The 70,598-nt window shown below is 43.9% G+C and overlaps 6 protein-coding genes and 1 pseudogene across 17 annotated transcripts in view; 3 read left to right on the top strand and 4 right to left on the bottom strand.

Annotated features, from left to right (window-relative positions):
* Positions 1-769: 769 nt before the first annotated feature.
* On the bottom strand, positions 770-10,117 carry LOC147627436 (ABC transporter G family member 44-like). Of its 8 annotated transcripts, none has more exons than XR_015268231.1 (6): positions 9,875-10,117; positions 9,688-9,764; positions 9,564-9,617; positions 9,377-9,467; positions 2,384-3,127; positions 770-1,683 (listed from the first exon to the last, which is right to left on the bottom strand). XR_015268231.1 is itself a non-coding variant. In XM_086814323.1 (4 exons), the coding sequence occupies exons 1-4, from the start codon at positions 9,760-9,762 to the stop codon at positions 1,649-1,651; spliced, it is 255 nt and encodes an 84-aa protein (XP_086670449.1). In that variant the 5' UTR covers positions 9,763-9,812; the 3' UTR covers positions 770-1,648. The 8 variants fall into 7 exon arrangements, 2 of the variants coding, with proteins under 2 accessions (XP_086670449.1, XP_086670450.1); XR_015268232.1 differs by lacking the exon at positions 9,875-10,117 and adding an exon at positions 3,570-3,642 and having other exon boundaries at positions 9,688-9,812; XR_015268235.1 differs by lacking the exons at positions 9,688-9,764; positions 9,875-10,117 and adding an exon at positions 3,570-3,642 and having other exon boundaries at positions 2,384-2,712; positions 2,792-3,127; positions 3,738-9,467.
* An 8,472-nt stretch (positions 10,118-18,589) lies between these two features.
* Positions 18,590-27,757, top strand: LOC147627435 (ABC transporter G family member 35-like). 5 transcript variants are annotated; one of them, XR_015268228.1, is made up of 6 exons: positions 18,597-18,700; positions 18,910-18,963; positions 19,060-19,150; positions 24,739-25,069; positions 25,149-25,478; positions 26,180-27,757. XR_015268228.1 is itself a non-coding variant. In XM_086814320.1 (4 exons), the coding sequence occupies exon 4, from the start codon at positions 20,313-20,315 to the stop codon at positions 20,742-20,744; it is 432 nt and encodes a 143-aa protein (XP_086670446.1). In that variant the 5' UTR covers positions 18,590-18,700; positions 18,910-18,963; positions 19,060-19,150; positions 19,453-20,312; the 3' UTR covers positions 20,745-22,008. The 5 variants fall into 5 exon arrangements, 2 of the variants coding, with proteins under 2 accessions (XP_086670446.1, XP_086670447.1); XR_015268226.1 differs by having other exon boundaries at positions 18,596-18,963; XM_086814320.1 differs by lacking the exons at positions 24,739-25,069; positions 25,149-25,478; positions 26,180-27,757 and adding an exon at positions 19,453-22,008 and having other exon boundaries at positions 18,590-18,700.
* A 3,136-nt stretch (positions 27,758-30,893) lies between these two features.
* LOC147627434 (uncharacterized) lies at positions 30,894-32,616 on the bottom strand. The gene is made up of 3 exons (XM_086814322.1): positions 31,950-32,616; positions 31,496-31,854; positions 30,894-31,364 (listed from the first exon to the last, which is right to left on the bottom strand). The coding sequence occupies exons 1-2, from the start codon at positions 32,209-32,211 to the stop codon at positions 31,778-31,780; spliced, it is 339 nt and encodes a 112-aa protein (XP_086670448.1). The 5' UTR covers positions 32,212-32,616; the 3' UTR covers positions 30,894-31,364; positions 31,496-31,777.
* An 816-nt stretch (positions 32,617-33,432) lies between these two features.
* LOC147627433 (uncharacterized) lies at positions 33,433-41,274 on the bottom strand. The gene is given in 6 exon segments (XM_086815059.1): positions 33,433-33,624; positions 33,853-33,941; positions 34,092-34,148; positions 36,246-36,521; positions 40,014-40,673; positions 40,676-41,274. Coding segments are annotated over 6 exon segments (1,821 nt in total). The 5' UTR covers positions 41,223-41,274.
* A 6,469-nt stretch (positions 41,275-47,743) lies between these two features.
* LOC147627432 (uncharacterized) lies at positions 47,744-48,712 on the top strand. Its single transcript, XM_086814319.1, has 2 exons — positions 47,744-47,999; positions 48,134-48,712. Exons 1-2 carry the CDS (start codon positions 47,994-47,996, stop codon positions 48,548-48,550), a joined length of 423 nt encoding a protein of 140 aa, XP_086670445.1. The 5' UTR covers positions 47,744-47,993; the 3' UTR covers positions 48,551-48,712.
* Positions 48,713-53,630: 4,918 nt separating this feature from the next.
* Positions 53,631-53,976, top strand: LOC147627431 (protein H2A.7 pseudogene; annotated as a pseudogene).
* Positions 53,977-69,311: 15,335 nt separating this feature from the next.
* The window catches only part of LOC147627430 (eukaryotic translation initiation factor 5A-4), a 9,458-nt gene continuing 8,171 nt past the window's right edge, over positions 69,312-70,598 (bottom strand). Inside the window, exons 2-5 of the mRNA XM_086814318.1 lie at positions 70,404-70,526; positions 70,257-70,313; positions 70,108-70,182; positions 69,312-69,949 (exon numbers count right to left, since the gene is read on the bottom strand). Of these exons, the coding sequence (XP_086670444.1) occupies positions 69,848-69,949; positions 70,108-70,182; positions 70,257-70,313; positions 70,404-70,526 (357 nt within the window). The 3' untranslated portion in view covers positions 69,312-69,847. The remainder of the gene's footprint in view (positions 69,950-70,107; positions 70,183-70,256; positions 70,314-70,403; positions 70,527-70,598) is intronic.

Below are 70,598 nucleotides of genomic sequence, written 5' to 3'. Positions count from 1 at the left end.
GGTGGCAATTCTTATGGTCTTATCTTGCTTTGTGTTGCTTCATCAAATATGTTCTTTTACACTTGTAGTGTTGCATCTGCCCTGAGTCCAAACAACTTGAAACCAATGTCATCTTGACGGAGTCAGCTACATGGCCTACTCATGTGGGTGCACAAAGTCTTCATGAGTTTATGTTTCTCTTCTTAATATTTAAGGAATTACTCGGAATCTTTTACTATAGCCTCAAGATGCATATGGCCTAGAAAAGCTGGCGTCTGAGGAATTATGGAAGCATTACACTAAGGATTTTGGAATTGAATGTCGAATTGGTCGCTTCCACAACATCTATGGTCCCTTTGGTACATGTAGATAACTTGTGAAGTGTGAACCTCATTCTTTGAGTGCTCATTCTTGAGTGTATGCTTTTGAGAAGAGCATAGTGAAGAAGATAACGGAGGCTCTTGAGCTTTCCATGGCTAACTACGTAGAGAGCTTTCATTTCTAATGCAAGGGCTTATTTCTTTTCTCTATGGCTCTTCTATTCCATGTTTGTAGTACTCTCTGTGTGTGTGTGTGTCGCGTGTATTGGTGCACAAGTGTGTTATGGTAATCTATGCAAAGGACAAAGGTATTAAAGTATATGGAGGAGTACAACTAGAGGAGAGCAGCAAGGATAGAGAGAGAGAAAGAGAGAGAGGTGGGAAAAAAGGAAGGTGTTAGCGAAGAGAGAGAGAGAGAGAGAGAGAGAGAGAGAGAAGTTGAGAGAGGAGAGAGGGGGATGCGCGAAGAATCTTTTACCTACTCCCCCTGAGATTGAATCTGACTATGAGAAAAAGCTTGGTGAATTTCCAACACCTATTCAAAATTGCATTTCTGGGAGGAGAAAACGCAATTGTTGGAAGCCCATCTCTCTCGCAATATGTAATCAGACCTTAAGTCCCCGTGTCCTCATTTTTAAGTTCTAGTTGTGCAAGAGGAGGACATAAGCAATCTGTTGAAACCATGTAGGAGGGATGATGAGCTCCCAATAAGCATTAATTACTAGGATAATTAAGCTCATGCCCAAGGGGGGGAAAGTCCCGAAGTCTCCCTCCCCCCCCCCCCCCCTCTCTCTCTCTCTCATGGCAACTCAAACTAAACAGAAATGCTAGCAAACATGTAAAGACTCTATTTTGCACGACGACGTGCACAAGAGAGACAAGCAAAAAATCTCACTAAAAAATTACAAAAACGATGGTCAAAGAAAAGAAGTTTTATCAAAATTTGCTTGGTTAGATGTCAACCAATCAAGCTAACAAGCCTAACTAGTTTCATAGTGGTGATTTCTGAATCCCAGCTGCATGGTAATCACATAATCCTCTCAAATGAAAGAAGGGCAGTGCAAGAAGCCCAGAAAAAGACTCTCCTTAAGCAGCAACACCTTTGCCCTTCTTTCTTTGAATCTTTTTCTGGTAAAACTCCAACTCCTTCCCTTCAAGAATGTCCCTGAAACATGATTTTAAAAAATTAACAGACTGACAAATTTTTTATGATAAACAACCCACTGAGAAGATTAGGAAGTATCAGCCCTTCCACATTGTCTAGGGCGAGAGGCAACAGAAGCAAGCAATCTTCCCGCTTGCGAGATTGTTTGCGCTCTGTGATTTTCCTGACAACATGATTGCTCTGTTTAATCTCCTCCTCTCCAGTAGGAGTTTCTCCCTCCTACAAGACAGAATAAAAAAGCAAACAATTAAGTCGTGACTTTAAAGCATAGATAACCCACCTTTGTCGACACATTTTTCAAACTCACTACAATATGAAGCAGTAGGGAAAAATACATCATTAGTCATGAACCTTGAAAACATCACAAAATAAGTGCATATGGAGAGAGCATCTTCCCTCCAGCTTTAATGTATGCCAACTAGAACTGGCATGATCTTGTGAATATGTCCTCTACATCTGGAGATATGGCCATTCCTTCAGGAACTAGGCTCCCAACCTCCACTGGTTGCCTAGCTTCCTCAAGCGCATGGCCTTCCCTCCTTAATACGCTGTAAAGTTTCTACGTTCTTGAAAATGTTTTTGAGACTAGTAAGGAGAATTCAAGAACCGGGAAAATTACGATCTTTGACAAATACCATAAATACACATCCCAAGTCTCCTGCAAGCTAAGTGAATCCTAAAGCAAGTCATGAATCACTTACATAAAAGGTTCTCTTTATAGTTCTACCATTTTCAGGGAACATCTATGAGGATTAGCAACCATCATGCTACTGTCTTTTACAAGCTACAGCTGCATGACTATTTTCCTTTACAAATCTATAGACACACTTGTGTTTTGCAAGGAAGGTTCACTAAATAAACCCACTGTACAAGGCATATTGCATGAGCTGCAATTTGCTAAGGATTTTAGCTTACATACCTGTTTAGCAATGATGGGTGAACATTTGATTGTTGACATGGTAATCCGGTGAAGCCTCTCCCAGGACAAAGAAATATGCACTGTAGAGCTTTCAATGACTGTACTTGTGGTAGCAGAATTCCAAGTTGAAAGCTTAAAGCTACTTTAACGCTACAACTGTATTTCTCTACCATAGAGGAAAGAGCGAACCAGTGTACATAGCCAATGGCAAGTTGGCGTTTAAAAACACATGGACAACCAGTCTTCCAGGTTAACCTAACGAGTGATCAAGATCTTGGCCAAGTGAAATTGCCTCAGAAAGTGGACACATCAAATTTGGATGGCATAACCTATGAAAGTCAAAGAGAAACAATTTCACATGAAGCACAAACAGCATTAGACATTAAAATGGGCTGATCTACCACATACCTCTGATTCCTTCTTGCCAGCAGCAGCCTTCTTTTTCTTTCCCAAATCCACACCATAGTGCTGGCTATACCGTTGCCGAAAAGAAGCAGCATCGACCTGGACAATAGCAGACTTCACCAGCGTTTGGGTGCGGACCAGCTCATTGTTGGAGGCATTGTAGACCACATCCAAGATGTGAGTCTTGCGTGTGACAGCCTCCGATCCCTATGAGTAGTTGCCAGTGTCAAGGCGTAGAGCCCTAAACTTGAAATTACCACCTCACACCCGGATCTTGCGCACTGTCTTATTGCTTGACAACTTTGTTGTGGCAGACTAGACTGGCACCCAAGCTCGTATCTGTTGTGCTAAAAATAAAGCATGCATGAGTACTAGAGATTGGGCATGATCATATTTAACAACAAGAGCAGTAGTAGGTCCATTATACATGTTATAACAATGACATAGCCCAACAGAGAGGTTTTGCTTTTTCTCATTGGCCATCTCTAGCATGGGACGCTTGGAATTGTCTAATCCTCAAACATTCAAGCATAAACCTCAGAAACCATTTTCTATGCAGAAAAACAAAAGCTTGAATCATCATACACCCTCGCAGAAAGCAGGGAAATCAAGCACTTACTTTCGCTTCTTGCGCCATGTCTTCTCATTTAGCATGGGACGCTTGGAATTGTCTAATCCTCAAACATTTAAGCATAAACCTCAGAAACCATTTTCTATGCAGAAAAACAAAAGCTTGAATCATCATACACCCTCGCAGAAAGCAGGGAAATCAAGCACTTACTTTCGCTTCTTGCGCCATGTCTTCTTATTTCCTCCTGTTGCACGCCTCTTGTGTGTGGAGTCTCAGGAGATATCTGCCCCACAGAAAACGCAGCACCTGCACAACAGAATGGTGAGAGCACAGCCACCTGCACGAGAGATCTGGTAAATAGAGCGAGAATACACTTACCCATTTCGCTCTTCTCTGTTGTGCTTTGTCGTTGAAGACCTGAACCTTTAATCAGCCCCAAGCTTTTATAGGTCGGATGTCGTCTACGAAAAATGGTTGAAGGACTGATAGCTCCTGCTGGATAGCAAGCCTCTACAACTTGGCCTTGCTCCAAATCGAATCTAATGGCACAAAGAGCAAGCATCCATCTCCGCAAGCCCACGACATCTGGCCTTGATTTTGGCTCTGAATTAGGCACAGCTAGAGAAACACTTCTTCTCATAATGTCTCCCTTCTGCCTTCTCAAAGCATCAGCCTTCTCTTCTTCAAAAAGTGTACTAGAATCTGTGTTATGTACAGATGCGTGCTATATACAAAAGGGTAATGAAGAATTTACTTCAACTTGGCTTTTCTATGAAAGGACCGAGCAAGAGCATTTCACCTCTGAATTCAGTCATGCCTCATGGAGTTATCCATACAGAAACACTAGGGGAAAGCCCTTCCAACCAAAGCCTTCTCATCTGGAGCTCCAAACAAAAACTTTGCATGGCATTCTATTACAAATAGTGAGCATTTAAATGAGATTATCAAAGACCTGCATCTCAGAGAGGGAAGGGAAATCTGCAGCAAACAATGAGATCACAAAGAAGAAGAAGGTATGACCATGCCTGGATTTCGCAGAGCTCCAACTCGAGAGCTTTCTTGGTGAGAGCTGGCTTGCATGTTCGGGAGGAGAGAGGTGCTTTGCAGGGAAAAACGATTGCCCTGTAAGAAGAGCAGAGCATGCGAAAAGGGAGAAAGAAAGCAGGCACCTTTCAGCAGAAAAGTGAGGAGCCAATTTGGAGGAGAAAAGTGAGGAAAAACAAATGCACAAAAATTGAATGTTATATATACCTTTGAACATGCCCAAATACACCTTATAAGAAAGCATATAAGCACATGTCACTGCATCTGGAAGGATGCCCCAATGATGCATCTCTTCAAAGCAGTCTAGTGCTTGCTCGGTGCGACCTTGTGCATATCCTGGAATCAGTGCACTCCAAGAGAGAACATTCTGGGATGGCAGCCCATCGACCACTTGTCGTGTCTTTGGCACTGCGCTTGGTATACATGTCGACTAGAGCACTGCCCAGCATAACGTTGTTCTGCAGCAACCCCTGCCTGGCAATTTCACCATTGATTTGTTCCCCCTTGTCACCTGCTTCGATCGTGCCACATGCTTTCAAGATGCACGCGTAAGTCACTGCATTTGTAAGGAGGGCCTCACACTGCATCTCTTCAAAGCAGTCTAGTGCTTATTCGGTGACCTCCTGGTGCATATGCTAAAATCAATGCAGTCCAAGAGACAACATTCTGAGAAGGCAGCCCATCAAGCACCTGTCGCACCTTTGAAACAGCACCGCACTCAGCATACATGTACCGCCAAGCACAATGTACCCCTGCCTTGCAATCTCATGCGTAGGTCACTGCATCTGGAAGAATGAAGGCAGCCCATTGTGCACTTGTCACGGCTTTAAGACAGCACTGCACTTGGCAGAGATGTCCACTAGAGCATTGACCAACACAACGTCATTCTGCAACAACCCCTGCCTCCCAATCTCGTCATCGATTTGTTTCCCCTTGTCAGCTGCTCCCATCGTGGCACATGCTTTCAAGATAAACGCGTAGATCACTGCATCTGGAAGGATGCCCTCATGCTGCTTTTGTTCAAAACAATCTAAAGCATTTTGGTTGTGCCCCCTCTCGGGCATTGACAGATATTAATGCAGTCAATGTGACAACATTGCTGCTGCTTTTATGTATGTCCAGTAGCTCGTTTGCTTTCAGTGCACTCAAAGAGACAACACTCCAAGAATGCAGCCCATCGAGCACTCGTCGCACATAGATAGCACCGCACTTGGCATACATGTCCACTAGAGCACTACCCAGCACAATGTTGTTCTGCAGCAACCCCTGCCTTGCAATCTTGTCATGGATTTGTTTCCCCTGTCAGCTGCTCCGATCATGGCACGTGCTTTCAAGATGCACATGTAGGTCACTGCATTTGGAACAGAACAACCCCAGCCTTGCAATCTCGTCATGAATTTGTTTCCCCTTGTCAGCTGCTCCAATTGTGGCACATGCTTTCAATATGCATGTGCACATTTGGAAGGAAACCCTCACACTCAACCTCTTCAAACGAGTCCAGTACTTGCTTGGTGTGACCACCTTGTGCATATCCTGCAATCAATGCAATCCAAGAGACAACATTCCGAGAAGGCAGCCCATCAAGCACTTGTCGCAGCTTTTGAGACAGCACCCCATGTCCAATAGAGACCCCCCAGCACAATGTAGCCCCTCCCTTGCAATCTCTTCATGGATTTGTTTCCAATCATGGCACATGCTTTTAAGATCCATGCATAGGTCACTAAATCTGGGAGGATGCCCTCTATGTCAAGTGCTTGCTGGGTGTGACCTTCTTGTGCATATGCTGCAATTGGCGCATTCCAAAAGACAACATTCTGCGAAGGCAGCCCATCGAGCACTTGTCACGCCCTTGAGACAGCACCGCACTCGGCATAGATGTCCATTAGAGCATTGGCCAGCACAATGTCATTCTGCAACAACCCCTGCCTTGCAATCTCGTCCATCGATTTGTTTCCCTTTGTCAGCTGCTCCAATTGTGGCACATGCTTTCAAAGTGAATGCATGTCCAGTAACTCATTTTCCTTTCAAAGCTCACCACATTTCGCGTACACGGTCACTAGGTGATGTGATCAGAAGATCATCATGTATGCTGGTGCCTCTAACAAGACCTTTGTTTCAGGTACAAGGCCTAAGCTTCAGAGGCCAAAAAGCATCTATTTGATGGCATTGGCCTCCTCCACTTCTACTTCTAAACTCTTAGATAACCCAAGATGGAGTATCCCGGCTATCCATCCACAAAGGCTCCTGTGCAACTTTATGCTTAAAGTCTGCCTCCCTCCATCCACAAAGGCTCCTGTGCAACTTTATGCTTACAGTCTGACTCCCTTCAAGAGGTAGAGCTCTTGCACTTCTTCGATTCCTCCCCCTCTATCTCTGTTTCTTTTGCATACACAAAACTCAAAAGTGCTGCCAATAAATTGTACTAGCCATCATCCTGCACCCTTTTTGAGCTTGCATGATCTCTTGCAGCAGCAGAGGAAAATAGAGCTCTCTTCTCTGGCTGCTTCATCATCTTCTTCTTCTTCTTCTTTTGTGAAGAAAACTGCCTGTTGATTTGTGAACACCCTCTCTGGATGCCTTGATTGATAAAGAAGAAGAGCCTCCTCTCCCTGCCCACACCATGCACACGCTGCAATCAGAGCATTCAATGAAGCAGCATCTGGATTTGAAATTTTACTGAATGCATTTCTTGCATTACTAATAATACCACACATGCCATACACGTTGATTATAGCATTTAAAATGACAACATCTTCATTAAAAACACGCCCAGCAATACGTACATACATGCGAATGCCTTCTTGGAGAGCCTCTATGCACTGAATAGGCTTGCGAATGTGAACTTGTCTGGTCCAATGCCCTAAGTCTGCATCCGTTCAAAATGCTGTACAGCTTTGTTTACCTCTTCACGCTGTTCCAATGCAATGGCCATGGCATTCCAGCTACTAACATCCCGAGTTGCCAATGCATAGAAGACTTCCTGAGCTTCCTCAAGCCTACCACACTTTCCATACATTGAGAGGAGGGTATTACCCACATCAGAATCGGGTTGAATTTTGTCATTGGCTCCAACTCGAGAGCTTTCATGGTGAGACCTCGCTTGCATGTTGTGGGAGGAGAGAGGCGAGGCCTGTTGCAGTTGCTTTGCAGCATCTACAGGTGAGCAATTGTTCACTGAGTCTGTAAAAAGATTCCAGTATTAGATGAATCCTGGATTAAAAGATACTAATTGGATTGGACCTAGGCATCCAGTCCATGATGTTTTACATACTTCCATTTCTCCTTAGAATGGTAAGCACATGATGCTTACAAATGTTAGAACATCAAAAGATGAAGGTAAGGCAGCAATGCTCTCTTCTTTTCGGATTGAATACCTAAGTCGATTGGATCAAGGCTTGCACTACTATGTGTTGGCGACTCCTTTCCAGTGTCATTTAGGAACCCATCATCCTCTACAATTTGGCCCATATGGAAAGCATTAGCAAATGAACTTGCACCTTCCAGAACATCATCCAGTTCTGTTTCAATCCCATCTAAGTTTTGATTGATATCAGAAACCAAGTTCGTGATGTTTTCTTGTTCTTTGGTACTCTCAGAATGAATATCCCTCTGCTACCTACAAATATCCCTCTGCTACCTGCGCCTCCTCAAAACCACTCTTGCTGCCACTTGCTTCCAAAGACGTAACACCATCATCCTGAGTGGGGGTAAAGGATTGCTCAACACCATGATGTTTAATGTTGTCATCATCGCTTTCTGAGTCCGTCTCATCAAACTGCCCATTGGAAGTCTAGTGCAGAGGAATTGATCACAATATCCTGGTCTGGACAAACAGTATCATCTGTTCAACCCTTAGCTGCCAATGATGTGATCAAATCCTCCTCAATAACCTGTTCAAGTTTCTCAGTTGTTGTACTGCTTTCAGCCAAAACACCATCAATTTGAGACTCCGCAAACTTAAACTCAAGTAGCTGAACGTTGCTAAGGTTAGGCTGAGCAGCTACAGCCATCACTTCACCATGAAATTCGCCATCTGCCACGCCGGTCAAGACTGGGGCTTAAAATTCAATCTCACCAACAGAAATTTCACTGACAAGTTGCTCTACGGCAGGCAAAGCTGCCGTCTCCTTGGAGAGTGGCAATGTTTGGCTCTCAATAAGGACATCCTCAGCTTTGAGCTCCTCTGCCTTTTCAGATTCAAGCTCCTTTAACTCTGCTAGAGGTGTTACATCAACTCCAACATTATTATCCCTAAGGGGAGTAAACTCTTCCACAATGCTAGAGCTGTAAGGCATCTGTCCAAAGGTGGGTATTCCATGCAAATTAGATTCCATATCCTCTACAGCGACTGTGTTTACAATCAGATAGAATTCTGCTGCACCCTGGGTCTCTGGCTTTCTACTACATTACCATTTGAGGCATGCAAGGTGTCATGAGTGGAGCTGACATGACCCTTGGTTCTACTTACAGAACCAGCTCCAAGTGCCATGGCTGTGAGGACACTCTCAGGAGCTTTGACCGTCTCGTTGACAAGCTTTCACCTACCATTGATGAATGACTCCGCTGCCTCGCACCTGTCCTTCCTAGATCTGAGAAAATACAGAGCTGCTGCAATGGGATATTGCAATTGTGGGCTTGCCAGGCCACTTACTGCCAAGGATGAATGGAGGGGGAGGGGTGGTTTGTAAAGCCAGATAAGCCACCTCCTCCTTGACCCTGGCCATCGGTAAGCTGGCACTGGCGATCCGAAACACGGGATGGTGCACCCCGCTGCTTTGAGAAATGAAATGAAATGAAATGAAACTGCATTTTGTTTTGTGACAAGCAACTTGCATAGACAGGTCTGTCAGAGTCTAGCACATTTTATTGACATGTTTCTGTAAGGACTGAACTTGAGATCCATCAAACAAGCATTAAAGAATGGACCCCTATCAGAGGTTGTTCCCATATCTATCAAAAGGTCTAGCATTTACCTGTGGTGACACACTTCCTCTGCCCTCCTGATATTCCTCTTCTCATTTGATAACCAACCAAGGTATCAGCACAAATGTCAAGGCCAAGAATCTGTTCCAACAAATTAGATGGACTTTTGAGATTCTTGAAGTAAAAGCATTGGCAACCATGCTTGCAGTGATACAGATATCACACAGAACTATTTACCCTCAGCACATAATCTGTGACAATAATCGTTTCGTGTTCTTCCATGGTGACTGCCTGCATAAGACACTCAATCATTTCAGAAAGGAGACTCCTTGCAAACCAAACTTGTAAACGATTTTGTTACCTTCATAAAGACATCAATGTCAGGGTCTGGCTTTATTCCTGCTGCTTTCTCTCTTCTAGAAAGTTCCTTCAGCATATCTGATATATAGAGCAACCGAAAGAAGCAAATGGGTAAATATGGACTAGATAGCAGCAACATCAACAGCTAAATTTCCATGGGCCTCAACAAAGACAAAATGATTCCTCACCATATCTAGTTCCCTATCCTTGGCACTAACCACAGAAATCCAGAGTACTCTTTCCAGCACCTCTAACACCTAGAAAGACAGTGTCTTTCACAAAGGTTCTCTCTCTCTCTGCTCATAGCAGCACCCCTCTTTCCTGCGAGTCCATGAAAAGCCTGTCCTCGAGTCTCTCTTTCTCTCACACTAGAAAACGCTGGAAGGAAGAGCCACGATTTCAAAAAAAGAGAAAGAGCTCGAAGAAAAAGATGGTGCCCTCTCACACATTTGCTCGACATGTAGCTCAGTCACTTTTTCGACACCACATGGCACTGCCTACGCTCTCCAATAACAACTGGACACCTAGCGAGGTCAAATTTTTCGATCTCACTCGCGGCATAGCACTATATACATAGGGCAATGCCAACAAAAGCACATCAAGCCAGAGTGTCAAACCCCTCACTGCTTGTTGAGAAACCCTTGGGGGGGAAAAAAACAAAAGCACATCAAGCTTAAAGAAGCTGCTAGCTTGAGCCCAGTGTCATGAACAAAGTGCCAAAGTAGAGGTCAACAACTGATACAACATATTGAGCTTCAGTAGCACAATATAGTGAATAAAGTTCAGCTGCTATGAATCCTCATTTCTAAACGTAATGTGGCACATGAGAGAATCGCGCATAATAACATCAATAAAAAGAAATTTTGAATGCACTAGTACTTTTGCATTTAGATGATACATGCAAATGTCTTGCTCCTACAGTTTGCAGGCTTGATCGATGCCTCAACCTGAAAATACTTGTTAGCATTGTTCTAGCAGTCTAAAAAGCTATGCCACAAGATCTTGCATAAAAGACCACATTAATAAAATTCATATCTTGCATAAAAGAAAGGGGCAATGTCTTTAACCATGACAAATTGCAGAGCTGGTTTAAAGAGGACTCCATCAGATCTTGGAAATATGACTCAAATCACTGGACACATCACTCTAGCAATCTTCGAGGCCATAATCTACTCAAAATCAAAAGTTGCTGATATCACCATTTAATCATCCATGGTGTCTACACATTAGGGGATCTTGTCAAAGGACAAGGACACATATTAATTAATGGTAAGCTCTGGAGGTTTAAAAAAAACAATAGAGATTTCACACAGGAGTTTGACAGCTACCAGCACAATGGTTTGTCCCATGAGAAATGATGAGCATAGCTGCGAGTATGCATGATGTCTCCTAGCTGACATTTATACTCCTTCATGAGATTCTGTGTTTTTGCCCATTTTCTATAGCCTTCCAAAAACCACAGCAGGCTAAGTATTCTCGACCACATCAAGCTTCCAAATGAAAATTTTAACAAGGACTCAATCAGAGCATGAGTGCAAACTATCTCTCTTCCAAAATTTCTGATTGTATTTGCACCCTTTCAAGGCTTGTCCTACAGCATGTCCAGTTGCTTTTGAGCTCCAATCTTGCTGTGGCAACCATCAGTTCTACATCTCTGACTTTCATTCCCAGTAGATGCATTTAAATGCACAAAATGACATTGGTAAAAGTGGCATACAACCACAGCATTTTGTCTTTGGCTCAGAGAGCAAATGACAACCTAGCAAATGTTTATAAGTTCATGTGCATGGTTACAGGCCATGCAAGATCTGATCGATGAGAAAGATATTGGTCTGATTCAATGAGTTGACATGCATATAACCGGAACATCGCTTCCACACACTATTGCTGCAATACAGTAATCGTTCCAGCCTTGCACCATTTAGCAGGATGCACACAACTACTAACAAGGATGCTCTTTTACATACCTCAAAAGAGAGAGAATGGCCAAAGGATCTGATGAGGTATGATCTTTTTCAGAGTGACATAGGATAATCCTTGTTGCCCATGGATCATTTGATAAACACAACTCATTCAGTTGGTTAAAAGTCTTTGGCGAGACTTTCTCATCAGTCCAATATATGTAAATGTACTCAGGACCAAACACGTCACTTTCCTCGCATTCCTTCCTTTTCATTTGCATATCAACATCCTCGTTCTCCTCTACCTCCTCATAACAAAGAGCTTGAGCACGAGGCCTCATGTTTCTAGTCGACATCTCATGTTCCAAAACTGCTTCAAACTCAAAAGACAAAACATCTTTTCGAATTTTTGCCTCGTACCTTGAGAGATTCGGAAGCACAAACCACCTCGCACAATCTGTAGAGAATGAATCGAGAATTTTGCTACAGCTGGCATACCGATCAACTAGTGTACTTCCGGATTGAATACAAAAGTAGACTTCTTTTCCTTTCTTAGTTTCTGTTGCATGAAACCATGAGTCGATACCAATGTTGCCAGGGCCTACAAAAGCAATGCTATTGCAGTTTTGGCTTGCATGCTACAAAAATTCATCTCTGTTCCTTAATTGCCCACATGTGGTCACCCTTGTCTGGTCTGCAGTAGGCATATAAAACACAAGATTCTCAAGGTTTTGTGGCACTTTTATATGTGGAGGAAAAAGGTCTCGTACTGTGAATGTATCTCTACTGAATGAGACACGCAATACCTCTAGTTTAAACATAAGAATACTAATGTGTGTATTTTCAATCTGCTTCCATCCCTGCGCATCCACACTAGGAACTGAGAATAGCCATGAGGGGCTATTGGGTAAAGCCAATCTCCTATCTGACAGATGAAAGAGTAAAAGTGGGCAAAACTGGACTTGAACATCTACATAGCCGACATCTCTGGTAGCTACAATGCTTTTGCTTTGAACATCCGTCTCCCTTTCATTGAGCAATCTTAGTCCCACAAGACCTTCAGCCTCTAGATCACCCCAAGTGTCTGTACATGAAAAATCATCTATTTGTTCCATAACCCTAGCTGCTCGAGTTACAATGCTTCCAAGAATTGACACTGCCAAAGCTCTTAACAAAAGTTTCACTTTCTTGGCATCAGCCAAATAGCCCACAAAAAACTCAGCCTGGCTCACTTGCCCCAACAATCTTCTCAAGAATACGGCTACCTGACTTTGGGTTCGATTTTGCCTTAAACTTGCAAGCAAACTTTGAGGTGATCTAGTAACATCTTCGTCAGCAAGTGTTCTAAACGCCAAAGCAAGCATCCGAGGGATCCCTCCACAAAATCTCAGCAACAATTGGAGACTTTCTGGCATACATACATCACTCTTTGGTTGGTTCAATGTCAATAACAACCTTTCCATGAGACCCACTGTTATGGATTGCACTTCTGCAAATTTCAAAGGCCTAAGAGGCACAAGAATAGCCTTTGCTCTTCCCGTTTTTGTCAGTTGCAAATTCCTGGCTGAGAATCTTGTCGTTCCTATGGACAAAATAGGAAAAGTCAAACTTCTTTCCTTATGCAAGACATCAAGAGTCTCGACATACTCCGAAAGGACCTCTTGGAACCACACTGGCCTACTCTCAACATCATCATGAACATTTGAAAAGCTCCCCTTTGCAGCATTTACTTTATCAATGTACCAACAAATCAAGAGGCGCTTTTCCAATGGAATATCAAGACTACATCTGATCAAGTCCATCACATGCTTTAAAGTTAAATGATTGCACAATTGAGGCCTTTCCTTCTGCAATCCTTCCAAAAACTCTACATATCGGCGTGTATCTGGCTCAAACACTGATGCATGCAAACACCGCAACGCTAAAATCTGAGATGGCAAGAGTCCATCCTCTTGAGGTAACCATTTGCCTGATCTAGTTACCTCCAATGAATGGTAGCAGCATAAGTTAAAATCCTCAAACTGTTGGAGCATCTCCAAATAGTCTTTTGTTTGACTTTCATCCAAGTACATTGCAAGGATCCTTTCTTGATCATTTTTCGAAAGATGATGCCATTGCTTCACCAAAAAAGAGCTACAATCCAATCCAAATGTGCTTTTTCCCAGCATCGGGGAAAGCAACCATAGCAACCGTGAAAAGGCCGATGGACTTGTGGAAGGACCGCCAAAGAAATTTTAGAACATAAGCAAGCCCCCATGTAGCAAAACCCTATATGCTTCCTCTCGACCAAAGATCTTAAAATATTGACATATATCCATATCAAGAGATCCATTTCTATCAAGTGGTAGAGGAGCTCCGCGTTCCCTTTTCGGATTGATAAGCCTTTTCCTAGATGCCAAGAGGTCATCCCGAAAATCATGCAATAGTGCATCTCTAATGGCCCAATCATGAGCAAAACATAGCCTCTTCACAGCTATAGTTGAACCTGTTTTTGCATCCCTGAGATAAGGCTTCAGATATCTTATAAATGCAAGGGTAGTACCTTGTAAACTCAAAAGATCCTCTTCTGTAAAGTTTACAAGTTGAGTCTTGACAAAAATAGAATTTTGATCAAGAACTTGTACACTCTTATCATTGCTTATGATAAGAGGTCTCGCCTAGGAATCGACTGAAAGCACAAACTCTTCAAAAAGATGTTCTATAGCTCCATCATAGTCGGCTGAGATTGATCTTTTCATTCTTGTTGAGATGAATAAGAGGGATGAAAAAGATGAGAAATCTCTGCGTAGGTCTTGCAGAAGTGTTTGAGAAGGGTAAAAGAGAAACGTAGAAGTGTTTGAGAAGGGTAAGAGAGAAATGTTTTTTTAGCGAGAGACTTTTTCCACTGGCAAAGGATGCTTTTTGCAAACAACCACGTCAACATTAAAGTTTAGCCATGGCAAAATTAATTATGCCCTCCCAATGAACAAATTAATTCCATTAAAGTTTAGCCTAATGAACAAATTAATTCCATTAAAGTTTAGCCATGGAAAAATTAATTAACATTTAGCAATGGCTAAACTTTAATTCCATTAAAGTTTAGCCATGAAAAAATTAATTAACATTTAGCAATGGCTAAATTAGTGTTGAAAGACACATTAAGGTTTAGCGATTGCAAAATTACTAGCCCCTAGCGGTGGCTCTTTTGCACAAGCTCATGAGTCTGAAGCTCACGATAGTGAATACTCGTAGGGAAAAGTGAAACGAAAGTGGACTTGCATCCATCGACTAGATACAAAATAGGGGATCCCCCATACAATATTATTCTCAGTTAAGGATCTCAAAATTCTAGAAACGGCTTTCTCTTTGGGTTATTTGCTAATAAGTAAACTAAACCCACCACTAGCGACTTAGGCTCGTGTCACACTAGGACACCCAACCATGATTTTGGTGAGTTGTCTCCAATCACTGAGCGCGCCCCATTTTTTGATGTCACACTGGGCCGCTTGTCCCATGCACAAATGTCTAACTAATCTACCACATAGGAGCCATCTTTTGAGTGAAGATGGCCGGTCTAATTAGGTTGGCCATCTTTTGCATTTCTAGATTTGATTGGAGGAGAGCCATTGCTTTGCAGCTTTTGTGAGAAGTGCTCCTACCCAAGTGTGCCACCCACAGTACACTGACCAGCCATCTCACTCTAGGACATGGTGGCCATTAACTACCACCTTAATATGGCCACATGTCCCAATGTGACAGGGACCTTCTACTTGTGAACCTAAACCCACCACTAGCAATTTGTATGTAGCTCCTTGGTCTGCAAAGCAATCCTATTATGCAAAAATAGATAAATTTTAGAACAATGAATGGTTGCAAAACCAAGAAAGTTCGTCATGCATATGTTATATTAATTGACAAGCAAGAAGAGGAGGGTTCTTTTAGTATTAACATGTGGACAAGGCAAGGGCACGTTTCTTGTGATTATAAACAATTAGGGAGAACTGTGTCACCTCCTCCTACACAACTTGTTGCACATACAGCTATTGTGTGGAATTTCCACAGCCGCAGTTCCACACAATAGTTGTATGTGCAACAAGTTGTGTAGGAGGAGGTGACACAGTTCTCCCTAATTGTTTATAATCACAAGAAACGTGCCCTTTCCTTGTCCAGCAATGTACTTGGATGAAAGTCAAACAAAAGACTATTTGGAGATGCTCCAACAGTTTGAGGATTTTAACTTATGCTGCTACCATTCATTGGAGGTAACTAGATCAGGCAAATGGTTACCTCAAGAGGATGAACTCTTGCCATGTCAGATTTTAGCGTTGCGGTGTTGCATGCATCAGTGTTTGAGCCAGATACACGCCGATATGTAGAGTTTTTGGAAAGATTGCAGAAGGAAAGGCCTCAGTCGTGCAATCATTTAACTTTAAAGCATGTGATGGACTTGATCAGATGTAGTCTTGGTATTCCATTGGAAAAGCACCTCTTGATTTGTTGGTACATTGATGAAGTAAATGCTGCAAAGGGGAGCTTTTCAAATGTTTATGATGATGTTGAGAGTAGGCCAGTGTGGTTCCAAGAGGTCCTTTCGGAGTATGTCGAGACTCTTGATGTCTTGCATCAGGAAAGAAGTTTGACTTTTCCTATTTTGTCCATAGGAACGACAAGATTCTCAGCCGGGAATTCGCAACTGACAAAAAAGGGAAGAGCAAAGGCTATTCTTGTGCCTCTTAGGCCTTTGAATTTACAGAAGTGCAATCCATAACAGTGGGTCTCATGGAAAGGTTGTTATTGTTGACATTGAACCAACCAAAGAGTGATGTATGTATGCCAGAAAGTCTCCAATTGTTGCTGAGATTTTGTGGAGGGATCCCTCGGATGCTTGCTTTGGCGTTTAGAACACTTGCTGACGAAGATGTTACTAGATCACCTCAAAGTTTGCTTGCAAGTTTAAGGCAAAATTGAACCCAAAGTCAGGTAGCCGTATTCTTGAGAAGATTGTTGGGTGGGCTATTTGGCTGATGCCAAGAAAGTGAAACTTTTGTTCAGAGCTTTGGCAGTGTCAATTCTTGGAAGCATTGTAACTCGAGCAGCTAGGGTTATGGAACAAATAGATGATTTTTCATGTACAGACACTTGGGGTGATCTAGAGGCTGAAGGTCTTGTGGGACTAAGATTGCTCAATGAAAGGGAGACATATGTTCAAAGCAAAAGCATTGTAGCTACCAGAGATGTCGGCTATGTAGATGTTCAAGTCCAGTTTTGCCCACTTTTACTCTTTCATCTGTCAGATAGGAGATTGGCTTTACCCAATAGCCCCTCATGGCTATTCTCAGTTCCTAGTGTGGATGCGCAGGGATGGAAGGAAATTGAAAATGCACACATTAGTATTCTTATGTTTAAACGAGCGCTATTGCGTATCTCATTCAGTAGAGATACATTCACAGTACGAGACCTTTTTCCTCCACATATAAAAGTGCCACAAAACCTTGAGAATCTTGTGTTTTATATGACTACTGCAGACCAGACAAGGGTGACCACATGTGGGCATTTAAGGAACAGAGATGAATTTTTGCTGCAAGCCAAAACTGCAATAGCATTGCTTTTGTAGGCCCTCGCAACATTGGTATCGTCATAGTTTCATGCAACAGAAACTAAGAAAGGAAAAGAAGTCTACTTTTGTATTCAATCCAGAAGTACACTAGGTGATCGGTATACCAGCTGTAGCAAAATTCTCGATTCATTCTCTACAGATTGTGCGAGGTGGTTTGTGCTTCCGAATCTCTCACGGTACAAGGCAAAAATTCGAAAAGATGTTTTGTCTTCTGAGTTTGAAGCAGTTTTGGAACATGAGATGCCAACCAGAAACCTAAGGCCTCGTGCTCAAGCTCTTTGTTATGAGGAGGTAGAGGAGAACGAGGATGTTGATATGCAAATGAAAAGTAAGGAATGCGAGGAAAGTGACATGTTCGGTCCTGAGTACATTTACAGATACTGGACTCATGAGAAAGTCTCGCCAAAGACTTTTAACCAACTGAATGAGTTGTGTTTATCAAATGATCCATGGGCAACAAGGATTATCCTGTGTCACTCTGAAAAAGATCATACCTCATCAGATCCTTTGGCCATTCTTTAATGTGGTCTTTTATGCAAGATCTTGTGGCATAGCTTTTTAGACTGCTAGAACAATGCTAACAAGTATTTTCAGGTTGAGGCATCGATCAAGCCTGCAAACTGTAGGAGCAAGACATTTGCATGTATCATCTAAATGCAAAAGTACTAGTGCATTCAAAATTTCTTTTTATTGATGTTATTATGCGCGATTCTCTCATGTGCCACATTACGTTTAAAAATGAGGATTCATAGCAGCTGAACTTTATTCACTATATTGTGCTACTGAAGCTCAATATGTTGTACAGCTGTTGACCTCTACTTTGGCACTTTGTTCATGACACTGGGCTCAAGCTAGCAGCTTCTTTAAGCTTGATGTGCTTTTGTTTTTTTCCCCCCAACGGTTTCTCAACAAGCAGTGAGGGGTTTGACACTCTGGCTTGATGTGCTTTTGTTGGCACTGCCCTATGTACATAGGGCAGTGCCCTATGCTTTTGTTGGCACTGCCCTATGTATATAGTGCTATGCCGTGAGTGAGATCGAAAAATTTGACCTCACCAGGTGTCCAGCTGTGATTGGAGAGCGTAGGCAGTGCCATGTGGTGTCGAAAAAGTGACTTAGCTACATGTCGAGCAAATGTGTGAGAGGGCACCGTCTTTTTCTTCGAGCTCTTTTTCTTTTTTTGAAATCGTGGATCTGCCTTCCAGCGTTTTCTAGTGTGAGAGAAAGAGAGACTCGAGGATAGGCTTTTCATGGACTCGCAGGAAAGAGGGGTGCTGCTATGAGCAGAGAGAGAGAGAGAACCTTTGTGAAAGACAGTCTTTCTAGGTGTTAGTGGTGCTGGAAAGAGTACTCTGGATTTCTGTGGTTAGTGCCAAGGAGAGGGAACTAGAAATGTACAGAAATGGAGATTTCTGTGGTTAGTGCCAAGGAGAGGGAACTAGATATGGTGAGGAATCATTTTGTCTTTATTGAGGCCCATGGAAATTTAGCTGTTGATGTTGCTGCTATCTGTGAAAGGTAAGGGACTTAGGAGTCCATATTTACCCATTTGCTTCTTTCGCTTGCTCTATATTCAGACATGCTGAAGGAACTTTCTAGAAGAGAGAAAGCAGCAGGAATAAAGCCAGCAGACCCTGACATTGCTGTCTTTATGAAGGTAACAAAATCGTTTACAAGTTTCGTTTGCAAGGAGTCTCCTTTCTAAAATGATTGAGTGTCTTATGCAGGCAGTCACCATGGAAGAACACGAAACGATTATTGTCACAGATTATGTGCTGAGGGTAAATAGTTCTGTGTGATATCTGTATCATTGCAAGCATGGTTGCCAATGCTTTTACTTCAAGAATCTCAAAAGTCCATCTAATTTGTTGGAACAGATTCTTGGCCTTGACATTTGTGCTGATACCTTGGTTGGTTATCAAATGAGAAGAGGAATATCACGAGGGCAGAGGAAGTGTGTCACCACAGGTAAATGCTAGACCTTTTGATAGATATGGGAACAACCTCTGATAGGGATCCATTCTTTAATGCTTGTTTGATGGATCTTAAGTTCAGTCCTTACAGAAACATGTCGATAAAATGTGCTAGACTCTGACAGACCTGTCTATGCAAGTTGCTTGTCACAAAACAAAACGCAGTTTAACAATGCCTTTGGCATAATCGCCCTACTTGGGGGTGGTGGGGGGGGGGGGGGGGCAGGCAACCCAACAGTTGTGATGATAAAGGCATGTTGTGTGTCATATTCTGATCTAGGCATGTCCCCTACTCAGGTGAAATGCTAGTAGGACCTGCCCAAGCCCTTTTCATGGATGAGATCTCCAGAGTCCTGGACAGCTCGATCACTTTTCAGATAGTAAAATGCTTGCAACAGATCATTCGCGTGATGCATTCCACCATGCTTGTCTCACTCCTACAGCCTGCACCTGTATGATGATGTCATCATACTCCTATCAGATGGCGAGATTGTTTACCATGGCCCTTAGGCTCTTTGATGCAAGAGGTACTGTTCTGCTGGTAAGAAATCTGTATGCATATACGTAGGCTTGTAACCATCTATGTCTATGTATAGCCATGTATATATCTAAGCCACAAAATACATACCTAAAAACACATCTCTTCACCTGACTTCTCTCTGCACCATAGGTAACAAAAGATCAAGCACAATACAAAATTATTTTTCCCCTACCTAAAAGCACATCTCTTCACCTGACTTCTCTCTGCACCATAGGTAACAAAAGATCAAGCACAATACAAAATTATTTTTCCCCTACTTTTCTTCTTCGCCTTTCTTTTCTCCACACCTTTCTCACGTACTTTTCTCAGGCTTTTCTCTCAAAGCAGCGGGGTGCAACCACCACCGTCCCCATGCTTCGGATCGCCAGTGCCAGCTTACCGATGGCCAAGGTCAAGGAGGAGGTGGCTAATCTGGCTTTACAAACCACCCCTCCCCCTCCATTCATCCTTGGGAGTAAGTGGCCTGGCAAGCCCACAATTGCAATATCCCACTGCCGCAGCTCTGTATTTTCTCAGATCTAGGAAGGACAGGTACGAGGCAACGGAGTCATTCATTAATGGTAGGTGAAAGCTTGTCAATGACACGGTCAAAGCTCCTGAGAGTGTCCTCACAGCCATGGCACTTGGAGCTGCTTCTGTAAGTAGAACCAAGGGTCATGTCAGCTCCACTCATGACACCTTGCATGCCTCAAATGGTAATGTAGTAGAAAGCCAGAGACCCCAGGGTGCAGCAGAATTCTATTTGATTGTAAACACAGTCGCTGTAGAGGATATGGAATCTGATTTGCATGGAATACCCAACTTTGGACAGATGCCTTACAGCTCTAGCATTGTGGAAGAGTTTACTCCCCTTAGGGATAATAATGTTGGAGTTGATGTAACACCTCTAGCAGAGTTAAAGGAGCTTGAATCTGAAAAGGCAGAGGAGCTCAAAGCTGAGGATGTCCTTATTGAGAGCCAAACATTGCCACTCTCCAAGGAGACGGCAGCTTTGCCTGCCGTAGAGCAACGTGTCAGTGAAATTTCTGTTGGTGAGATTGAATTCTAAGCCCCAGTCTTGACCGGCGTGGCAGATGGCGAATTTCATGGTGAAGTGATGGCTGTAGCTGCTCAGCCTAACCTTACCAACGTTCAGCTACTTGAGTTTAAGTTTGCGGAGTCTCAAATTGATGGTGTTTTGGCTGAAAGTAGTACAACAACTGAGAAACTTGAACAGATTATTGAGGAGAATTTGATCACATCATTGGTAGCTAAGGGTTCAACAGATGATACTGTTTGTCCAGAACAGGATATTGTGATCAACTCCTCTGCACTAGACTTCCAATGGGCAGTTTAATGAGACGGACTCAAAAAGCGATGATGACAACATTAAACATCATGGTGTTGAGCAATCCTTTACCCCCACTCAAGATGATGGTGTTACGTCTTTGGAAGCAAGTGGCAGCAAGAGTGGTTTTGAGGAGGCGCAGGTAGCAGAGGGATATTTGCAGGTAGCAGAGGGATATTCATTTTGAGAGTACCAAAGAACAAGAAAACATCACGAACTTGGTTTCTGATGTCAATCAAACCTTAGATGGGATTGAAACAGAACTGGATGATGTTCTGGAAGGTGCAAGTTCATCTGCTAATGCTTTCCATATGGGCCAAATTGTAGAGGATGATGGGTTCCTAAATGACACTGGAAAGGAGTCGCCAACAGATAGTAGTGCAAGCCTTGATCCAATCGACTTAGGTATTCAATCCGAAAAGAAGAGAGCATTGCTGCCTTACCTTCATCTTTTGATGTTCTAACATTTGTAAGCATCATGTGCTTACCATTCTAAGGAGAAATGGAAGTATGTAAAACATCATGGACTGGATGCCTAGGTCCAATCCAATTAGTATCTTTTAATCCAGGATTCATCTAATACTGGAATCTTTTTACAGACTCAGTGACCAATTGCTCACCTGTAGATGCTGCAAAGCAACTGCAACAGGCCTCGCCTCTCTCCTCCCACAACATGCAAGCCAGGTCTCACCATGAAAGCTCTCGAGTTGGAGCCAATGACAAAATTCAACCCGATTCTGATGTGGGTAATACCCTCCTCTCAATGTATGGGAAGTGTGGTAGGCTTGAGGAAGCTCAGGAAGTCTTCTATGCATTGGCAACTCGGGATGTTAGTAGCTGGAATGCCATGGCCATTGCATTGGAACAGTGTGGAGAGGTAAACAAAGCTGTACAGCATTTTGAACGGATGCAGACTCAGGGCATTGGACCAGACAAGTTCACATTCGCAAGCCTATTCAATGCATAGAGGCTCTCCAAGAAGCCATTCGCATGTATGTACGTATTGCTGGGCGTGTTTTTAATGAAGATGTTGTCGTTTTAAATGCTATAATCAACATGTATGGCACGTGTGGTATTATTAGTAATGCAAGAAATGCATTCAGTAAAATTTCAAATCCAGATGCTGCTTCATTGAATGCTCTGATTGCAGCGTGTGCATGGTGTGGGCAGGGAGAGGAGGCTCTTCTACTTTATCAATCAAGGCATCCACAGAGGGTGTTCACAAATCAACAGGCAGTTTTCTTCACAAAAGAAGAAGAAGAAGAAGATGATGAAGCAGCCAGAGAAGAAAGCTCTATTTTCCTCTGCTGCTGCAAGAGATCATGCAAGCTCAAAAAGGGTGCAGGATGATGGCTAGTACAATTTATTGGCAGCACTTTTGAGTTTTGTGTATGCAAAAGAAACAGAGATAGAGGGGGAGGAATGGAAGAAGTGCAAGAGCTCTACCTCTTGAAGGGAGTCAGACTGTAAGCATAAAGTTGCACAGGAGCCTTTGTGGATGGAGGGAGTCAGACTTGAAGCATAAAGTTGCACAGGAGCCTTTGTGGATGGATAGCCGGGATACTCCATCTTGGGTTATCTAAGAGTTTAGAAGTAGAAGTGGAGGAGGCCAATGCCATCAAATAGATGCTTTTTGGCCTCTGAAGCTTAGGGCTTGTACCTGAAACAAAGATCTTGTTAGAGGCACCAGCATACATGATGATCTTCTGATCACATCACCTAGTGACCGTGTACGCGAAATGTGGTGAGCTTTGAAAGGAAAATGAGTTACTGGACATGCATTCACTTTGAAACCATGTGCCACAATCGGAGCAGCTGACAAAGGGAAACAAATCGATGGACGAGATTGCAAGGCAGGGGTTGTTGCAGAATGACATTGTGCTGGCCAATGCTCTAATGGACATCTATGCCGAGTGCGGTGCTGTCTCAAGGGCGTGACAAGTGCTCGATGGGCTGCCTTCGCAGAATAGTGTCTTTTGGAATGCGCCAATTGCAGCATATGCACAAGAAGGTCACACCCAGCAAGCACTTGACATAGAGGGCATCCTCCCAGATTTAGTGACCTATGCATGGATCTTAAAAGCATGTGCCATGATTGGAAACAGATCCATGATGAGATTGCAAGGCAGGGGTACATTGTGCTCGGCGGTACACGTATGCTGAGTGCGGTGCTGTTTCAAAGGTGCGACAGGCGCTTGATGGGCTGCCTTCAAGGAATGTTGTCTCTTGGACTGCATTGATTTTAGCATATGCACTGATTCCAGGATTTGCACTGATTCCAGGATATGCACAAGGTCGCACCGAGCAAGCACTAGACTGCTTTGAAGAGATGCATCATGGGGGCATCCTTCCAGATGCAGTGACATGTGCTTATATGCTTTCTTATAAGGTGTATTTGGGCATGTTCAAAGGTAGATATAACATTCAATTTTTGTGCAGTTGTTTTTCCTCACTTTTCTCCTCCAAATCGGCTCCTCACTTTTCTGCTGAAAGGTGCCTGCTTTCTTTCTCCCTTTTCGCATGCTCTGCTCTTCTTACAGGGCAATCGTTTTTCCCTGCAAAGCGCCTCTCTCCTCCCGAACATGCAAGCCAGCTCTCACCAAGAAAGCTCTCGAGTCTGCGAAATCCAGCCATGGTCATAGCTTCTTCTTCTTCGTGATCTCATTGCTTGCTGCAGATTTCCCTTCCCTCTCTGAGATGCAGGTCTTTGATAATCTCATTTAAATGCTCACTATTTGTAATAGAATGCCATGCAAAGTTTTTGTTTGGAGCTCCAGATGAGAAGGCTATGGTTGGAAGGGCTTTCCCCTAGTGTTTCTGTATGGATAACTCCATGAGGCATGATTGAATTCAGAGGTGAAATGCTCTTGCTCGGTCCTTTCATAGAAAAGCCAAGTTGAAGTAAATTCTTCATTACCCTTTTGTATATAGCACGCATCTGTACATAACACAGATTCTAGTACACTTTTTGAAGAAGAGAAAGCTGATGCTTTGAGAAGGCAAAAGGGAGACATTATGAGAAGAAGTGTTTCTCTAGCTGTGCCTAATTCAGAGCCAAAATCAAGGCCAGATGTCGTGGGCTTGCGGAGATGGATGCTTGCTCTTTGTGCCATCAGATTTGATTTGGAGCAAGGCCAAGTTGTAGAGGTTTGCTATCCAGCAAGAGCTATCAGTCCTTCAACCATTTTTCGTAGACGACATCCGACCTATAAAAGCTTGGGGCTGATTAAAGGTTTAGGTCTTCAACGACAAAGCACAACAGAGAAGAGCGAAATGGGTAAGTGTATTCTCGCTCTATTTACCAGATCTCTCGTGCGGGTGGCTGCGCTCTCACCATTCTGTTGTGCGGGTGCTGCGTTTTCTGTGGGGCAGATATCTCCCAAGACTCCACACACAAGAGGCGTGCAACAGGAGGAAATAAGAAGACATGGCGCAAGAAGCAAAGGTAAGTGCTTGATTTCCCTGCTTTCTGCGAGGGTGTATGATGATTCAAGCTTTTGTTTTTCTGCATAGAAAATGGTTATGCTTAAATGTTTGAGGATTAGACAATTCCAAGCATCCCATGCTAGAGATGGCCAATGAGAAAAAGCAAAACCTCTCCGTTGGGCTATGTCATTGTTATAACATGTATAATGGACCTACTACTGCTCTTGTTGTTAAATATGATCATGCCCAATCTCTAGTACTCATGCATGCTTTACTTTTAGCACAACAGATACGAGCTTGGGTGCCAGTCTGCCACAACAAAATTGTCAAGCAATAAGACAGTGCGCAAGATCCGGGTGTGAGGTGGTAATTTCAAGTTTCGGGCTCTACGCCTTGACACTGGCAACTACTCATGGGGATCGGAGGCTGTCACACGCAAGCCTCGCATCTTGGATGTGGTCTACAATGCCTCCAACAATGAGCTGGTCCGCACCCAAACGCTGGTGAAGTCTGCTATTGTCCAGGTCAATGCTGCTCCTTTTCGGCAAGGGTATAGCCAGCACTATGGTGTGGATTTGGGAAAGAAAAAGAAGGCTGCTGCTGGCAAGAAGGAATCAGAGGTATGTGGTAGATCAGCCCATTTTAATGTCTAATGCTGTTTGTCCTTCATGTGAAATTGTTTCTCTTTGACTTTCATAGGTTATGCCATCCAAATTTGATGTGTCCACTTTCTGAGGCAATTTCACTTGGCCAAGATCTTGATCACTCGTTAGGTTAACCTGGAAGACTGGTTGTCCATGTGCTTTAAAACGCCAACTTGCCATTGGCTATGTACACTGGTTGGCTCTTTCCTCTATGGTAGAGAAATACAGTTGTAGCGTTAAAGTAGCTTTAAGCTTTCAACTTGGAATTCTGCTACCACAAGTACAGTCATTGAAAGCTCTACAGTGCATATTTCTTTGTCCTGAGAGAGGCTTCACCAGGATTACCATGTCAACAATCAAATGTTCACCCATCATTGCTAAACAGGTATGTAAGCTAAAATCCTTAGAAAATTGCAGCTCATGCAATATGCCTTGTACAGTGGGTTTATTTAGTGAACCTTCCTTGCAAAACACAAGTGTCTCTATAGATTTGTAAAGGAAAATAGTCAAGGAGCCTAAGAAATTACATGCAGCTGTAGCGACAGCTGTAGCCTGTAAACGACAGTAGCATGATGGTTGCTAATCCTCATAGATGTTCCCTGAAAATGGTAGAACTATAAAGAGAACCTTTTATGTAAGTGATTCATGACTTGCTTTAGGATTCACTTAGCTTGCAGGAGACTTGGGATGTGTATTTATGGTATTTGTCAAAGATCGTAATTTTCCCGGTTCTTGAATTCTCCTGACTAGTCTCAAAAACATTTTCAAGAACGCAGAAACTTTACAGCGTATTAAGGAGGGGAGGCCATGCGCTTGAGGAAGCTAGGCAACCAGTGGAGGTTGGGAGCCTAGTTCCTGAAGGAATGGCCATATCTCCAGATGTAGAGGACATATTCACAAGATCATGCCAGTTCTAGTTGGCATACATTAAAGCTGGAGGGAAGATGCTCTCTCCATATGCACTAATGATGTATTTTTCCCTACTGCTTCATATTGTAGTGAGTGTGAAAAATGTGTCGACAAAGGTGGGTTATCTATGCTTTAAAGTCACGACTTAATTGTTTGCTTTTTTATTCTGTCTTGTAGGAGGGAGAAACTCCTACTGGAGAGGGGGAGATTAAACAGAGCAATCATGTTGTCAGGAAAATCACAGAGCGCAAACAATCTCGCAAGCTAGAAGATTGCTTGCTTCTGTTGCCTCTCGCCCTGGACAATGTGGAAGGGCTGATACTTCCTAATCTTCTCAGTGGTTGTTTATCATAAAAAATTTGTCAGTCTGTTAATTTTTTAAAATCATGTTTCAGGGACATTCTTGAAGGGAAGGAGTTGGAGTTTTACCAGAAAAAGATTCAAAGAAAGAAGGGCAAAGGTGTTGCTGCTTAAGGAGAGCCTTTTTCTAGGCTTCTTGCACTGCCCTTCTTTCATTTGAGAGGATTATGTGATTACCATGCAGCTGGGATTCAGAAATCACCACTATGAAACTAGATAGGCTTGTCAGCTTGATTGGTTGACATCTAACCAAGCAAATTTTGATAAAACTTCTTTTCTTTGACCATCGTTTTCGTAATTTTTTAGTGAGATTTTTTGCTTGCCTCTCTTGTGCACGTCGTCGTGCAAAATAGAGTCTTTACATGATTGCTAGCATTTCTGTTTACTTTGAGTTGCCATGAGAGAGAGAGAGAGAGGGGGGGGGAGGGAGACTTCGGGACTTTCCCCCCCTTGGGCATGAGCTTAATTATCCTAGTAATTAATGCTTATTGGGAGCTCATCATCCCTCCTACATGGTTTCAACAGATTGCTTGTCCTCCTCTTGCACAACTAGAACTTAAAAATGAGGACACGGTCTGATTACATATTGCGAGAGAGAAGGGCTTCCAACAATTGTGTTTTCTCGTCAGAAATGCAATTTTGAATAGGTGTTGGAAATTCACCAAGCTTTTTCTCATAGTCAGATTCAATCTCAGGGGGAGTAGGTAACAGATTCTTCTTGATATTAAGCGTCCTAAAAAAAAGTAGTAGGGGCATCCCTTTTAACTAGTACATGCCAGAGCGAATTATGGATGTCTCAACCCTTCACACATTTGTTCTCTTGTTACGACAGCAAGTGATAAGGCGAGATCCTTAGAGTCAAAGGTAATAGTTTTTTAGATCCCGCAGAATCTTGGACTACGTGGCTTAAAAGCGCACCTATGGATACCATTACAGCCCAGCTGGCATCACTCCTACACACGGCTGCATTACAGAGCTTCCCACATCGTGTCCACTCAGGAGAGCCTCCGAGATCTGGGACTATGCCCCAGAACAAATGGTATGATGACGAGTGCAGAGCCCTATACTCACGGCTCTGCATACAAAGAGCCCTGGGAGCCATCACAGAGCAGGAGTCGAGGAGAGAGATGAGGAGACTCACTCGCCGCAAAAGGCGGGCCTTCGCAGAGATACATGAGCTAGAGATCTTTCATTTCTTCATGAGTAGAGATAGCCCTGTCTCATGGCGGCACTTCAGAGAGCCCCGAACACCGACACCTATTGCAGACCCACAGACATGGCACACATAAGCAGAGGGCCTATACCACGCCCCACAGCAGCCACCTATACCTCAGCCACAGGAGCCTCGACCTACCACAGCTAGCTTCTTTACCCACTCGATGGTACAGGAAGCTATCCGCCGCCTACAGCATGGACAGGCCACTGACCATATGGGCCTACAGGGTGAGCATCTCATATATGCAGTAGATTCTTTGGCTCCTTTTCTTGCACACCTGTTTAACAGGGCACTAGCAGAGGGTTTGCCTGCGGAGTGGACGATGCACACCATTGTGCCGATTCACAAAATAGAGGATATGCTCGATCCGAGCAACTACAGGACGGTTATGGTTGGCCACGTGCTGACCAAACTCTATGGTGCAGTGTTGGAGCAAGAGCTTAGCTTATATGCTGAGCGAGCAGGTTTATGCTCATCAAGGCAGGCAGGCTTCAGGAGAGCTTTCTCTACCACTGACCATGTATTCACTTTGAGATGTATGATTGATCAGGCCAGAGCGAGGAAGAGAAAGCTCTATTGCTGCTTTGTGGATTTCCGCAAGGCATTTGACACAGTACCACGAGAGAGGCTCTTTCAGCGCCTGCAGTCTCTTGGCATACCAGCAGATATGACATGGGGCATTTATGCATTATATGAGCAGGTTTTTGGGCGAGTCAGATGTCCAGGAGGTACGTCCGAGACTATTGCTAGCACCATTGGTGTGAAGCAAGGATGCCCACTTTCCCCCACGCTATTTGGGTTATACATTGATGAGGTGGCTGACTTCATTACACGGGGAGGCGGAGATGGAGTTGATTTAGCAGGTACCTCAGTACATATTATGCTCTATGCTGATGATATTGTATTAGTGTCTGAGTCTCCAGAGGGGTCTTATTGTGAACCTTGGGAAAACCAAGGTTATGGTCTTTCATACATCGAGACAGGGGAGGAGTCAATTGACATTCACTCTCACAGGACGCCAGGTGGAGGTGGTGACATCATACGTATACCTAGAAGTTACCTTCTCTGCAGCAGCCACACGCTTCACCATGGGTTCAGCAGCCAGAGCTAGATTGACACGGGGATATGCAGCGTTGGCTATGCTAGAGAGACAGTGCCACCAGGCGCGTTTTCAGGAGCCCCGGACGAAGGGGTGGCTATTTGACACATTAGTCACACCGGCATTGATGTATGGAGCAGCGGTATGGGCACCAAGCCTTGCTACCCATTGGTGGACACACATAGAGAGACCACAGGCCCTCATGATGGCACGCATGATACGCAGCAAACCGTCAGTACCTCATGACATTATTCGAGCAGAGTTTGCTGCGCCTCCTATGATGGTAGAGGCCATATTTCAGACTGTATCCTGCTAGACAGATTCAGAGAGATGCCACAGCACAGATTGTCATATAGAGCTTTTGAGGCATCGAGACAGCTGGCTGAGGCAGGAGACAGAGGATCATGGTATGCACAGGTCACACATTGGTTCTCACAGCATGGCCTAGACATGGATCATCTACCACCATTCCAGTATGACATGGATGCACCACATATCCATCTCTCTCATAGTGAGAGGAACAGAGTATTGAGACAGGACCTATGGCAGCTCTATACACGAGAGACATGGATATCGCCTACACAGCCTCTTCCACCAAAGATGCTATACTACAGAGATCACTTCATGAGTATCACTGATAATGGATTTATAGAGAGGCCTAGATACATGGAGGGCTTTTTACCACACGGCTCCCGAGTGGCTATTGGTCAGCTTAGAGTTTCATCACACCGATTGGAGATTGAGACTGGCAGAGCAGCACGGATCCCCCGAGAGGAGAGGGTATGCAGATTGTGCAGAGAGGAGGTGGAAAGTGAGAAGCATTATGTATGCAGATACACAGCATATACAGCCATCAGAGAGAGATATCCCATTTTATTCAGAGAGCCACATTCCCTACGCCAGATCTTTGAGGCAGCAGACCAACGCATACTGGGGAGATTCATTCTAGACATACAGCGCCACAGAGAGACATCAATACAGGCTCAGACAGCTCCAGAGGGGGGACGACAGACACAGATTACTACATTTTTTCAGAGATACATCCCACTCCCAGCCCCTACACGATAGGGAATTACTCTCCAGAGAGCAGAGACACTCAGAGCCCGCAGGAGACAGAGGACACCTGGCTTTCAGACACCACGCCTATACTAGAGAGAGATGACAGAGATCAGAGCTCAGTTTCACAGGGAGGGTGCAGAGCGACTGGCTCGCTTCAGAGCACACCCAGGCATGTTCTTCAGGGAGCTGTGGACACCCCTTCATTGTTATACCCCTAGTATGGTACAGGATGGAGCTAGCTAGGTTGCATATCATGATTGTATACTCCATGCATATAGCTTTGCATTCTCCTAGTAATAGAGCTCCATCACCTCCCCCACTCATTGTACTTATTGCACACCCAGATTCAGCTTTTTAGTTCAGTACTTTTTCATTTTGTTGGGATGACAGAGGATACGCCATACAGGTACACCGATTTGTCTCATAGGCCGAGTTCAGTCTTTTGGAAGACGTTAATAAAATCTTTCTTTCTTTCTTTCTTTCTTTCTCTCTCTCCTCTCTCTCTTCCTCTCTCTCTCTCTGTCTCACATTCAATTCCAAAATCCTCAGTGTAATGCTTCCATAATTCCTCAGACGCCAGCTTTTCTAGGCCATATGCATCTTGAGGCTGTAGTAAAAGCTTCCGAGTAAGGCCTTAAATATTAAGAAGAGAAACATAAACTCATGAAGACTTTGTGCACCCACATCAGTAGGCCATGTATCTGACTCCGTCAAGATGACATTGGTTTCAAGTTGTTTGGACTCAGGGCAGATGCAACACTACAAGCGTAAAAGAACATATTTGATGAAGCAACACAAAGCAAGATAAGACCATAAGAATTGCCACCGACACCAACATAAGCGAGCGTGTGTGTGTGTATGTGCGCGCGCGTGTATGCACCAACACATGAAAAGTAGAATGACCAAAGCTCTCACACACTATAAACTACGAAAAAAAGCTTGCCTAAGATCCATTGTGTGCAAAAACCATCACAAGCACCCAATAGAAAGCATGCTCACACATAGCCTTCATCCAAAAAGCAACAAAATCACAACCCTACAAAACATCACAAAACTCATAAAGAATAACAATGCATTCAAAAAACATGCACAAAGGGAGGAATCCATACCTCTGCATTTTCTGTTGAGAATGTCTCTGCTCACAATGTTTGTGCTTAGTCAAAGAATTTTGTGGTTTGGTTATAACTTGTCTTTGAAGAACATAGTTGCAAACATTCGTGTTTGCAGGAGGTTGCATACGTTTGCAAACATTTGCTGCATTCTCGGAGTTTACAAAGGTTGCAAACTTGACTTTAAAAATAAAATAAAATTGGGCACTGGACCAAATAATGGCCAACGGTCTTTAAAAAATTTGACGTCGTGGGCAAAAACGTCGAGCAGCGTGAGCGGATAACGTAGGCTGGAGCTCTCAGCTGGGTGCGCGCGCGTACAAGAGGAGCCTGCTGCACAGTGCTGAGTGCATAGTGCGAAACCCAGGGGCCAGGTTGAGTCTCTCTCTCACTCTTTCTATGTTTGCATTTGCAGCCTGCAGGTGACGCACTGTGTGCAAGGCTGCAGCAGCCTGCAGCCTGCTCTCTCTCTCTCTCTCTGCCATTCCAGAATCCATGATGCTGAATTGTGTGACCTGTCTGCATTGTAATTTGTACATGCAAATTGCAAATTGCCATTGACATTTGAATTTGAAAAAAAAAGACCCAATTTAAAGTTGAAAAAAAAAGGCACGTAGTCCAAGATTCTACAGGATCTAAAAAACTATTACCTTTGACTCTAAGAATCTCGCCTTATCACTTGTTGCCGTAACAAGAGAACAAATGTATGAAGCGTTGAGACATCCATAATTCGCTCCGGCATGTACTAGTTAAAAGGGATGCCCCTACTACTTTTTTTTAGGACGCTTAATATCAACCATCTCTAGCATGGGACGCTTGGAATTGTCTAATCCTCAAACATTTAAGCATAAACCTCAGAAACCATTTTCTATGCAGAAAAACAAAAGCTTGAATCATCATACACCCTCGCAGAAAGCAGGGAAATCAAGCACTTACTTTCGATTCTTGCGCCATGTCTTCTTATTTCCTCCTGTTGCACGCCTCTTGTGTGTGGAGTCTCGGGAGATATCTGCCCCACAGAAAATGCAGCACCCGAACTAATAAATGGTGAGAGCGCAACCACCCGCACGAGAGATCTGGTAAATAGAGCGAGAATACACTTACCCATTTCGCTCTTCTCTGTTGTGCTTCGTCGTTGAAGACCTAAACCTTTAATCAGCCCCAAGCTTTTATAGGTCGGATGTCGTCTACGAAAAATGGTTGAAGGACTGATAGCTCCTGCTGGATAGCAAGCCTCTACAACTTGGCCTTGCTCCAAATCAAATCTGATGGCACAAAGAGCAAGCATCCATCTCCGCAAGCCCACGACATCTGGCCTTGATTTTGGCTCTGAATTAGGCACAGCTAGAGAAACACTTCTTCTCATAATGTCTCCCTTCTGCCTTCTCAAAGCATCAGCTTTCTCTTCTTCAAAAAGTGTACTAGAATCTGTGTTATGTACAGATGCGTGCTATATACAAAAGGGTAATGAAGAATTTACTTCAACTTGGCTTTTCTATGAAAGGACCGAGCAAGAGCATTTCACCTCTGAATTCAATCATGCCTCACGGAGTTATCCATACAGAAACACTAGGGGAAAGCCCTTCCAACCATAACCTTCTCATCTGGAGCTCCAAACAAAAACTTTGCATGGCATTCTATTACAAATAGTGAGCATTTAAATGAGATTATCAAAGACCTGCATCTCAGAGAGGGAAGGGAAATCTGCAGCAAGCAATGCGATCACGAAGAAGAAGAAGGTATGACCATGCCTGGATTTCGCAGAGCTCCAACTCAAGACCTTTCTTGGTGAGAGCTGGCTTGCATGTTCGGGAGGAGAGAGGCGCTTTGCAGGGAAAAACGATTGCCCTCTAAGAAGAACAGAGCATGCGAAAAGGGAGCAAGAAAGCAGGCACCTTTCAGCAGAAAAGTGAGGAGCCGATTTGGAGAAGAAAAGTGAGGAAAAACAAATGCACAAAAATTGAATGTTATATATACCTTTGAACATGCCCAAATACACCTTATAAGAAAGCATATAAGCACATGTCACTGCATCTGGAAGGATGACCCATGATGCATCTCTTCAAAGCAGTCTAGTGCTTGCTCGGTGCGACCTTGTGCATATCCTGGAATCAGTGCACTCCAAGAGAGAACATTCTGGGATGGCAGCCCATCGACCACTTGTCCTGTCTTTGGCACTCCGCTTGGTATACATGTCGACTAGAGCACTGCCCAGCATCACGTTGTTCTGCAGCAACCCCTGCCTGGCAATTTCACCATGGATTTGTTCCCCCTTGTCAACTGCTTCGATTGTGCCACATGCTTTCAAGATGCACGCGTAAGTCACTGCATTTGTAAGGAGGGCCTCACACTGCATCTCTTCAAAGCAGTCTAGTGCTTACTCGGTGACCTCCTTGTGCATATGCTAAAATCAATGCAGTCCAAGAGACAACATTCTGAGAAGGCAGCCCATCAAGCACCTGTCGCACCTTTGAAACAGCACCGCACTCAGCATACATGTACCGCCAAGCACAATGTACCCCTGCCTTGCAATCTCATGCGTAGGTCACTACATCTGGAAGAATGAAGGCAGCCCATTGTGCACTTGTCACGGCTTTGAGACAGCACTGCACTTGGCAGACGTGTCCACTAGAGCATTAACCAACACAACGTCATTCTGCAACAACCCCTGCCTCCCAATCTCGTCATTGATTTGTTTCCCCTTGTCAGCTGCTCCCATCGTGGCACATGCTTTCAAGATAAACGCGTAGATCACTGCATCTGGAAGGATGCCCTCATGCTGCTTTTGTTCAAAACAATCTAAAGCATTTTGGTTGTGCCCCCTCTCGGGCATTGACAGATATTAATGCAGTCAATGTGACAACATTGCTGCTGCTTTTATGCATGTCCAGTAGCTCGTTTGCTTTCAGTGCACTCAAAGAGACAACACTCCAAGAATGTAGCCCATCGAGCACTCGTCGCACATAGATAGCACCGCACTTGGCATACATGTCCACTAGAGCACTACCCAGCACAATGTTGTTCTGCAGCAACCCCTGCCTTGCAATCTTGTCATGGATTTGTTTCCCCTCTCAGCTGCTCCGATCATGGCACGTGCTTTCCAAGATGCACATGTAGGTCACTGCATTTGGAACAGAACAACCCCAGTCTTGCAATCTCGTCATGAATTTGTTTCCCCTTGTCAGCTGCTCCGATTGTGGCACATGCTTTCAATATGCATGTGCACATTTGGAAGGAAACCCTCACACTCAATCTCTTCAAACGAGTCCAGTACTTGCTTGGTGTGACCACCTTGTGCATATCCTGCAATCAATGCAATCCAAGAGACAACATTCCGAGAAGGCAGCCCATCAAGCACTTGTTGTAGCTTTTGAGACAGCACCCCATGTCCAATAGAGACCGCCCAGCACAATGTAACCCCTGCCTTGCAATCTCTTCATGGATTTGTTTCCAATCATGGCACATGCTTTTAAGATCCATGCATAGGTCACTAAATCTGGGAGGATGCCCTCTATGTCAAGTGCTTGCTGGGTGTGACCTTCTTGTGCATATGCTGCAATTGGCGCATTCCAAAAGACAACATTCTGCGAAGGCAGCCCATCGAGCACTTGTCACGCCCTTGAGACAACACCGCACTCGGCATAGATGTCCATTAGAGCATTGGCCAGCACAATGTCATTCTACAACAACCCCTGCCTTGCAATCTCGTCCATGGATTTGTTTCCCTTTGTCAGAAGTCTGTTTCTTCTCTTAGTATGAAAGAGAGAAAATGTGCTCCAATTTCTTTCACATGGGGAGGCACATGTGCCTTGAGAAAGCACCGCTAGCTTGAGCCTAGTGTCATGAACAAAGTGCCAAAGTAGAGGTCAATAGCTGATACAACATATTGAGCTTCAGTAGCACAATATAGTGAATAAAGTTCAGCTGCTATGAATCCTCATTTCTAAACGTAATGTGGCACATGAGAGACTCGCGCATAATAACATCAATAAAAAGAAATTTTGAATGCACTAGTACTTTTGCATTTAGATGATACATGCAAATGTCTTGCTCCTACAGTTTGCAGGCTTGATCGATGCCTCAACCTGAAAATACTTGTTAGCATTGTTCTAGCAGTCTAAAAAGCTATGCCACAAGATCTTGCATAAAAGACCACATTAATAAAATTCATATCTTGCATAAAAGAAAGGGGCAATGTCTTTAACCATGACAAATTGCAGAGCTGGTTTAAAGAGGACTCCATCAGATCTTGGAAATATGACTCAAATCACTGGACACATCACTCTAGCAATCTTCGAGGCCATAATCTACTCAAAATCAAAAGTTGCTGATATCACCATTTAATCATCCATGGTGTCTACACATTAGGGGATCTTGTCAAAGGACAAGGACACATATTAATTAATGGTAAGCTCTGGAGGTTTAAAAAAAACAATAGAGATTTCACACAGGAGTTTGACAGCTACCAGCACAATGGTTTGTCCCATGAGAAATGATCAGCATAGCTGCGAGTATGCATGATGTCTCCTAGCTGACATTTATACTCCTTGAGATTCTGTGTTTTGGTCCATTTTCTATAGCCTTCCAAAAACCACAGCAGGCTAAATATTCTCGACCACATCAAGCTTGCAAATGAAAATTTTAACAAGGACTCAATCAGAGCATGAGTGCAAACTCTCTCTCTTCCAAAATTTCTGATTGTATTTGCACCCCTTCGAGGCTTGTCCTACAGCATGTCCAGTTGCTTTTAAACTCCAATCTTGCTGTGGCAACCATCGGTTCTACATCTCTGACTTTCATTCCCAGTAGATCCACTTAAATGCACAAAATGACATTGGTAAAAGTCCACAGCATTTTGTCTTTGGCTCAGAGAGCAAATGACAACCTAGCAAATGTTTATAAGTTCATGTGCATGGTGACAGGCCATGCAAGATCTGATCGATGAGAAAGATATTGGTCTGCTATTGCTGCAATACAGTAATCGTTCCAGCCTTGCACCATTTAGCAGGATGCACACAACTACTAACAAGGATGCTCTTTTACATACCTCAAAAGAGAGAGAATGGCCAAAGGATCTGATGAGGTATGATCGTTTTGAGAGTGACATAGGATAATCCTTGTTGCCCATGGATCATTTGATAAACACAACTCATTCAGTTGGTTAAAAGTCTTTGGCGAGACTTTCTCATCAGTCCAATATATGTAAATGTACTCAGGACCGAACACGTCACTTTCCTCACATTCCTTACTTTTCATTTGCATATCAACATCTCCTTCTCCTCTACCTCCTCATAACAAAGAGCTTGAGCACGAGGCCTCAGGTTTCTGGTTGGCATCTCATGTTCCAAAAGTGCTTCAAACTCAGAAGACAAAACATCTTTTCGAATTTTCGCCTCGTACCTTCAGAGATTCGGAAGCACAAACCACCTCGCACAATCTGTAGAGAATGAATCGAGAATTTTGCTACAGCTTCGTCAACAAGTGTTCGAAACACCAAAGCAAGCATCTGAGGGATCCCTCCACAAAATCTCAGCAACAATTGGAGACTTTCTGGCATACATACATCACTCTTTGGTTGGTTCAATGTCAACAATAACAACCTTTCCATGAGACCCACTGTTATGGATTGCACTTCTGCAAATTTCAAAGGCATAAGAGGCACAAGAATAGCCTTTGCTCTGTCAGAATATGCAGCGGAGATGATGACCAAATCTGGGAACACAAGAGCAAAAACGCAGGCAGAAAAACAGCACAAGAGAGAGAGAGATGTAGGCGTGTAACTCTGCTCTATATACACAAGAAGATCCCGAGGAATGATACAAATGAGGTATGGGGGCTGAGGACCAATATATACCTCCCTGGAAGGGCAGTCGGCCAGCATAAAGAAAGCCCACGACTGAGAAAAATGTCCACGACTGCTGAAAATAGCAGTCGGCCAGCTACAGATGCCTACGCCTAGTCAGAACAAGTCGGCCAGCACTCTGACAGCCCACGACTGATGTAGATCCAGTCGGCCAGCTTCAAAGTGCTCCTGGCATCACCTGGCAGCCCTCCCAAGCCTCAGAAAAAATGGAAAAAAATAGGGGAAAAATGCGGAGAGTGGGGAAAAACGGGAAAACACCTCATAAGGGCGGGCACACCCACAACAAAGGCCCTGGTGTATAAATCTAGACAGGAGATGACTTCTAACACCCCCTCTCAGCTCCTGGCTGTGTGACCAACCACTGGGAGCTGGGGTGCCGCCTGAGCAAATCCTGAGAGCGACTTCGTGAAGAGGTCCACCGTACTGTCCTCCGTCGAACAGAACTCCAGCAAGATGTCATCAGCAACAATCTGTTCACGAACAAAGTGCCTCTGGATGACCAAGGGTTCCTCCAGTGGAAGCCCAAACCTGCAATGTAACCTCCTCCTGCTCCGTAAAACTGCTCCTGGGCCATAAGTAGATCTCCTCGTGTCCGGATCTCCTCCCCAAACCGAGTCACTCCAACCGCGGAGTCGGACTCCATCCAACAATCCCCCTCCTGTGTACAAGAGTCCATGATCCTTCGCATGCCGCAGAAACCACAGGAAACGCAATCCTGCCTCACAAAGAGACATCTGCAACCAAGAGCTCAACCGCCTCATCAGGAAGCTCCCGTCCAATCTGGTGTCCATCAACCAGATCAATGAACCATACAGCTTCTGAGTCACCGAGACATCACACAGCTCACAAGGATCAACACCTGTTACGGTGCACAAGCAAGTCCTGGAAACCTGATGAAACCTGTCAACCACCCCCTCTGAATCCGGAACCACAAAGCCTGGAGAAACCACCTCCTTCTGCAAGTAATCACCTGTCACCTGCCTGGCTTTCCGAAAGGTCCCCGTGGAAAGAACATCCTCAACTACTGGAAGTTCTATGTCCCAAACACGACAAGACATCAGAGCATAAGTGACCTGTTCAGCTTCCTCTGACTCACGAACACAAGAACTACCAACCTCAGTACTGGAAAGTTCCTGCCAACTGCTGCCATCTACTGGCAAGCTATCCACCACCTGGTCTCGGAAAGCCCGCTCCTGCAGCGTATCCACACTTGAGTAGCCATTACCAGACTGCCACTCATCACAATCTTGAGGACCTGGGAGAGAGAGTGCTGAAAGCCTGTAGACTCCATTCTCCACTCCACCTTCCCAAACCACTTGGCCTGTTGCTTTGTCCCGGAGAGCAACAAAATGCTCATCAAACTCCACCCGTACGCCAGTCTTGCAAACCTGATGCACTGACAACAGATGAAAACCAAGTGCCGGAACATACAACACCTGGGAGGAATGCTTCCCCCCTCTGCCATCGGGAACTATCTCCATCCTGCCCTCACTATGAACTGGGATTGTGGACATATCACCAGTAAGAATATGACCAGAACACCTGCAGAGATCCTGTGAACCGGAACGGGAAGGAGTCATGTGCCTGGAAGCACCACTATCGAGAATCCACTCCCGAGTATCCGTTGCGGAGAGTCCTCCAATCTCCTCCCTGCCTGAAGAAAATGAAGCATCGGTGTCCATCACCTCCAGGTGCACAAAAGCCGGAGTCTTCATGATTGCTGAGGAGTCTTCACCCTTCTCGGTCTTCCACTTGGGACACTGCCTCCAGTAGTGGCCTTTCTCGCCACAATCATTACAGGTCCTCTCTGCCTTCAGTTTCTCGCGGTCAGCGTCGGACATCTTCTCAGAAGACTTCTCCGATGAAGCCTTCCCCTTGCCCGAGTTACGGCCTTTCGACCGTTGGCCAGTAAAGGCCTCCGAACCTCCACCCTGAGGAGGGTTCGTGAATCGTTCCTCCTGGTCCAGGACCATGGGCACAAGCTCCTCCCACGTGATGGTGCTGAGCCTTCCACTGGTAATCAACGACGAGTAGAATGCTGAGTACGAAGAGGGCAAATGTGACAGCAACGTTATGGCCATGTCCTCTGACGATATCTCCTTCCCAGCCTGGAGAACTTCCTGCTGAAGAGCCTGCAGCTTGTTAATATGCTCCCGCATCGTCGACGACTTTGCAGGGCTCATAACCCGCATTTGTACTTCCAAGGAAATCCTCTTCATGGGCGATACCCTATTGTAAAGTGAGGCCAAATGCTGCCATATACCTCTGGCCAGCGTCATGTGCTTTACATGATTGATTACCTGTGGTGTGCAGTTGAGGAAAATAAACGAACGGACCCTGGCGTTGACGCGATCCCACATCTGCGTCTGGGCCTCCCGGTCCTTTCGGGTTGACGGTAACTCCCCTTCCTCTACTTCCGGCCGTGGAACACCAACAACGACGAAATCGGCGAGGTCGTAGGACTCCAGAACGGATTCCATCATCACCTTCCATATGCCGTAGTTGCTCCCGTCCAACTGACGGTCCATCGGGAACGTGGGGAGTGTCGGGATCTTCACATGTCTCTCGGCCATCTCAAACAGATCTGCCATCGCGGGGATGTACTCTGAAAAGGGTGGGTGGGTGGGAACAAAGAACTGATACCTGCGAGTGGCTGTCCAGCAAATCAGCCCGCCTTCCTCTTGCTTCTCCTCTTCCCGAACAGTCCAAAACAGTCCACCAATCAGCCACAAAACAGTCCCCCTCTTGCTCACACAAATCCCAAGACCTATCTAGAGCCTAGGCTCTGATACCATGTCAGAATATGCAGCGGAGATGATGACCAAATCTGGGAACACAAGAGCAAAAACGCAGGCAGAAAAACAGCACAAGAGAGAGAGAGATGTAGGCGTGTAACTCTGCTCTATATACACAAGAAGATCCCGAGGAATGATACAAATGAGGTATGGGGGCTGAGGACCAATATATACCTCCCTGGAAGGGCAGTCGGCCAGCATAAAGAAAGCCCACGATTGAGAAAAATGTCCACGACTGCTGAAAATAGCAGTCGGCCAGCTACAGATGCCTACGTCTAGTCAGAACAAGTCGGCCAGCACTCTGACAGCCCACGACTGATGTAGATCCAGTCGGCCAGCTTCAGAGTGCTCCTGGCATCACCTGGCAGCCCTCCCAAGCCTCAGAAAAAATGGGAAAAAATAGGGGAAAAATGCGGAGAGTGGGGAAAAACGGGAAAACACCTCATAAGGGCGGGCACACCCACAACAAAGGCCCTGGTGTATAAATCTAGACAGGAGATGACTTCTAACATGCTCTTCCCGTTTTTGTCAGTTGCAAATTCTCGGCTGCGAATCTTGTCGTTCCTATGGACAAAATAGGAAAAGTCAAACTTCTTTCCTTATGCAAGACATCAAGAGTCTCGACATACTCCGAAAGGACCTCCTGGAACCACACTGGCCTACTCTCAACATCATCATGAACATTTGAAAAGCTCCCCTTTGCAACATTTACTTCATCAATGTACCAACAAATCAAGAGGCGCTTTTCCAATGGAATACCAAGACTACATCTGATCAAGTCCATCACATGCTTTAAAGTTAAATGATTGCACAACTGAGGCCTTTCCTTCTGCAATCTTTCCAAAAACTCTACATATCGGCGTCTATCTGGCTCAAACACTGATGCATGCAAACACCGCAACGCTAAAATCTGAGATGGTAAGAGTCCATCCTCTTGAGGTAACCATTTGCCTGATCTAGTTACCTCCAATGAATGGTAGCAGCATAAGTTAAAATCCTCAAACTGTTGGAGCATCTCCAAATAGTCTTCTGTTTGACTTTCATCCAAGTACATTGCAAGGATCCTTTCTTGATCATTTTTCGAAAGATGACGCCATTGCTTCACCAAAAAAGAGCTACAATCCAATCCAAATGTGCTTTTCCCAGCACCGGGGAAAGCAACCATAGCAACCGTCAAAAGGCCGAGGGACTTGTGGAAGGACCGCCAAAGAAATTTTTGAACATAAGCAAGCCCCCATGTAGCAAAACCCTATATGCTTCCTCTCGACCAAAGATCTTAAAATATTTACCTATATCCATATCAAGAGATCCATTCCTATCAAGTGGTAGAAGAGCTCCGTGTTCCCTTTTCGGATTGATAAGCCTTTTCCTAGATGCCAAGAGGTCATCCCGAAAATCATGCAATAGTGCATCTCTAATGGCCCAATCATGAGCAAAACATAGCCTCTTCACAGCTATAGTTGAACCTGTTTTTGCATCCCTGAGATAAGGCTTCAGATATCTTATAAATGCAAGGGTAGTACCTTGTAAACTCAAAAGATCCTCTTCTGTAAAGTTTGCAAGTTGAGTCTTGACAAAAATAGAATTTTGATGAAGAACTTGTACACTCTTATCATTGCTTATGATAAGAGGTCTGGCCTGGGAATCGACCGCAAGCACAAACTCTTCAAAAAGATGTTCTATAGCTCCATCATAGTCGGCTAAGATTGATCTTTTCATTCTTGTTGAGATGAATATGAGGGATGAACAAGAAGAGAAATCTCTGCATAGGTCTTGCATAAGTGTTTGAGAAGGGTAAAAGAGAAACGTAGAAGTGTTTGAGAAGGGTAAGAGAGAAATGTTTTTTTAGCGAGAGACTTTTTCCACTGGCAAAGAATGCTTTTTGCAAACAACCACGTCAACATTAAAGTTTAGCCATGGCAAAATTAATTATGCCCTCCCAATGAACAAATTAATTCCATTAAAGTTTAGCCCAATGAACAAATTAATTCCATTAAAGTTTATCCATGGCAAAATTAAGTAACATTTAGCAATGGCTAAATTAGTGTTGAAAGACACATTAAGGTTTAGCGATGGCAAAATTACTAGCCCCTAGCGGTGGCTCTTTTGCACAAGCTCATGAGTTTGAAGCTCACGATAGTTGATACTCTTAGGGAAAAGTGAAACGAAAGTGGACTTGCATCCATCGACTAGATACAAAATAGGGGACCCCCATACAATACTATTCTCAGTTAAGGATCTCAAAATTCTAGAAACGGCTTTCTCACTGGGTTATTTGCTAATAAGTAAACTAAACCCACCACTAGCGACTTAGGCTGGTGTCACACTAGGACACCCAACCATGATTTTGGTGAGTTGTCTCCAATCACTGAGCACGTCCCATTTTTTGATGTCACACTGGGCCGCTTGTCCCATGCTCAAATGTCTAACTAATCTACCACATAGGAGCCATGTTTTGAGTGAAGATGGCTGGTCTAATTAGGTTGGCCATCTTTTGCATTTCTAGATTTGATTGGAGGAGAGCCATTGCTTTGCAGCTTTTGTGAGAAGTGCTCCTACCCAAGTGTGCCACCCACAGCACACTGACCAGCCATCTCACTCTAGGACATGGTGGCCATTAACTGCCACCTTAATATGGCCACATGTCCCAATGTGACAGGGACATTCTACTTGTGAACCTAAACCCACCACTAGCAATTTGTATGTAGCTCCTTGGTCTGCAAAGCAATCCTATTATGCAAAAATAGATAAATTTTAGAACAATGAATGGTTGCAAAACCAAGAAAGTTCATCATGCATATGTTATATTAATTGACAAGCAATAAGAGGAGGGTTCTTTTAGTATTAATATGTGGACAAGGAAAGGGCACGTTTCTTGTGATTATAAACAATTAGGGAGAACTGTGTCACCTCCTCCTACACAACTTGTTGCACATACAGCTATTGTGTGGAATTTCCTTCTGTTTTGTGTGTCGGTTTGACAAATGTACAATGAACGTTTTATTAGAGATAAAAATGCATTCTATTGTACCATACATCTACACCAATGATATGGCAAGATTTTGCATAGGGTAAGGCTTGGGAGCGGCCAACAAAGCTTGTATGGCCATGAAACTTTGCATTGGTGGGGATGCCTATTCCCCCACCCGTGCAAAATTTTGTGACCATTGGAGCCCGTTGGCCCGCCCCCGTACTCTACATTGACTCTTGCCATATGGTAGCCTGTGGCGATATGGCAAGATTTGGCATACGGTAAGGCCTATAACTGCCAAAGAAGCTCATATGGCGAGATTTGGCATACGATAAGGCCTATAATTGCCAAACAAACTCATATGGCTGTGAAACTTTGCATGTGTGGGGGCGATACACATTTCCCGATGCATGAAAAGTTTAGTGACCATTATAGCTCGTTGGGCCTCCCCCGGGCCTTGCCCTATGCCAAATCTCACCATATAGTAGCCTACGGCAATATGGCAAGATTCGGCATAGGGTAAGGTGCAAGGGTAGCCAAACATGCTTGTATGGTGAGATTTGGCATAGGGTAAGGTGTGGGGGTAGCCAAACGTGCTTGTATGGCTACGAACCTTTGCACCAGTGGGAGCAATGCCCATTCCCCCACATGTACAAAGTTTCATGACCCTCGAAGCCGGCCCCACCCTCGGCCACCATACCCCCTATACCAAATCTCGCCATGTAGTATCCTTCGGTGATATGGCAAGATTTGGTAGTGGGTAAGGCTCGGGGGTATCTGACTAAGCTTGTATGGCCATGAAACTTTGCATGTGTAGCAGTGATACCCATTCCCCCACCCATGCAAAGTTTCATGAACATCGAAGCCCGTTTGGTCTACTGTCTCGAGCCATACCTTACACCAAATCTCGCCGTATTAGTCTAAAGTGATATGGCGATATTTGGCATCATGTAAGGCCAAAGGGCGTATGGCTATGAAACTTTGCACAGATGGGGGTTGTTACGTAGCCCGTAGCAGCTACGGCCGAGAGGCCCGACCGGTCCCATGACCGCCCACCGGAGTGTGGGCGGCGAGAGGACTGGGGAGAGGGCTCCCAGGGCGGAGACCCGTGGGCGGTCGGACTTGTGTGGGCAGGCAGGACACTATATATGTCCGGCAGTGGGGAGCTTATCCTCATTCCCTCTATGGCTGGGTGGTGATCCAGCCTCCAGGGCCTTATCTCCTCCTTCGTGCTCATCTCCTCCTCCCTGCGTAGCCACAATTACGGGTATGTAACATTGGTATCAGAGCGCGGTTCAAGGATTCTCAACCCACGTGAACGGGGGCCAGAGCAACAAAAAGTCAGAGAGCCTCATCTTTTAGCATAGGATTCTTTTTTTCGTCCTTCTTGCTCACGAGTATTCTGCAACAGAGCTGAAGCACCATAGCCAGGGTTTTTGAAGCTTGGGGATTGTAGCTCTCTATCTCTCTCTTGAGCAAGCAACCATAGCTTTCAATCTCTCTCTCTCTCTCTCTCTCTCTCTCTCTCTCTCTCTCTCTTCGTTCGCCTCTCTGTTCGCCATTTCGCCTCTGCCCCCTTTCCCCTATCATTTCGCCATTTCGCCTCTGCCTCCGTTTCGCCACCCACCCTTGCTCAGGCCCCCAAGGCAGCAACATAACTCTCTCTCTCTATCTCTCCTCCCTGCCTGTGGGAAGGACTGCAGAGTGATCTTGAGGAATGGCCCCGAGTCTCCAAGAGAAACTCGAGGCCCTCGAGATGGCAATGAAGGCACTAATCAAGGAGAACAAGAAGACATCCGATTCCAACCTCAATGAGGTGGAAAACAAACTACACCGGCACATCATAGCTCTCGAAGCACGGGTCACGAACCTCGAACAAGAGAACACGGCACTCAAGGAGGAGGTGAGTGCATTGAAAGTGGAAATGGTAGCCATCAAGAATGCTGAGAAGGAAGAAGGGGAGATCAATGACAACACTCTCACGACCATCAAAGAAGAGATCTCCAAGGAGATCACAAAGGACATGGAGGGAAAGCTCGAAGCCAAGCAGTGAGGATGGGTCGAGGTGGTGAAGAAGAACATCCGTAAAGAAGTGAGGGAGGAGACTCAAAGGGAAGAACACCAAATTATTCACACCACCATTGAGGAGAAGAAGATGAGGCATGCCCGCCGCCTCAACATTCGAGTCACAGGTATAGCCAAGACACACGACTCCGCTCCCAAGAAAGATGGACAGCTTCTATGCATGAAGCTCGGCTACAAGGAAGAGCACCCTCTCCCCTTCACCAAAGCATGGAGAGCCGGGAAAGACTCAACACGCAAGCGAGCCCTCATCCTACAGTTTGCAGAAGAGACGGAGAGGGTCACCTTCATGAGGAAGAGGGTCATACTACGGGGTTTAGAGGGAGCTCCTATTTTCTTGGATGATGATCTCACGAGGATGCAGCTTGAGCATAGGAGAACTTGCATGCCATGAGTCTTACACGCGAGGAGAGAAGGCAAGAAGGCTTTCTATCGAGATGGTCGGGTCATCATTGATGGCCGGCCCATGGATTAGCGGTTTGGGGCCTATGGGACACAGACCAGGCCACTGACAGAGATACACATGGCAGTATGGAACTGTAATGGTTCACTATGGGTGCAGCCTGGACGACTGGAGCATGTTATGGTGGGGAGAGACATCATACTTCTGACAGAGACACATCAGAGCCCAGAGAGAGGGCTACCTCGAGTAGAGGGATTCCAGTGGGAGTCAGCATACAGGAGGACCACACACCAGGGTACCTCGAGAGGGTCGGGGGGAGTAGCAGTCCTATTCAGATGGGAGCTACAGGGGAGACTGAGAGTGGTAGCACGGGATCCAGAGGCCAGATACATGTGGATCAGCTTACAGCTCTCACAGGACAGGGTTATATGCCACAGGAGGAGGAGACAGGAGCCTCGCCATACACTTGTCTGTCAGAGGAGATTATGCATTATTCTACACTAGGGGAAGTATTTCTTACGGGTGACTTCAATGCCCACACACAGAGCAGACAGTGTGAGGTGTATGACTATGATGACATGGAGATCCTCCACCCTGTGGATCCAGAGGAGATAGGGGCTAGTCGGGCATCAGAGGACACTGGACCAAACAGAGGACATTATGGGGACCACTTACTAGAGTTGGGAGCCAGGCATCATCTCGTTATTTATAACGGGATGCTGCAGTGGCCGGGATCAGGAGGGCTGACATGCTTCCCACATGGGGGTCACACGGACCGGAGGCACGATGGTAGACTACATCATGGGGTCTTTGGAGGCATCACAGCTTATCACCTCATTCTCCATTCCACCTCGTCCTATTGGGGCAGATCATACATACTTGGCATTTTCACTAGCCGGATCACCAGTATCACCAGCCCCCCACATACCGACGCCACACACTACCATCTACTTCACACATGACATGGCAGATATATACACTGGCAGAGTAGAGGATGGGCTCCTACTCATGGATCCCCTCGCATCTATGGATACCATTACAGCCCAGCTGGCATCACTGCATTACAGAGCATCGTGTACACTCAGGAGAGCCTGCGAGGCCTGGGACTATGCCCCAGAACAGATGGTATGATGACGAGTGCAGAGGCCTATACTCACGGCTCCGCATAAAGAGAGCCTTGGGAGCCATCACAGAGCAGGAGTCGAGGAGAGAGATGAGGAGACTTACTCGCCGCAAAAGGCAGGCCTTCGCAGAGATACAGGAGCTAGAGATCTTTCATTTCTTCATGAGTAGAGATAGCCCTGTCTCATGGCGGCACTTCAGAGAGCCCCGGACCCCGACACCTATTGCAGACCCACAGATATGGCACACATATGCAGAGGGTCTATACCATGCCCCACAGTAGCCACCTATACCTCAGCCACAGGAGCCTCGACCTACCACAGCTAGCTTCTTTACCCACTCGATGGTACAGGAAGCTATCCGCCGCCTGTAGCATGCACGGGCCGCCGACCATACGGGCCTGCAGGGTGAGCATCTCATATATGATGTAGATTCTTTAGCTCCTTTTCTTGCACACCTATTTAACAGGGCACTAGCAGAGGGTTTGCCTGTGGAGTGGACGATGCACACCATTGTGCCGATTCACAAAACAGGGAATATGCTTGATCCGAGCAACTACAGGACGGTTATGGTTGGCCACGTGCTGGCCAAACTCTATGGTGCAATGCTGGAGCAAGAGCTTAGCTTATATGCTGAGTGAGCAGGTTTACGCTCATCAGGGCAGGCACGCTTCAGGAGAGCTTTCTCTACCACTGACCATGTATTCACTTTGAGATGTATGATTGATCAGGCCAGAGTGAGGAAGAGAAAGCTCTATTGCTGCTTTGTGGATTTCCGCAAGGCATTTGACACAGTACCACGAGAGAGGCTCTTTCAGCGCCTGCAGTCTCTTGGCATACCAGCAGATATGACATGGGGCATCTATGCATTATATGAGCAGGTTTTTGGGCGAGTCAGATGTCCAGGAGGTACGTCCGAGACTATTGCTAGCACCATTGGTGTGAAGCAAGGATGCCCACTTTCCCCCACGCTATTTGGGTTATACATTGATGAGGTGGCTGACTTCATTACACGGGGAGGCGGAGATGGAGTTGATTTAGCAGGTACCTCAGTACATATTATGTTCTATGCTGATGATATTGTATTAGTGTCTGAGTCTCCAGGTGGTCTACAGCAGCATCTACATGCACTCGATGATTTCTGCACACAGAGGGGTCTTACTGTGAACCTTGGGAAAACCAAGGTTATGGTCTTTCATACATCGAGACAGGGCAGGAGTCAGCTGACATTCACTCTCGCAGGATGCCAGGTGGAGGTGGTGACATCATACGTGTACCTAGGGGTTACCTTCTCTGCAGCAGCCACACGCTTCACCATGGGTTCAGCAGCCAGAGCTAGATTGACACAGGGATATGCAGCATTGGCTATGCTAGAGAGACAGTGCCACCAGGCGCATTTTCAGGAGCCCCGGACGAAGGGGTCGCTATTTGACACATTAGTCACACCGGCATTGATGTATGGAGCAGCAGTATGGGCGCCAGGCCTTGCTACCCATTGGTGGACACACATAGAGACATGGTATCCTACATGCATAGCTTGGGTGCCGCTTTTAGCAGAACCTCATGCAACAAGGAAGACGAGGCAAAGGCCCCGATTAACTGGTGGTTGATTTATGGTTATCAATCATTCCAACTCCAACAAGTGGCATTGCGCATCCTCTCTCAAGTGAGTGACAATAACTCCCTAAATGGAATTTGGAAAACGATGTGTGATAATAAATAGGTTTTGATTACTTTAAGACTTTTATTACTTGTAGGATTGTTCAGCTGGTGCGTGTGAGCGTAATTGGAGTGCCTACTCTCTTATTCATACAAAGATCCGCAATAAACTCAAGACCAGCCAGTTGGAACGCTTGGTTTATTGCCGAGCCAATCTTCGATTGGTTCAAAATCTTAAGAAACTTGAGCATCCTATGCAGGTGACTGATTGTGTCATAGAGTCTAGACATTAGTATATACAAGTAACAATATTATGATGCATGCAGCTGCCAGCATTTTTGGCATGCCATGGTCACAGACAATTCGCATTGAACATGTTTATTGTTGTTGACAGGTTGATCCTCTATCTCTGGAGCACGTTGCTACCGCAGAAGAGGCGCAGACCGCATTGAGAAACGAGCAGGAGGAGATAATTCGCATGTTGCACAGAGAGCTGGAGAGTATAGACCGCAGGGTGACTCGGGCTTCTTCCAGGGCGTATGACATTGAGCCCAGTGGTGATGCGCATGTTGTGCAGTCGAGCGGGCGAGGTAGACGAGGCGCTAGGCGCGGGACTTGTCGAGGACGAGGACGACGCACATCTACCACATCACATGCGGAGACATCGACAGTAGCTACAGAGGAGATGCTAGATGATCATGAGAGAGTACCCTATGTAGAGCCTGAGTATGATTCTGATGGGAATGTCCTTACCGATGGAGACGTCCCATCTGATTCAGCTTCATCATCAGGTGTTGATGATGATGAGTAGCCTTTGCAGGACCTAGGTTGACCGGGGCACTTTTTACTCTCTTTAGGAGAGGTTTTTTCCCCCGTGTCCTTTGTATCGGTTTCTTTACTTGTAGCGCTTTGCGCATGCTCAGAGTTTCTGTAATCATGATTTTACCTTATGTTCATTTGTATCCTTCTTGAATCTCTACTCTTTCAATGTTCAATGTTTAAAGTTCAATGTTCAATGTTTAAAGTTTAAACCATTCAAAGTTTATGTTTCATGAATGACATTCAATGATATGTACTAGTGGATCTAATTTATATATATATTATATTGACGCACTTTACGTACTTTTGCTCGAAGACCGTATTGTACTGCGTACCGTACCCGTACCGTACCGTACGTACCGTACGTATGGACCTACCTTGCTTAAAGGCAAAGTGCCCTTAAATGAAGGAAAAGAAAAAATCAGCATGTACATGAATATACAAGGCCATATCAAGGCTGAAACTGGCCTCATCCAATGCCCATCAAGTGTCTGCAATGAGCAAACCGCTCCGGAGGCAAACTCTTTGTCAACAGATCAGCCGGGTTGTCATCCGTATGAATCTTAACAAGCTGAATTTGCTTGTTCTCTATCACCTCTCTGATGAAGTGATACTTCACATCCACATGCTTCGTCTTTGCATGAAAGACAGGGTTCTTTGCCAACTGGATGGCACTCTGACTGTGACAATGCAACAATGGAATATCCCCTGTATAACCCAAATCAACCACTAACCGAGATAGCCATAATGCCTCCTTGCAAGCCTCTGTGGCTGCAATATACTCGGCCTCTGTAGTAGATAAGGCAGTGCACTTCTGCATCCTGGATATCCATGACACAGCACCTCCTGTGAATGTAAATACATAACCGGTAGTAGACTTCCAGTTATCTGGATGACCGGCATAATCCGAATCCGTGTAACCATGCACTAATGCATCCTGTTTGCCAAAACATATGCACATATCCTGTGTGCCCTTCAGGTATCTCATGACACCTTTCACTGCTTCCCAATGCTTCTTGCCAGGGTTGGCCATGTATCTAGAAACCACTCCCACTGCAAATGCAATGTCCGGCCTAGTAGCAACCATGGCATACATGAGACTGCCACAAGCTGAAGCATACGGAACCTTGGCCATATCAGCCCTGTCTCTATCCGACTGTGGGCTGTCCATAGCACTGAGTTTCACATATGGAGGCAAAGGAGTACTAGTCTTCTTCCCCCCGTCCATATTGAACCTCTGCAAGACTTTGCCAATGTATTCCTTCTGAGACAAATACAACACATGCTGATTTCTGTCCCGAAGTATCCGCATACCCAAGATGTGATTTGCATCACCCAAATCCTTCATATCAAAGGTTTGATGCAGCCTCTGCTTCAAGGTATCCATCTCCTTACGAGATTTCCCGGCAATCAACATATCATCAACATACAAGATGACGATCAATAGACTGCCATCCAAAGCTTTCTTGGTGTACAAGCAGTGATCTATGTCACTTCTCCTGAATTTCTGTGATTTCATGAATGTATCAAATTTATGATACCATTCTCTTGGTGCCTGTTTGAGCCCATAAAGACTCTTTTTGAGCTTGCATACAAGCTTCTCCTTTCCACTTACTGCATAACCCTCTGGCTGCTGCATATATATCTCCTCATGGAGATCACCGTGAAGAAAAGCAGTCTTCACATCCATCTGAATCAAGTCCAGATCATCATGTGCAACCAAAGCTAACACAGCTCTAAGTGTGGTCATTTTGACCACTGGAGAGAAGATCTCCTCAAAGTCCACACCATATTCCTGCTTGAATCCCTTAGCTACTAACCTGGCTTTGTATCTTGGCTTTGCATCTGGTGCAACTTTGAGCCTGTAAACCCACTTGCATGGCAAAACCTTCTTGCCTGCAGGCAAATGCACCAACTTCCATGTTCCATTTTTATGCAGAGAATCCATCTCTGACTTCATGGCACGCTCCCAAAGAGCCTTGTCTGCCCTCTGTAAAGCCTCTTTATAACATGAGGGCTCCCCACAGTCAGTAAGCATTAAGTAGTCAACCCCTGGAACAAACCTGTCAGGGGCTCTGGAGGGTCTAGTGGACCTCCGTACCCAATGACCATCATTTGCAGGTTGCTGTCCAGCCTGCATATCACCCATTGGTGGCTCCTGTTCCATGCCATAAGGCTGAAAAATCATGCCCAGTATCTCCTCTAACTGTGGTATATCCATAGGGATATCTTCTGCCATCTCTGGCTGTCCATTTGGACCATTTTCAGCACCATTTAAGGGCTGGTTTTCCTGCTGTAATGGCTGATTTACAGCCCTTTGTTGTTGTCCATGATGTCCATCATCATCAAAGATGACTCTGCCAGGCTCCTGTTGCCTTGCAGGCTCCTTATACATGCATGTTTCATCAAAAATGACATCATTGCTGCGTATGATCTTTCTATTCACGGGATCCCAAAGTCTATACCCCATTTCACCTCTGTCACCATATCCTAGGAATATGCATTTGTGAGACTTAGGATCAAGTTTGGTGCGCATTTCCCTGCGTATGTGCACGAATGCTCACAAAACTGAAAACTTGAAAACTTTAGAGAAGGCAAGTAACCCAAACGAGACAATTGCTCCATTCCTTTGACACTCATGTGTCCCAACCGGCTATGCCACATAGAGATTTCCGGCAGCTCGGTTGCATTTACATTAGCATGGTGACAAACACCTGCATGCATAAAGTAAAGAGTGTCCACCTTAGAGCCTCTGGCAACAACCAGTGAGCCCTTACTAATCTTCCACTTTCCACGACCAAATGTGGTAACATAATCAGCATCATCAAGCTATCCAGTAGAAAGCAGATTCTTCTTGATCTCAGGCACATGCCTGACATCATGGAGCATAAGCTGTGAGCCATCTGAAAACACAAGCCTCACATCACCTCTGCCAAGAATCTTGCATGCATGGTTATCACCCAAATAAACCACTCCTTCATTGCCAGCAGTATACCTGACAAACAAGTCTCTGCAACCTGTGACATGAAAGGAGGCACCTGAATCAATGATCCATGAGTGCATACCATGACCACCTGTAAGAAGTGAATGGGCATCAAGTGAAGACGTAAAGAGGACCTCATCCTCACTGCCACCTGCATGTGATTCATTGATTTCTTCAATCTTGACTCCACTTTTGCCCTTTGGCTTTACATCTTTGGCTTCATCTTTCTCTTTGTCTTTGCCTTTTCCCTTTTCCTTTTGATCATTTTTCCATTTGTAGCATTGCTTTTTAATGTGTCCCTTCTTGCCACAATAATGGCATTCCAAATCCTTTTTGGAGCGAGACTTGCTCCTTCCCCGTTCTTGGCTTTTACCCCTTTGTTGGGATCTCCCACGTGCATTCATTGCATTGGACTTTCCAACAGAGTTGTTTTTCCTGTTCATCTCTTCTTGAAGAAGAGCACCCTCAACATCTGCATATGACAGCATAGCATTCGAATTGCTAGTGGCTGTCCTCAATGTGTCCCAACTCTCTGGCAAAGTGCATAACAGAAAAGTGGCTTTGAACTCATCGTCCATTGCCAACTTTTGATTAATGACCTGGCTGACAATACCATTAAACTCATTTAGATGGGCTGTCATAGACGCCCCTTCCTTCATCTGAAGACCTATGAGTTTCTTCAACCAATACACTTTGCTTGAGGCACTTTGTTGGGCATACAAGTCCTGCAATCTCTGCCACATTCCCCAAGCTGTCTTCTCTTCACGAATGCTGAAAAGTAATGAGTCTGACACAGACAACATGATAGTAGATCTTGCCAGCTCATCCATATCTTCCCACTCTTCAGTAGTAAGAGAAGCGGGCATCACACCCCTTTCTTTGATAGGCTTGTGCTGCTTCTTCTGGAGCAACACATTGTAGCACTGGGTTTGCCAAATATCATAATTATGCAAGCCTTCAAGCTTCTTGATGTGAAGCAATGAAGAGCTCTCACCTGTGGTTGCCATAGCAATATGCAACCTGTCAATGCCTGACTCCCTGCAAAATGTGCAAACACTGCACCAAAAGCACACAAAGTGCTCACTGTTGTTCTCCCAAGCTTTATCTCCCACTTTATGTGATGAAATCACCAAAATCTAGTTGCTGCAGATTTTGGACAGCACCTTAAATGTGCTCTGTTGCCCTTCCAAAGTACTGTACAGCAGTACTAAGTGCTCACCTGTGATGTACCAAACCTGTACCGGCAAGTACAGCAGCTGAAATTGAACCTTTTCCTCACTCAAATCAGTGTACAGCCATGCCAAAACATGCACAGAGCTGTGCCAAATCTGTACCAGCAGGTACAGTAGTAATAAATGCTCTCCTGGCTGTCCAAATGAGTAAAAATCAGACTTTTACAGTCCCGAACACTGCATAAAACAGTCCCGAACAGAAATTGGGCAAAAGCCCCTTGACTGCAAGCTGATTTTTGAGGATTCAAGGCATAAATGTCTTGCCTGCTGCTTTGCCAAGCTCAACAAGCATACAAACTTGAAAAGCCCCTTGATTTAAGATCAATTTCTGATCATACATGGTACATTGACGCACATGAAGGCATCCAGAGTGTTCACGATGCTTCCCCCTGGCCACGTATACATCCAATACATGAAAGCCCCTTGATTTACAGGCACATTGAGTGCTTGTAAGGCATCAACACATTACCCAAAGCATCAACTGCGAGTGCCTGCATGCAAATCAACCAAATCGGCACAAAAGCCCCTTGATTTGCACTGCAATTTGCTGCAAATTTTGCCCAAATGTGCAATTTCTCACATCATACAGCATGTATGAGTGCTTAATTGCACAATTACATCAAAAGCCCCAAATTTCAACATCCAATTTCCTGCAAATTGATCCTGATTGTGACCAATGTCCCCCAATTTTGCCAATTTTGCTCAAAATTGAGCAATTCGACACCTGTATCTGCTCAATTGTTGATTGTACTTGCTCAATTGCAAATCCCAAAAAAAAATTTTGAGGAAAATACCTTGTAATTTTCTAATTTTTCTTTGATTTGCAGGCGGGTTTTGTTTCTGCAGGAAAAGGGATGATGATGCTTCTACCTGTTCTTTTAGTGTTGTTCCTGCTTTGCACTGGTAGTAGCCATGGCTGGCCGCGGCAAAGCTCCTGGCAAGAAGAGCGTCTCTCGCAGCTCGAAAGCTGGCCTCCAGTTCCCTGTTGGCCGGATTGCCCGTTTTCTGAAGTCTGGCAAGTACGCTGAGCGTGTCGGTGCTGGAGCTCCTGTCTACCTCGCTGCTGTTCCTGAATACCTTGCGGCGGAGGTTCTTGAGCTCACCGGAAATGCTTCTCGGGACAACAAGAAGACGAGGATTGTGCCTCGTCACATCGAGCTTGCCTTCGCTCCACGTCACCCAACTTGAGCGCCGCCCGCCTAATAGCCAGCCGACGACTAACGCCCAGCGCTCGCCTTCGCTCACTTCAGTGGCTCGCTTGTTCGCCAACGCCTTTGCCAACGCTTCTTCGCTCCACGCTCAGCTGCCTAGTATTCGATGGATGCCCGCCTGTGCGCTTGACTCATAGACCCATTCGCACGTAGACGCCGCCGCTGGCAGAGGCCTCATGGTGGCCCTTAAGACGAAATGCCCGACTGCTGTGCGCTTCAAAGTTGCCGCCACCTTCGCCTATTCACAAGCATCTCCGCCATCACTGCCGGTGTGGGGTTACGCCTTGTGGCCACCAACACTTTGCTGCGGTGCCTCTTCTGAGCCGGTGCCTGCTATCAAGGAGAAGAGGGAAAAGGGAGGGATCACTAAGCTCTGATACCAGTTGTGTGGGAGAAACAGGAATTAGGGTTAGGTTAATTCATGTGTGGGAGACATACACAGAGAAGAACAAGGGAGAGAGAGAGAGTTGTGGGGATAAGTCAACTCACCAAGTGAGTGTGTGACTCCCCTATCACACATGTATATTGCACTAGTACACATAGTGCACTTAGTACATTAAAAGTACTAAGTGTACTATGTACTATAACTTATGGGCTTGTACACACTATAAGGGTGGGCATAATGCCTTTACCCCAACACTTATGAGAAGATTTGTGGACATAAGCCTGATGTAAGTAACCTAAAGGTCTTTGCATGTATCTCTTATGTGCATGTCCCTGATGAAAAGAGGCGGAAAATAGATCCCAAGGTAGAGAGATGTGTCTTCATTGGGTATGCACAAGAGTAGAAAGCATATAAGTGCCATAATCCATCTACACGCAAAACATTGGTAAGCAGGGATGTTGTCTTTGATGAGTTGACTTCTTGGTATGGTCGTCAAAATGTGGTTGCATATGATGATACACCAGGTGGTTCTCATGTTGAAAATGGTCCACAAGAAAGTACTACAAATAGCGGACCTTTCTATGCCACTTCTCCAAGTGTTGGATAAGCCGCTTGAGAAGTCGTGCACCTATGTCCACTGACACAGATATGTCAGTGAGGGGGAGATTAGACAAAGGCAAAGACAAAATGTTTGATGATATTATAGGACCATTAACATTTGATTATGATTCAACTAGAAATGATAGATTAGAGAGTGAACTTGGAATACCTGCTGTGGTTACACCTAGGGTTAGGCAAAACAGGTATGTACCCCTGCATGAAATGGGAGAGGCTCATATTGCACCAAAGTTGAGGAGATTGCAATGAGTTAAAAAGCTCGTTCAACCCATAAAAGATTGTCAAATAAGAAGAAGAGTGAACCTTTAGATTTGGTTCATAGTGACGTTTGTGGACCTATGCCTGTTGGATCGCTAGGGGGAGCATCCTATTTTATCACATTCATTGATGATTCGACCAGGAAAGTGTGGGTATATCCTATGGCTAGGAAGTATAATGCCTTTCAATGCTTTCAAAAATTTCTTGCTTTTGCTGAGAACATATCAGGGAAAAAGCTTAAATGTCTTAGAACAATGTCTTAGAACTGACAATGGTGGAGAGTATGTCTCTCATGAATTCAAGAATTTTTGTGAAATGCGTGGCATCAAAAGAGAACTCACTGCTTGCACCTAGTAATCCTTCACAAAACGGTGTAGCAGAGAGGATGAATAGAATGATAAATGAAAGGGTGCTAAGTATGCTTTCTAATGTGGGTCTTACTCAAGGGTTTACAGCTGAAGCTATGGTGACGGTTGTACACTTGATTAGTAGGTCACCAAATTCAACGTTGGATGGTGGGAGTCCCTCAAGAGGCTTGGACAGGAAAAAAACCTTCATATGACCACTTACGTGTGTTTGGTTGTGAAGCTTATGTGCATGTTCCTAGAGAGAACCGTAGTAAGCTAGAGCCAAAGTCTAGAAAATGCATTTTTATGGGCTATGGAGAAAGTGGCGAAATGGGATATCGTCTATGGGATCCAGAGGCCACAAAAATTGTTTGCGGCAACGATGTTATTTTCAATGAGAAGAAGATGCATAAACAACTTAAGGAAGCGGAAACTCGGAAGGTATCATTCCAGGATATCATGCCACCGATTGTCTTGCCACAAAGGGCAAATGTTGAGTCACCGAGTGTGCAGAGAGAAGGCTCTAGCAATGACCATTCTAGTCACAAGAGAAAAGGACTGTTGGTTCACCAGTGATGAAGAGCCAAATGGTGCCAAGTGACAGAGTGGAGGCTGAAATGCCAACTCAAGAAGAGCCAGTGATACTGAGAAGGTCTACTCATGTTTCTCATCCCCCTGAGAGATTTGTACCTGGCTTAGATTATGTCATGCTAATAGATTGTGGTGAGCCATCTTGTTACAAAGGGGCCATGAGCAGAGATCATAAGCTTAAGTGGATGCAAGCTATGGAGTCAAAAACGGATTCTATTGAGAAGAATCAGACTTGGGAGCTAGTTCCTTTACCACAGGGTAAAAATGCTTTGCCATGTAAGTGGGTCTACAAGTTGAAGGTCACAAGTGACAATGCAAAACCAAAGTACAAGGCTCGTTTGGTAGCTAAAGTTTTTAAGCAAGAAAGACGTGTTGATTTCAATGAAATCGTTTCACCTATTGTGAAGATGACTACTCTTCACACTGCGCTTGCCTTGGTAGCTAAAGAAGACATGGATCTTGTACAATTGGATGTTCATTGGTGACCTACATGATGAGATCTACATGCAACAACTAGAGGGCTTCATACAAAAGGGCAAAAAAAAGCTTGTTTGTAAGCTTAAGAAAAGCTTGTATGGCTTAAAACAAGCCCCACGTGAATGGTATAACAAGTTTGATGCCTTTATGCAATCTCACAGTTACACACAAAGTGAGATACTGCTTGTACACTAAAAGGTATCTCAAAAAGATTATGTCTGCAAAGTCTTACAACATTTCAATATGGAGGGGGGGAAGGCAATCAGCACTCCGTTGCCTCCATATGTGAAACTTAGTGCAGAGGATATTCTCAAATCTGATGTGGAAAAGGCTGAAATGGCCAAGGTTCCTTATGGATCATGCGTGGGTAGTCTCATGTATGCCATGATTGCTACTCATCCAGACATTGCATTTGCAGTGGGAGTTGTGAGTAGATATATGTCAGACCCTAGAAAGAAGCATTGGGAAGCACTGAACGGCATCTTGAGGTACTTGAGTGGTACAAAGGACATGTGCATATGCTTTGGTAAAAGCAATAGTGGTGTACTTGGTTACACAGACTCGGATTATGCAGGGAATTCTGATAACAGAAGGTCAACTACAGGATACATTTTCACATTATATGGTGGTGCAATATCTTGGATGTCTCGCTTATAAAAATGTGTGGCATTATCTACCACTGAGGTAGAGTATGTTGCAGCTACAGAAGCGTGCAAAGAAGCTATATGGCTGATTCGTCTAGTGGGAGATTTGGGCCTTGGAGATGACATGCCAATTTTGCACAGTGACAGTTAGAGTGCCATTATGTTGGCAAAGAATCCTGTGTTTCATGCAAAGACCAAGCACATTGAGGTGAAGTATCATTTTCTTTGTCAAGTTCTTGAGGACAAGCATCTCGAGTTGGTCAAAGTACATACAGATAATAACCCTGCAGACTTTCTCACGAAGAGTCTACCATCCGACAAGTTTGCACATTGTCGAGAGTTGATGGACATTGGGTGAGGATATGGTACCTCACTATACAAATATATTTTTTCTACTAACATGTCTCCATTAAAGGCAAGGCACATTGGCCTTTAAGTGGGAGGTTGTTGGGGTAAAGGCCAAAGTGGCCAACCGCCCATCTAACTCACTAACCCTAATACATGTGTACACTCTATACTCATTCTTTTAGTGATAGAGAAATAAGGTGTGGCTCATACATTGTGAACTAGGGCAACACAAAAACCGTGTGTCTTCATCTCCTTCTTCACACACACACCACGCACCGCATAGCTCTCACATAGTTTTTCATTCTTCCCCTGGATCAAAACCTCTTGACCTAGATTATCTTGGAAGGTAAGACTTCCTTGCGCACAATGAATACTGGCATAATTAGTCCATTCCCAAAATACCATCATATAATCCTAAGGGTAAAGTTCTAAGGGAAGCTGATGTTTTCTTCCCACCTAGATCAAAATCTATGGATCCCACCGTATAACAGGAAACTACTTCCTTTCCATTAGCCAATTCCACAGTCATGGGTTTGACTCGGTACTGATTCAACTTTAACTTTCTCAAACATTTGGGAGACAAGAATGAATGAGTACTACCACAATCAATGAGAAGTTGAAACTCCTCACCTTGGTAATTAGCAAGAGTCTGAATAACAGCATACTATTGAGGTGCTCCAGGATTATCAGTAGCTGCAAAGACATGGGCTCGATCCTCTTTGTCATCCCCCAGCAGAGTTGGTTCACCAACATTAGCACCTTGACCGCGTCCTCTTCCATTCATTCTAGCTGCTCTGCCCTAGCCTCTACCATGGCCTCTTCCCCTTTGACAATTACCCTCGCCATGTCCTGGATTCAGCACGTCGGCTTGAGCTACAGCTACTCGATTAACTGCTTTGAGACATTTATTTCTGTAATGCCCTATCTCATTGCACCCGAAACATTGCACATTTGGGAATTCCACAGGATTGGGGACTCTAGCATGGACTGCAGCTACTTGATTTGCCAATCTTCCTTCAATAAGCTCATTGTCTCGGCAGTTCTCTTTCCACCATAGCTTCACATCACCTTGAAGGCGGAACCTAGAAAGCATAGACTGATTCGCAGGAGCAGTCCCCTTCCATTCTTTCGACCCATACTTCTGCATCCCGCTCCTTGTTCTCACCTTCCCCCTTAAAAATGGGAGGTTAAGCTTGCTTAAGAAGCAGCTTCTTCTCCTGAAGCTCGGTATAAACCGAGGTTGACTTAAAATGAAAAAATGCTATTTTTGTAAAAAAAAACAAGAGACAATCTGAGAGCATCTTTATTCAGCTTGGAATATATACAAGGAGTACGATGACAGATCTCTGTATACAAGATAGATCTAACTAGGTTTAACACACCTAGTCTCCATGGATCAGAAGGTCCTTCTCAAGGGCAGCTTGAAGCTCTTTATGGTAATCCTTCCACTCCCATCTTTTGATAAGTGGGAGGCTTAGCATTCTCATTAAGGACATTATACCTCTTGGGCAAGGGAGGTAATCCAAAAAGTAATCTAGTGTTTAACCTCCCTTCTCGACTACCATGCGATCGGGGGAGATCACCTTTGTAACTTGATCGTAAACCCACCAGTTCCTTAGTACAATTCCGCTTTTTGTACTAATTTCAAGATCGGAATTTGGATGGGCAAGGAATAGGTGAAGTCTAACGATCTTTAGTTTTTCTATCCATCCCAGACGAATAAGATCATGCTTGAGGTAGGCCAACTGCGATGCCTCAATAAAATAGTAATGGTCATTGAGGAGTTGAAATGGGCTTAGGCAAAGCCGACTGAAACTCCATGGAAGAAAAGTCTTCTCCAAGATTCACAGCATAGAAAGCCGGAAGGAGATAGTAATTCATAGGGAGGTCAACCCTGAAACCTCATCGTACACCCACCGGTTTTGGGATCTCTCCTGCCCTCCAACTCGGATAGTGGAGCTTGGGTGAGTGCCAAAAAAGCAAAACAGTCAGATATGAGGCATAGCTCCTCTATCCACCGGATTTGCTGCAAGTCCATGGTGATGTTTCCAATCTCCTTGCATGGTTCATGATTGGGAAGACCAATCACATTTACATCCATGAAGGTAACCAGTCCTTAAAAATCAACTTGAAAAGAGAGACAACTCATCCCATGGGTTGAGGCATTCTCACCCCAATGAGTGACATAACTGTTGGGACAGACCACGTTAATTGATATCTTTAGAGCTTATAATAAGATGTTGGATGTTGAAGATGAGAACCAAGAGAATGAGTCCCTTAAATGTCAAACCAAAGATGGAGTGGAGACTAAAATCCATGCCTTCGATGATAACCTCAAAGCTTAAGCAAGAATAGAGACCAGTGGTTTTAACCTTAGATCATGTGTCAACACCACCTTCAGCAGAGAAGTCAAAGGAGTTCATAGACACAAATGAGCAAGAGGCAGTACCTTGCCTATGTAGTGGCGGCCTTACCCATCCATGTTCCCATCAAGGAAGAGCCAACCATGTTTTCAAACCCTAAAGAGAGACATGCACACACTTGTTCACATTGCTGAGCACCCCCAAGGCTCAAAAAGATCACCACAATACGATTGTTACAAGTATATATTTTATCATAATTTTTTATGCATAATAATCGTAGAAAAATATGCTTACTTTAATGTGTGCAGAAATCACCTTAATGGTTATGTGCGAATGAGCACAAGGTTATTTTATGAGTTATTTTTGTTGGCCACGTGCCAAATGTTTATACAAATCATTTATGCACACTTGTGCATGGCGTTATTATAATGCTAGAAGAGTTGTAAAATTATTTACACTTAGTGTTAAACAAGCTCTAGTGTTTGAGCTATTGTTGTAAAAAGAAAGCTTGTAGAGAAAGCTTGGGTTAAAATAACCATGTAACCTATTTTTAATGGAGTAAAATACTATAAAAATACTCAAGCAGGGATGCTTTTAGCACATGCTTGTTGGGAGAACAATTGGGACCCAATCTGGTGTTCTTGCTTCTGTGTTTTTCGGTTGGCATGCTTCCGGAGGTCCTGTGTGTATTCTCGTTTCAATGGTATCAGAGCTCTAAGTGTGTGTTTGGGACACTCAGACCAGTTGGTCTTCTGTGTGAAGGTGAAGAACGATGGCATGAAACCCAAGTGACCAACGCATTTCAGAGTGCCATCCTCTACGTGTTAGAGCGCCGGCAAGAGGACGACGCCCGTAATAATAGACAAGCAAACAGTGGTCACTGCCGAGAGATGACGGCGGGCCACACCACACCAGTATGACACAGCAGCAAGCAAAGCAAACAGTTGGTCTTCTGTGTGAAGGTGAAGAACGACGGCATGAAACCCAAGTGACCAACGCATTTCAGAGTGCCATCCTCTACGTGTTAGAGCGCCGACGAGAGGACGACGCCCGTAATAATAGACAAGCAAACAGTGGTCACTGCCGAGAGATGACGGCGGGCCACACCACACCAGTATGACACAGCAGCAAGCAAAGCAAACAGTTCACTGGTGCACTGTCAACAATACGGCACCGACAACAAGCGCAGAGCCACACAACTCCGGCCCCGACGATCGCGTGCGGTGAGACAGGGCATAGCACCAACAGTCAGCACCACCACGATCACCGCGGATGTCTCCTAAGAGACAATAGGCGACGGGGACCCAATCTTCCCCTTATACCCTCTTCAACAGCAAGCACGTACACCATATGGGATAATAGCACGCTATGTGGCAGCTTCTGGGCGAGCCGCAGGAGAAGGAGAAGAAGAAGAAGAAGAAGAAAGAGAAGAGAAGAAGAAGAAGAAGGAGAAGGAGAAGGAGAAGGAGAAGAAGAAGAAGAAGAAGAAAGAGGAGAAGGAGAAGAAGAAGGAGAAGAAGAAGGAGAAGAAGAAGAAGAAGAAGAAGAAAGAGAAGAGAAGAGGAAGAGGAAGAGAGAGAAAGAAGAAGAGGAGGAGAGAGACAGAAAAAGAAGAAGAAGAAAAGAGAGAAGAAGAAGAGGAAAGAAGAGGAGAGAGAAAGAAAGAGAAGAGGAGAAGAAGAAGAAGAAAGAGAAGAAGAAGAGGAAAGAAGAGGAGAGAGAAAGAAAGAGAAGAGGAGAAGAAGAAGAAGAGAGAGAAGGAAGAGAAGAAGAAGAAGAAGAGGAAGAGAGAGAAAAAGAAGAAGAAGAGAGAGAAAAAGAAGAAGAAGAAGAAGAAGAAAAGAAATAAATAAAGAGAGAAATTTTATTTATTTATTTTTATTTTTTTGTAGAGGACGATTATTGTTATACTTACGTTGTTTAGACTTAATTGTTTTAGACATTTTCTCAGCTTTGCGGGAACTCTCAACTTAAGCTATGATCTCTACTATGAGATCATGTTGAGTTTTTGACGATTATCATCTTGACTTACACACGGTAAGTCTTCGTCTCTACCCAATAATTATGCTTTCAGTTATTCACTAATTGTTTTAAAATTCTCTATTTCTTTTAACCTTTTCATTTTGTATAGCCAACAATATATCAAGGTAAGACTCTCTTACTTTTGGATTTTATTTTTATGTCATCAAGTTTTATTTAATATTTGTTATTCAAGTTTATGTCACTTGGACTCAATATGATTGATGATAATGAAGAACAAGACTACCACGAGACGACTACTTCGACTCTTAGGGTAACATATTCATTTGTTTATCTTTACAATAAATTTATTTAAAACTTTTTTTGTAAATTTCAAGGAGAGTTCTTATGCATCGAAAGTAGACTACTTGGAGGAACTAGCCCATCCATCTTGAACTATACTTTATGAATTTTTTCCTATGAATTAGTCTTGTGGTATGGGACACAAGATTAATCCTGCGTGAAGTATTCTAATACATACTTACCTCTAGATCTGTGTTGGATAATTTCTAGTGGTATGGGACACTAGAATTTATTACAATGTCTTTTGTTATAAATTAGAGAAGATAATTGAATTTATATAGTATATGACAATTGATCTCCTTTGCTCGCACAATAAGCAAACACGCATCTGAGGAGGTCAGTTTTCTTATCCAAGCAGGAGGGATGTTACATAATGTCCACCCTTTAGTTATACGAGGACGCCTAGACGCTAGTGTGCCATCCTAAAATGAATTGGTTTTGTGGGCGACTCCACATTAAATATTGATTACTTAGTGGTATTGGCATAGCTTGAGACCATACTTGACGAGGGTATATGTTGTTGAGGTGCAACAAGCAATGGCATGCTTGACAACTGTATTGTGGTCAAAGTGAAACAAGTGGTTTATGCAACTGATGCGCCATGCTCTTAGAGTGTAACAAATGGTCACTCACACCATGCTCGATGATGTGTATATAATGATACTCTCATCCTAGTGAAACAAGTGGTGAATATATGTTATGTTTGTGCCTATCAATGTTTCATATTGGGATTAATTGTCAATTAATTGGGGTATGTTAACAAAAATGTCATATTGGGATTAATTATCAATTAATTGGGATATGTTTATAGAAATAGGTGATAAGCAGTGTGTGTGTCACACATAAGGGATCTTGTCTATATCATATTATTTTGTATTATTATTTGTGATTTGATGATAAGTGTGAGGATCACCAATTTAGGTGTCACACAAGTTTTGTAGCATTTTCTTCTACACAACTGAGGACAATTGCTTCCTCAAACAAGAGGACTATTACAAGTATAAATTTTATCATATTTTTGATGCATAGTAATTGTAGAAAAATATGCTTGATTTAATGTGTGAAGAAATCAGCTTAATGGTTATGTGCGAATGAGCACAAGGTTATTTTATGAGTTATTTTTGTTGGCCATGTGTCAAAAGTTTGTACAAATTATTGATGCACACTTGTGTATGGCGTTGTTATATTCCTAGCACATATGCTAGAAGAGTTGTAATTATTTACACTTAGTGTGTAAACAAGCTCTAGTGTTTAAGCTATTTTTGTAAAAAGAAAGCTTGTAGAGCAAGCTTGGGCTAAAATAGCCATGTAACCTATTTTTTATGGAATAAAATACTATAAAAATACTCAAGCTAGAATGCTTTTGGGACACGCTTGGGGGGAGGGTAGTTGGGACCCAATCTCGTGTTCTCACATCTGTGTTTTTTGGTTGGCACGTTTTTCGAGGTCCCACGTGTATTCCCATTTCAACGAGCCTATAACACCCATAACACCCATGTTCCCACATGAAAGAAGAGCCACCCATGGTGCCAAACCCCAAAGAGAGCCATGCACACACTTGTGTGGCATCGCCCACCAACCCCAAGGCTCAAAAAAGAACACCACGATCCCACAACACCAAGTTGCCAACTAGAGCTAGAAAGACAAAGCTCAATCAACTACACTAGCAAATTCGATGGTGGCAATGACATCAAGGCTTTTATTTTGGATGGGCAAGCGTCTCTCTGCCTTTGCTCAATGAGGCCACACGATAAGCCAAAACGTCAAAACCCTATTGTGCATATCTAACATAGCACTTCCTATTAATCGTACATACACATATACTCAAGAATAATTAAAGTCTTAAAACCCAAAACACATATACCCAAGAACAATTAAACACATATACTTGGGAATGATTAAAATCTTAAAACCCAAAATAATACTAAAAATAAAAAAAATAAAATCATGCACATGCACACACCCATGCCCATACATTTAGTCTCTGCACATGCACATGCACACACCCATGCCCATACATTTAGTCTCTGCACATGGTAACATATGCACAAACATGCACACGTACATAGGTTCCTTCTCTAAAAGATACCCCCCTTTCCCTCACACTGAAAAATTGCTAGTATCGTATGTCCTTTAAATTTCATTTGCCTACATTTTTAAAACACAGGGGTTGGAGAAAAACTTTAAAATGCCAGGGTTGGAGAAAATTTTTAGACACACACACACACACTCACTCAAAAAACACACCAAAAAAAACTGAAAAAATAAATTAGAGTTGCTTGTGCCACATGGCAATGCAGGCCCACAGGTGCCATGTATGGCACTCCAAAAATTTAAAAATTCTATTCTATTCTAGAGAGAGGAGAGAAATATAGGAATAAGGGGAGAGAGAGAGAGAGAGAGAGAGAGAGAGAGAGAGAGAATGAGAGAGAATAAGGGTGAGAGAGAGAGCATGAAAACCTCCGCTGAGAGAAGAGAACCTAACTGGGGAAAAGAGCCGGCTCTGCAACCAAATCTAGTAAAAGCCCAAGAATCAACCGTGCTCTGCATTTCCAACTAAGGTGCAAACCATTCCTACAACCATGCTAAAATCAATCAAGGTAGAGATGTCCCAGAGATAATGCAAAGCTACATGCCAAGGTCGACATTGTCCGACAATGTAAAATTTCATGTCAAAGCTCTATAATGCTAATATGATGCATCACTTATAGAAAACCCTTAACTTTGTAGGCACCTCTGAAGTGCTCCAATGCATGCAATTCTACTTCAATTGCAATTCAACACGAACACAAGCTCGCCCTAGAGCCAAAGTCTTTGCCACTTAGAAGCCTAATCTCTAAGCATCACGCTGTGCAAGGTACTCCAAATAGCTTCAATGCATGCAACCTCTACTTCAACTCCAATTTAACACCAACACAACCTCGCCCTCGCCCAAAGTCTTTGCCATAAAGAAGACTAATCTTTAAGCATCACGTTGTGAGATCAGGACATACTATGATGTCAGGATATGAGATCGGGACATACTATCATCTCACGATGTGAGATCAAGACATGATCTCATGGCATGCCAATAGATCTAGACCGCTATCTACTATCATGTCACAATGTGAGATCGAGACATTATATAATATCCACACCAAGAGATCTGGACCACTATCTACCCATGCAAATCATTTTGTGGTGGTCCTAGCACTCATTTTGCCAATCACAGGTGTGCGACTACTTCTAACGACTACCTAATTTTAAAGGGTGTCCCAACCATTTCCATAACAGAAGGAGGCATCGCATGAAGAACCTCTACATCTCCTATACCTTTCATGCTACCTCGACAAGCTACCTACCACTAGGGCTACCCAAAACTTATCACCAATATACCATGCATCCAATTACGGATTGCCATACCACTTAACCTCACACATGCCAATTTCATGGTATATCCTTGACCATTCACAACTTTCCAAGTTGGCAACCTTACCATCGACTTGGGTGACACAAGGATGCCGTCTCACCAGGTATGTTAACCACTATGTAGGTTCTCATGGTTTCACCTGCTTGACCTATCGTAAGACACTTTGCCATCATACCCGCTTAAAAATGGACACTTATCTTTTGTAAGACAGCACCGAAACACATAAAGCGGCCTTAACTTGAGCTTAATGTCAAATAGGTAAAGTCTAAGGACTTCGTATACATACTTGCTTAACACTACTAATAGAGACTATACCATTTTAAGTTTGGACAGACGTGTGTGCAAACTAGTTATGTATAAGTCATTTTTGACACTAAGAAATACGCAATCATTCCCTTATAATAGAATACTTATGAGCTCTTCTCTTTTCTATTCTTGCTTGCATGTATGCTATTGGATCTTGCTTACTTGGTGGTAGATAGGTTTGTTTGTAGGTTTTGCCCTTGTTTTAGCTTTTTCTTCTTCCCTCGCCTTTTGTGAGAGAGAACCATTGCAAAAGCTATCTCTTTTTACCTCCATCTAGGCACAGAGGGGTTTACCTTCACCCCATTGGAAAAGGATCATTTTGGTGTGACAACAGAGTGAGGATGCGGTGGATGAGCTAGTGTACCTACATCGGGAAGTTATAATTGCGACTCTAAGATAAGGCCCAATGACACATGATTCGGCAAGGCAAAGGTAAGCTCTTGACTTGAATAGTGAGTAGGAGGGGATTTAGATGTTTTTTATTGTGAGTTAGAGGGTTGGAAGAGGAGGGTGGCGGGGAGGAAGGGGAATACACACACACACACACACACACACACATACATATGTATGTATATCTTCACACACACGTGTGTGTGCACGTGCGTGCATGCATGCGTGTGTGTGTGTGTACACACACACACATGCAAGTATGTGTGCATGCATGCTCACAAAGTGTTTTCCCTTTTCTTGATTTAGACTTGCTTTCACATTCATTAAATTAAAATTAGATCTTTTTTTAATAGCTTATCTAATCATCTAAACATTAAATTAACAAAATTTTACTCCTTTTTTGTTAATTTAAAAATACTTTATTATTGCAATTCTCCAAATTTTGTAAGCTTAAATATATAGTTCAATCTTGTAAAGGTAGAGTTTGGTTGGTACAGTTGAGATTTTTAACTTATTTGCAAAATGGGGTTATTTGAGTCATGTACTAGGTACTTTTTCAAGCATTCTTGCTTGTTGAAGGTTGTCCATGACATCGTTATGAGTATCAAATTTGCATTTATTTAGTCCTAGTTGAGAATATTCAAAGTTTGATGAAGGTTATCGATAACATCATTATGAGTACCAAATTTGTATTCATTTAGCCTGAGTTGAGAATCTTCAAAGTTTGTTGAATATGTGACATCTTAGTCCTACATAGATGAAGGGGGATCATGATTCTTGGTAGGTCGGTGGGTGTTTGTGTGTGTGTGGAAAATAGTCCTCCAATAATTCCAAGGTTATATTATGGCATAAAAACTCGTTGTTTGTAACAAACGTAATTTACATGGTCTAAAAAGTTAACAATTAGATCGGCATTGACTCAAGCATCATCACCCTAAGATTGAGTTTTAGAACCTAAGATTATAAGATCAAGGGGAGTGTTGAAAAAGTGATGACATAATCCTACAAAGATGAAGGGGAAGCATAAGTCTCTTTGTGTATGTGCATGTGCATGTGCATGCATGCACGCACTTGCATAGGTGTAAATTCAATTGTTTAAAGGTCATTTCCGATTGTCCAAAGATTAGTTGGGTTGGTGCCATTGTAGGAGGTGCAAAGTGTAAAGACATTCATAAGGAGGTGGAGTCATATGATAAAGATATTCATTGATAGTGAATCTAGATGCTCATTGGTCATATAATCACCATGGTGTGAGTGAACTTCCGATGGAGTATGACTCTTGTTTATGCTAATCATTATCTACTCAAGCTTAGTTCGAGTGTCATTAGCTTTGCTGAGAAATGGTGTTAGTCCTTCGCTATGAACCACCCTAGCTTTGAATAATTTGGAGTAAGTTGACATAGAAATATAGGAAGCATGCATGGATGTGAGCATAAGGACTTCAAAAAGCATTGTTTCTCAACGCAAAAATGCACCAATAAAACACATAATCCATGCCTACAGTTTGAATTGATCAAGTTTTTTTTAACCATCAATGATTGGGTGTACAAGTTGGTATACTAAATCTTGAAGCAAAGTATCCACCCAGTTGAGGATAACCAAGCATTTCATCAATTTCAACCCTAAGAAAGTGATTAGAAGTAATTAGAACTAATAATTGAGTTTTTTGGAGGTTTCAAGCTTCAAATCACAATTTCATGAATTGCTCAACTCTTATTTGTACCATTTTTCAAATTCCCTCATTTGGTGCATGATTCACATCCTCCAAAGAACACAATTTTTAGCTTTAGGCGAGAGATTTGTGTCAACAATCATTAAGGTGGGTCATTAAGTTTTAAACCTCTATTGCAAGGAATTAAACAATACTAAAGCTAATCTCAATAAGCAACACCTTCCCATCTCAAAAAATGCCATCTCAATCCCAACTTTAGGATAGTTTTGATGGCATTTTTCTCTGCACTTGCCAAATGAATATTAGGTCTTCAACTCCACCAAAAGCCTCAACAAAGGGTAAAGCCTAATCATGAAGAACAGGATTTCTTCATCATCAAAAAACAATGCAAGCAATGAAGAAGAGGCCAGCCTCATAAGAAATAATGCATAGGCCTTCAAAACAAGCTTCCTTGTATCAAAGCCACTCGCATATTATCCATACTCTTTTATCAAGCCTCACCTTGACTAAGTCAAGGAAACAAAGATTGCTAAGGTAAATCCAAACATGTCAAAGGCGAAAGTGGTGAAACTATAGCTGGAGATCGCTTTGTAAATCCACGCGTGTCTACTTGTTTTGAGGGGGAGTGTTAAATAAGCAAATAATCTTCCATCAACAAATAGTGTGCAAAAGGTTCCAAGGCTCTTAAGTTTTTTGGACTCACTTTTATTTACTTTTAGTGCCTATAGAAGGTTCAACCACTAATAGCCAAAAAAAACTCTATGGCTCATTCTCACTTTTGCCGTGTGTGTGTTAATCTTAATGATTTTAGGGTTTTCCCCTGCTTTATGCTTTTGCATTGTTAATCTGTTGAGTCCTGAAATTCGGGTTGTGCAACAACGTATCTAATCGTAAAGATTGTTCATGTATCAGTCAATAGTCATTGATCCCTTCAACCTCTCATTAGCACTGGACAGCTTAGCTAGTCTTATTAGTTGTACAAGCCCAACCCCTTATCTCCATTCATAAACATTGAATATACGCCTGTTCCATGGATGAAGCTGAGAGCTCTAAAGACCTTAAGCCATGAAAGGCTTAAGGACATTAAAATAATCCTGCAAAATGTCAAGCTCTGCTGGTGTTCGTATATGCTTCACATTCGACCACACCTACGCAGAGCTAGAGGCATATACTAGATGTCATGTGTAGCAACCATTACTTGATGAAGGTTCAGTTCATAAAGTGTTCAAGAGGTGATCATACATCTGCCTGTCCCAAAAAATTAGATGACACATAGAGACCCTCCGGCATATAAATCAAAAAACAATCTGCACCAAAAGTATTACCTTATATATATTAATACTTAATCAATAACTACCTTGCAAAATTACCAGCAAAGCTCTGCTTTAAAACGTTGGCAACTGGGGATGTTTGGTTTGGAACTGGAACACTACATAGTAAGGGACTAAAAGCAGGCATATACTGCTGGCACCAACCCACCTCCATCAGCTATCTTCTTGACACACCTCCCTGTTGATCTCAAAAGCAAACCAATAAAAAATAATTTTGGACCCAGATATTTCTTGGGCAGTCTTTGAAACTTTCACTTGTTCTGTAACACCATCTACAGTAATGCAAAAAAGCACACGAAGAAACCAGACAAGTTTTCAAGCTTACTAGCTCGCTAACAGGGGAGGCAACTCATACACAATGCCGAGAGCATAGCATCCTGAGTAACTTCCAGTCCTCTGATTTTACTTGGGCCCAATGTCCTTAAGGGCACAAATCTGCTCCTCACCCATGGCAGACATAACTGTAACCACAAGATCCTTTCCATCTGCAAACCCATCTTTGATCTGCACAAATGGGAAAGTCGTAAGCTTCCATACCAGGGCACGCCTATAGCCACTCCATAGAACAGACATCTAATCAGCCTTCATGCAAGGATACTGACACCTATTCAATAGAACCAACATTCAATCAAATCCAGTCAGCTAGTGAATAAAACACTCACCTGGGGTAAGAGCGCATCATCAGTGGGAAGCCTCAGATCATCCTTGGTACCGCCATTGTCCATAAGGAGGCTAACCTGCATATATGGTTCATACACATCAGCAGCCTCACAACAATAATATACTCAACCTGGGCAATGCATTAACTTACAAAGCCATCCTCCGAAATGTCAATCAACTGATAGTCAACACGAGTAACTTCAGGAACCTGAAACAACAGGTGGTTTAGTATAAAAACATTGGCAGTCTGCTTATGTGGTAAAACCTAACGAAGAGGTAAATGTGTCTGGAGTCATACATCACAGTTGTGAGAGGAAGGCACAATATCTTCCAGCTTCTTGCCTGTAAAGATGTCAATTGCCACAAAGTGACACTTGGCATGGCCGTGCTTCCCAGTTTTGGAGGTGGAAACCTCCACCACCTGCCATGGCCACAGATAAAACTGAATGAAATGAGCTAAAAGGGCAAGCCATGAGGCAAAACAGACACCTGA

Source organism: Cibotium barometz, chromosome 20 (genome assembly GCF_041138505.1).
Source record: "Cibotium barometz isolate CiBa-2024 chromosome 20, ASM4113850v1, whole genome shotgun sequence".
Lineage (NCBI taxonomy): Eukaryota > Viridiplantae > Streptophyta > Polypodiopsida > Cyatheales > Cibotiaceae > Cibotium > Cibotium barometz.
Note: the sequence above shows the minus strand (reverse complement) of the source record. Positions and strands in the feature narration are given on the sequence as shown.

Bases quoted from the DNA above. Each gene is read 5' to 3' on its own strand.
- LOC147627435 (XM_086814320.1), top strand. From the start codon at position 20,313: ATGGCACTTGGAGCTGCTTCTGTAAGTAGAACCAAGGGTCATGTCAGC.
- LOC147627436 (XM_086814323.1), bottom strand. From the start codon at position 9,762: ATGCTGAAGGAACTTTCTAGAAGAGAGAAAGCAGCAGGAATAAAGCCA. The intron at 9,618-9,687 runs GTAACAAAATCG...TGTCTTATGCAG, and splicing joins ACATTGATGTCTTTATGAAG to GCAGTCACCATGGAAGAACA. The intron at 9,468-9,563 runs GTAAATAGTTCT...TTGTTGGAACAG, and splicing joins TCACAGATTATGTGCTGAGG to ATTCTTGGCCTTGACATTTG.
- LOC147627434 (XM_086814322.1), bottom strand. From the start codon at position 32,211: ATGAGAAGAAGTGTTTCTCTAGCTGTGCCTAATTCAGAGCCAAAATCA. The intron at 31,855-31,949 runs GTAAGTGTATTC...TCTGTGGGGCAG, and splicing joins AACAGAGAAGAGCGAAATGG to ATATCTCCCGAGACTCCACA.